This window comes from Salmo salar, chromosome ssa18 (assembly GCF_905237065.1).
Source record: "Salmo salar chromosome ssa18, Ssal_v3.1, whole genome shotgun sequence".
Lineage (NCBI taxonomy): Eukaryota > Metazoa > Chordata > Actinopteri > Salmoniformes > Salmonidae > Salmo > Salmo salar.
The window spans coordinates 4986453-5058541 of record NC_059459.1 but is presented as its reverse complement, the minus strand read 5'-3'; the positions used below and the strand labels follow the sequence as shown (position 1 = coordinate 5058541).

General features: G+C 42.3%; 1 protein-coding gene and 1 long non-coding RNA gene across 2 annotated transcripts; both read right to left on the bottom strand.

The window, feature by feature from the left end:
• Positions 1 to 27875: 27875 nt before the first annotated feature.
• On the bottom strand, positions 27876 to 67787 carry cxcl12a (chemokine (C-X-C motif) ligand 12a (stromal cell-derived factor 1)). Its single transcript, XM_014154372.2, has 4 exons — positions 67613 to 67787; positions 54998 to 55115; positions 47711 to 47794; positions 27876 to 31165 (listed from the first exon to the last, which is right to left on the bottom strand). Exons 1-4 carry the CDS (start codon positions 67677 to 67679, stop codon positions 31138 to 31140), a joined length of 297 nt encoding a protein of 98 aa, XP_014009847.1. The 5' UTR covers positions 67680 to 67787; the 3' UTR covers positions 27876 to 31137.
• On the bottom strand, positions 34030 to 45069 carry LOC106576871 (uncharacterized). The gene is made up of 3 exons (XR_001322024.2): positions 38829 to 45069; positions 38560 to 38691; positions 34030 to 38333 (listed from the first exon to the last, which is right to left on the bottom strand). It is a non-coding gene; the product is annotated as an uncharacterized lncRNA (long non-coding RNA).
• Positions 67788 to 72089: the final 4302 nt, after the last annotated feature.

The following is a 72089-nucleotide window of genomic DNA, read 5'->3' as shown; positions in this document are numbered from 1 at the left end:
CGCACGGGGTTGAGGCCAAGCATTCACAGGCCGGTGTGCGCGGTGCCAGCGCCCCGCATTTGCCAGGGAGAAGCGGGCATCCAGCCAGTAAGGGTGGTGCCAGTACTGTGCATGAGACCGCCAGTGCGCCTTGACGGCCCAGTGTATCCTGTTCCTGCTCCTCGCACTAGCCTTGAGGTGCGTGTTTCCAGTCTGGCACCTCCCAAGCCAGCACCACGCACTAGGCTTCCAGTGCATCAGCCCAGTCCAGTACGTCCTGTTCCCGCTCCTCGCACTAGCCTTGGGGTGCGTGACTCCAGTCTGATACCTCCAGTACCAGTCCCATGCACCAGGCTTCCAGTGCATCAGCCCAGTCCAGCTCGTCCTGTCCCTGCTCCTCGTACTAGCCCTGTGGTACTTTTCCTTAGTCTGGCGTGTCCTAAGCCAGCCCCACGCATCAGGCCTTCCGGCAACAGTGCCTCGTCCAGAACGTCCGGCAACAGTGCCTCGTCCAGAGTGTCCGGCAACAGTGCCTCGTCCAGAGATTCCGGCGACAGTGCCCCGTAGAGAGACGGCCCACAATCCGGAACCAAGAGAGACGGCCCACAGTCCGGAACCGAGTGAGACGGCCCACAGTCCAGAACCGAGTGAGACGGCCCACAGTCCGGAACCGAGTGAGACGGCCCGCAGTCCGGAACCGAGTGAGTCGGCCTGCAGTCCGGAGCTCCCAGAGTCGGCCTGCAGTCCGGAGCTCCCAGAGTCGCCCTACAGTCCAAGATCTACAGTGACGCGCTTCAGGCTGAGGTATTCAGCAGGGGTGGACTGGTTAGGTGGGGGACTAAGGCCAGAGCCTGAGCCACCTCCACAGTAGGAGGTTTGGGAAGGGGGGGTGTAGCACGGGAACCGTCGGAGACGGCAGCCACCCTCCCTTCCCTCCCTTTAGTTTCAGGGGTTTCTTTTTTTTTTTTTGTGAGGTGCATCCGGGGTCTGCACCTTTGGGGGGGGGGGTACTGTCACGTTCTGACCAGTAAAGGGGTTATTTGTTATTGTAGTTTGGTCAGGACGTGGCAGGGGGGTATTTGTTTTATGTGGTTCGGGGTGTGTTAGAGTATGTGTTTATGTAGAGGGGTGTTTGATTAGATTGGTCCGGGGTTTTTGGTCTATGTTCTATGTTAGTGTATTTCTATGTTCAGTCTAGTCTGTCTATTTCTATGTTTAGTTAATTGGGATTGGGCCTTCAATTGGAGGCAGCTGTTTCTCGTTGCCTCTGATTGAATGTCCTATATCTAGGGGTGTATTTGTTTTGGGTTTTGTGGGAGGTTATTTGTGCATTGCTGTGTGTAGCCTGCATTACTGTGCGTTTGTATGTTTTCTTGTTTTGTATTTTCAGTGTTCTTTATTAAAAGTTAAAATGACCACTCAATCCGCTGCGCCTTGGTCCACTTCCTACGACGACCGTTACAATTCCATGTTAGTTTATTTATTCAATTCACCCCCTGTACTTGCGTCCCGATTATTAGTGTACACGTTACAGCCTGATCGTATTATTATTACTGAACAAAAATATAAATGCAACAATTTCAAAGATTTTACTAAGTTAAAATTCATAGAAGGAAATCAGTCCATAGAAATAAATAAATTAGGCTCTAATCTATAGATTTCACATGACTGGGCAGTGGTGGGCCTGGGAGGGCATAGGCCCACCCAATGGAGAGTCAGGCCCACTCACTGGGGAGCCAGGCCCACCCACTGGGGAGCCAGGCCCAGCAAATCAGAATTAGATTTTTCCCACAGACGAATGGGAGCGGGAGAGGGGATACACTTTTCCAGTAAATCATGATTTAGCATGCTGTTACTGTACATGGTGTAATCGGCAGGATCAAAACTTGTGCGGGGAATGGATTTCCCAAAGTTAAAATGACTGTATTTTATGATGTTACAGATGCATGCGATCAAAAGTCACTTATAATAATACCTATGCTGCAGCAACGGTAAATCGTTAACCCCTTCAGAACCCAATATACAGTGCCATCAGAAAGTATTCACGCCCTTTGACTTTTGCCACATTTTGTTGTGTTACAGCCTGAATTTAAAATGGATTAAATTTAGATTTTGTGTCACTTGCCTAATACACAATACCCCATAATGTCAAAGTGGAATTATGTTTTTAGACATTTTTACAAATTACAAAAACATTGAAAGCAGATATGTCTTGAGTCAATAAGTATTCAACCCCATTGTTATGGCATGCCTAAATAAGTTCAGGAGTAAAAATGTGCTTAACAAGTCACATAATAAATTGCATGGACTCACTCTGTGTGCAACAACAGTGTTTAACATGATTTTTGAATGACTACCTCATCTCTGTACCCCATACATAGAATTATCTGTAAGGTCCCTCAGTCGAGCAGTGAATTTCAAACACAGATTCAACCACCAGAAGGAAGCCTTTACAGAATAAAAACATTTCTAAAACATGTATCCTGTTGGCAACAAGGCAGTAAAGTAAAACTGCAGCAAATGTGCCAAAAAATGAACAGTACTATTACGGCCACTGTACGTGTTGTAAATGATATTACTAATACCCTAGATAATAGAAAATACTGTGCCGCCTTGTTCATAGATTTATCTAAAGCTTTTGACACTGTAGACCATGCGATACTTTTGGGTAAGCTGTCGTCAATAGGACTGGGATTGGTTGCCTGTCGTTGGTTTCATGACTATCTAAAGGATAGAAGTCAGGCTGTTAGAGTCGACGGCATCCAGTCGGAGCCATTGGAGTTGGTTAAAGGGGTCCCACAAGGTTCTATACTTGGTCCATTACTGTTCACTTTCTACATAAACAATATTGGTGATGAGATAAGTGTCAAATTCATTTATATGCTGATGACACTGTCATGTACTCTATCGCTTCAACTGCTGACCAAGCATTATCACTATTGGAGACAGATTTTAAGATTTTACAAGGGTCTTTTATACAGCTGAAACTTGTTTTAAATGCAAAGAAAACACATTTTAGGATTTTTAATAGGTTCAAAAAGTTGGTTGAAAATACACTTGCACTTACAAGCTTAGATGGTTCTCGAATTAATCAGGTCTCTGCATATAAATACTTAGGGATATGGTTGGATGATAAACTGTCTTTTAAAATGCATATTGACTTTGTAAACGGCTAAAAATCAAGCTAGGCTTCCTCTATAGAAACAGGACATGTTTGTCCTATACAAAAAGAAGACAAATTGTGCAAGCTACTTTTATGTCTGTTATAGATTATGGAGATATTATTTACATGCATGCTATGGCATCAACACTTAAACCGCTGGATGCTACTTATCATTGCGCACTTAGGTTTATTACGGGTGCTAGCTACAGAACTCACCACTGTATTTTATATCAAAATGTGGGTTAGACTTCGCTGTCCGTGAGACGAGAACAACATGCTCTCGTGTTTGTCTATAAAGCACTTCTGAATAAGATACCTTCTTATTTATCATCACTCATCAATATTAGAATTAAAATTCCTAAAACCAGGTCTCAAGCATGGATTACACTTGAGGCCCATGCGATTTCCACAGAGTTGGGTATGGCTGCCTTTTCCTGTTACGCTCCTTGCCTATGGAATAGCCTGCAGACTAAACTTAAACTTGAGACTCTTGTCCCCCTTGCCCATTTTAAATATTTATTGGAGGATTTTTAATTTTGTATTGCTTGTAACTGTTTCAGGTAATGCAAGTTCTTGTGCTATTAGGGGAATAACCTTTGTGTAAATGTAATCTGTTGCTGTACTTTTTTATGTTATCTCTGATCATTTTGTTTGTCTGGTTTAGTTTTTTAATCATTGTACCTAAACTGTATGTGTAAACATGTATACGCAGGGCCCAGCTGTAAAAGAGACCTTGGTCTCAGTCTGTGTTCCTTGATGAAATAAAGGTATAATAACTTTATGTCCTGAATACAAAGTATTATGGTTGGGGCAAATCCAACACAACACATCACTGAGTACCACTCTTCATATTTTCAAGCATGATGGTTGCTGCATCATGTTATGGGTATGCTTGTCATTGGTAAGGGAGTTTTTTTTGTATAAAAAGAAACAGAATCGAGCTAAGCACATGCATAATCCTAGAAGAAAAACTTGGTTCAGTCTGCTTTCCAACAAACACTGGGAGCCAAATTCATCTTTCAGCAGGACAATAACCTAAAATTCAAGGCCAAATAAACACTGGAGTTGCTTACCAAGATGACATTGAATGTTCCTGAGAGGCCTAGTTACAGTTTTGACTTAAATCAGCTTGAAAATCTATGGCAAGACTAGAAAATGGTTGTCTATCAATGATCAACAACCAACTTGACAGAGCTTGAATAATTTTTTTAAGAATAATGTACAAATATTTTACAATCCAGGTGTGCAAAGCTCTTTCCCAGTTAAAACGGTGAGTTTGGGCCTATTCCGTTTGAGACTCGGGGGACTCGGCGTCGACTTGGACTCAGGGGGGGCTTCATATGGGCCGAGGTCTTCCCGAGTCTGGCTGAACCATATTAATCTGGGTTTCGGCTAATGGTACTCGGGCCAAGTCCACTTCAGCATACCTGGCCAGATTAACTCTTTCGGAAGTAGGGCCATATGAGGTTTTTATTCGGAAGAATAAAAAAAACAAATTACTTTAATAATTTCACGTCAAATTTGCTTGGTCATTTGCAAGCTAAAATTCTGCCTATTAGGTTATTAGATGGAGAATGACCATAGAGAATCTATGCTACACAGCGCATTCGGAAAGTATTCAGACCCCATGATTTGTTCCACATTTTGTTATGCTACTGCCTAATTCAAAAATGTATTAAATAGTTTTTTTTCTCCATCAATCTACACACAATACCCCATAACGACAAAGCAAAAACATTTTTCTAAATATTTTTGCTAATCTATTAAAAACCAAAAACTTAAATATCACATTTACATAAGTATTCAGACCCTTTACTCAGAACTTTGTTCAAGCACCTTCGGCAGCGATTACAGCCTCGAGTCTTCTTGGGTATGACACTACAAGCTTGGCAACCTGTATTTGGGGAGTTTTTCTCATTCTCTCAAGCTCTGTCAGGTTGGATGGGGAGCGTCGCTGCACAGCTATTTTCAGGTCTCTCCAGAGGTGTTCGATCAGGTTCAAGTCCGGGCTCTGGCTGGGCCACTCAAAGACATTCAGAGACTTGTCCCGAAGCCACTCCTGCGTTTTCTTAGCTGTGTGCTTAGGGCCATTGTCCTGTTGGAAGGTGAACCTTCGCCCCAGTCTGAGGTCCTGAGCACTCTGGAGCAGGTTTTCATCAAGGATTTCTCTGTACTTTGCTCTGTTCATCTTTCCCTTGAGCCTGACTAGTCTTCTAGTCCCTGCCGCTAAAGAACATCCCCACATCATGATGCTGCCAACTCCATGCTTCAACGTAGGGATGGTGCCAGGTTTCCTCCAGACGTGACACTTGGCATTCAGTTTAGCCTGAATGCCAAGTTCAATCTTGGTTTCATCAGACCAGAGGATCTTGTTTCTCATAGTCTGAGAGTCCTTTAGGTTCTTTTTGGCAAACTCCAAGCGGGCTGTCATGTACCTTTTACTGAGGAGTGCCTTCAATCTGCCCACTCTACCATAAAGGCATGATTGGTGGAGTGCTGCAGAGATGGTTGTCCTTCTGAAAGGTTCTCCCATCTCCACAGAGTAACTCTGGAGCTCTTTCAGAGTGACCAACGGGTTCTTGGTCACGTCCCTGAACAAGGCCCTTCTCCCCCGATTGCTCAGTTTGGTCGGGTGGCCAGCTCTAGGAAAAGTCTTGGTGGTTCCAAACTTCTTCTATTTAAGAATGATGGAGGCCACTGTGTTCTTGGGGACCTTCAAAGCTGCAGAAATGTATTAGCAGCTTTCCCTAGATAAGTGCCTTGACTCAATCCTGTCCCGGAGCTCTACGGACAGCTCATTTGACCTGGTTAATTGGTTTTTAAGGATGATCAATGGAAACAGGATGCACCAAAGCTCAATTTCGAGTCTCATTGCAAAGGGTCTGAATACTTAAATAAATAAGGTATTTCTGTTCTTTATGTTTTATAAATTTGCAAACATTTCTAAAAACCTGTGTTCTCTTTGTCATGAAGGGGATTTACTTGTAGATTGATGAGGAAAATCTTTTATTTAACACATTTTAGAACAAAATGTGAAAAAAGTCAAGGGGTCTGAATACTTTCCGAATGCACTGTAAATCAATGTGATTTTACTAAAGCTTTGTTTGGGAACCCCACTCACACTAATTCTATTAATTTCAGTCATCCGGCCAACCCTGGCTTAATATAGTGGTATTAGTGATTTTTAGGTGTTTGCTGGTGGCCACGTTAATTATAGGACGACGGGGAATACATGATCCACGACAGACAAACAGCACCACCGCCTGGTATGGCAACTGCTCGGCATTCCGACCGTAAGGCGCTACAGTGGGTAGTGCGTACAGCCCAGTACATCACTGGGGCCAAACTTCCTGTCATCAAGGACCTATATACTAGGCGGTGTCAGAGGAAAGCCCAAAGAATTGTCAAAGACTCCAGTCACCAAAGCCATAGACTGTTCTCTCTGCTACCGCATGGCAAGTGGTACCGGAGTGCCAAGTCTAGGTCCAAAAGGCTCCATAACAGCATCTACCCCCAAGCCATAAGACTGCTGAACAATTAATCAAATGGCCACCCAGACTATTTACATTTGGCGTATGTGACAAATACAATTTAATTGATTTGATCTCACTGTCGTAGTGTCACGTCCTGACCAGTATAAGGGGTTATTGGTTATTGTAGTTTGGTCAGGACGTGGCAGGGGGTATTTGTTTTATGTGGTTCGGGGTTTAATGGGATATGTATTTATGTAAGAGGGGTGTTTGATTTATGTGTTCCGGGGTTTTTGGGTAATGTTCTTGTTTTGTATTTCTATGGTTTTCTATGTTGTGTATTTCTTTGTGTTGGCCTGGTATGGCTCTCAATCAGGAACAGCTGTATATCGTTGTTGCTGATTGAGAGTCATACTTAGGTAGCCCTGTTTCACCTGTCCCTTTGTGGGAAGTTGTTGTTGTACTGCTGTGTGTTAGCCTGCAACACTGTTCGTTCGATCGTTTTCTTGTTTTGTTTGTTACGTGTTCAAATAAAGTTAAGATGAGTACTCAACCCGCTGCACCTTGGTCCACTATGTACGACGACCGTTACACGTAGGCTATAGCCTAATTTTCAATTGTAGGCCTATCTATAAACGCTAATACATGCTGACAAAATACTCCATATGAGTGGCCTAATGTAATTTTCTGGACCTTGTAAACTTTTGAGAATATACCCGTAACTGATCCAAAACTCGTTTTTCAACCACTCCACACATTTCTTGTAAACAAACTATATTCTTGGCAAGTTAGTTAGGACATCTACTTTGTGCATGACACAAGTAATTTTTCCAACAATTGTTTACAGACAGATTATTTCACTTATAATTAATTCACTGTATCACAATTCCAATGGGTCAGAAGTTTACATACACTAAGTTGACTGTGCCATTAAACAGCTTGGAAAATTCCAGAAAATTATGTCTTGGCTTTAGAAGCTTCTGATAGGCTAGTTGACATCATTTGAGTCAATTGGAGGTGTACCTGTGGTTGTATTTCAAGGCCTACCTTCAAACCCAGCATGGCTACCACAGCATTCTGCAGTGATATGTCATCCTATCTGGTTTGGGCTTAGTGGGACTATCATTTGTTTTTCAACAGGACAATGACCCAACACACCTCCAGGCTGTGTATGGGCTATTTTACCAAGAAGGAGAGTAATGGAGTGCTGCATCAGATGACCTGGCCTCCACGATCCCCCGACCAAATTGAGATATTTTGTGATGAGTTGGACCACAGAGTGAAGGTAAAGCAGCCAACAAGTGCTCAGCATATGTGGGAATTCCTTTAAGACTCTTGGAAAAGCATTCCAGGTGAAGCTGGTTGAGAGAATGCCAAGAGTGTGCAAAGCTGTCATCAAGGCAAAGGGTGGCTATTTGAAGAATTTCAAATATAAAATATTTTTTGATTTCTTTAACACTTTTTTGGTTACTACATGATTCCATATGTGTTATTTCATAGTTTTAATGTCTTCACTATTATTCTACAATGTAGAAAATAGTAAAAAATAAAGAAAAACCCTTGAATGAGTAGATGTTCTAAAACTTTTGACCGGTAGTGTAAATACTTTTTTAGTGGAGGTGGGAGAGGTGGGTGGGTAGAATCAAGTGGATTCTGGCCCTAAAATGGCAGCTTTGGCTCAGTTCAGGCTGACAGATCTGGCCCAATTGACTTGGGCCTAGACTGTTAAGTCATTAATTTTGGACTCGGGCCGGATCCAGCTGTCAGATCTGAGGCAGCAGTATTAGATCTGGCACACCGGAATCAGGCTAGATGTGCGCCAGACGTGTGTGCTACCTGGGTAGAGACTAACCCAGAAAGACTCACAGCTGTAAACGGTGCCAAAGGTAATTCTAACATGTATTGACTCAAGGGTGTGAATACTTATGTAAATGAGATATCTGTATTTCCTTTTCAATAAATTTGCAAACATTTCTAAAAACATGTCTTCACTTTGTCATTGTGGGTTATTGTGTGTAGATAGGTGAGAGAAAAAAATCATATTTAATCAATTTTGAATTCAGGTTGTAATGCAACAAAATGTGGAAGAAGTCATGGCGGATAAATACTTTCTGAAGGCACTGTATATGCTTGTTTTACTCCTTTGTTTGTAAACAATGTACTTGTAAACAAACACTGTATTGCTTCAAAACATGGTTAAAACTATCATTTTGATGTCGTGGATGGTCAGTCATTGCATCCATAGCCCTGTCTATGAATTTGGGAGTGGTTAGCAAGTGTGCCTGACTCTAATCGGTAGATAATACCTCATATAATAACAGCAAATCTGACATCTAACAGTCTCCCTGTCTCTGAGTCGGAAGCAGGATACAGTAAATACTGGATCATTATCGCGGGGTCACTCTGGTCTAGTGAGCAGGAATGTAACATTTCCAGCCCCCTCTCTGATATACTGGGATACTTCACTTTGATACTACACTATAATCTGTGTTTACATTGGCTCATAGTCCTATAGTTATAGAGCTGTGAGAAGTGTGGCGAAATGTTTTGAAGCTAATTCTAAGAAATCAAACTATAGATGTGAGACAGCTGCGATAATAGTAGCTGTTTTTCTTTCATGAAACCTGTGAAATACAAATGACACGTAAATGTGATACATCATGAAAATATAGATGTTTTCAACAACACACATCTAGTATATGTATCAAGAAATATATTGATTGGCCCCACTGCTTTTTCTTACAGATGCTGATAGATGTTTTGAATCTGTATCTAGAGTTATTATTGCTTCTATGAAGTATATAATGACAGCCCTGACATCCTATAACTGTGATCTCTGTATGTGTGTGTGCACGCATGCATGTCTGTGTATAGGCAAAACATGCATGTGGTTTGTATAACTGTGGTGAGGGAGTGAGATGGTCTTCTCTCGAAAACCCAAAACTGAAGAGGGAAAATTCAGCTATATATAATCAGTGGATAAATACATTTTACAGTTGAAGTCGGACATTTACATACACTTATGTTGGAGTCATTAAAACTAGTTTTTCAACCACTCCACAAATTTCTTGTTAACAAACTATAATTTTGGCAAGTCAGTTAGGAAATCTACTTTGTGCATGACACAAGTCATTTTCACAACAATTGTTTACAGACAGATTATTTCACTTATAATTCACTGTATCACAATTCCAGTGGGTCAGAAGTTTACATACACTAAGTTGGTTGTGGCTTTAAACAGCTTGGAAAATTCCAGAAAATTATGTCATCGTTTTAGCAGATTCTGATAATTGACATAATTTGAGTCAATTGGAGGTGTACCTCTGGATGTATTTCAAGGCCTACCTTCAAACTCAGTGCCTCTTTGCTTGACATCATGGGAAATCAAAAGAAATCAGAAAAAAAATTGTAGACCTCCACAAGTCTGGTTCATCCTTGGGAGCAATTTCCAAACGCCTGAAGGTACCACATTCATCTGTACAAACAATAGTACGCAAGTATAAACACCATGGGACCACGCAGCCATCATACCGCTCAGGAAGGAGACGTGTTCTGTCTCCTAGAAATGAAGGTACTTTGGTGCGAAAAGTGAAAATCTTTCCCAGAACAACAGCAAAGGACCTTGTGAAGATGCTGGAGGAAACAGGTACAAAAGTATCTATATCCACAGTAAAACGAGTCCTATATCGACATAACCTTAAAGGCCGCTCAGCAAGGAAGAAGCCACAGCTCCAAAACCGCCATAAAAAAGACAGACTACGGTTTGCAACTGCACATGGGGACAAAGATCGTACTTTTTGGAGAAATGTCCTCTGGTCTGATGAAACAAAAATAGAACATTTTGGCCATAATGACCATCGTTATGTTTGGAGGAAAAAGGGGGACGCTTGCAAGCTGAAGAACACCATCCCAACCGTGAAGAACGAGGGTGGCAGCATCATGTTGTGGGGGTGCTTTGCGGCAGGCGGGACGCAAGTATAAAGACCATGGGTCATGTTGGGTCATGTTTCTACTTCTCAAAATAGATGGCATCATGAGGTAGGAAAATTATGTGGATATATTGAAGCAACATCTCAAGACATCAGTCAGGAAGTTAAAGCTTGGTCGCAAATGGGTCTTCCAAATGGACAATGACCTCAAGCATACTTCCAAAGTTGTGGCAAAATGGCTTAAGGACAACAAAGTCAAGATACTGGAGTGGGCATCACAAAGCCCTGACATCAATCCTGTAGAAAATGTGTGTGGGCAGAATTGAAAAAGCGTGTGTGAGCAAGGAGGTCTACAAACCTGACTCAGTTACACCAGCTCTGTCAGGAGGAATGGGCCAAAATTCACCCAACTTATTGTGGGAAGCTTGTGGAAGGCTACCCGAAACATTTCACCCAAATTAAACAATTTAAAGGCAATGTTACCAAATACTAATTGAGTGTATGTAAACCTCTGACCCACTGGGAATGTGATTAAAGAAATAAAAACTGAAATAAATCATTCTCTCTACTATTATTCTGACATTTCACATTCTTAAAATAAAGTGGTGATCCTAACTGACCTAAAACAGGGAATTATTACTCGGATTAAATGTCAGGAATTGTGAAAACTGAGTTTAACTGTATTTGGCTAAGGTGTATTTAAACTTCCGACTTCAACTGTATGTAAATAACGTCTTTCTGTGTTTTTGTTTTTAATACATTTACACAATATTTTTGCTTTGTCATTCTGGGGTATTGTCTGTAGATAGATGAGGAAAAACATGTATTTAATCAATTTTAGAATAAGGCTGCAATGTAACGTGTGGAAAAAGCCAAGGGGAGAACAAAAGTATTGGAACATAATTAATTAAAGTAGTCAAAAGTGAAGTATTTGGTCCCATATTCATCAAGCTTGTAACTCTACAAATTTGTTGGATGCATTTGCTGTTTGTTTTGGTTGTGTTTCTGATTATTTTGTGCCCAATAGAAATTAATGGTAAATAATACATCGTTTTCGTTTTGGAGTTACTGTTATTGTAAATAACAATATAATATGTTTCTAAACACTTCTACATTAATGTGGATGCTAGACTGATTACGGATAATCCTGAATGAATCATGAATAATGATGAGTGATAAAAGATACAGACGCACAAATATCATACACCCCCAAAAATGCTAACCTCCCCTGTTATTGTAATGTTTCTATTTACATTTAAAGTGACTCCAAAATACAATATTTACCATTTATTTAAAATCCAAAGTGCTGGAGTACAGAGCCAAAACAACAAAAAATGTGTCACTATCCCAATAGTTTTGGAGCTCATACTTTTGGAGCCTCAGAAACAAAGTTCATGACGTAATTTGCTAATCTTATAATATTAATCCACACTCTTCTGACCCACTGTAACTCACGCTGTACTGAACTACTGTATGTCTCTCTCCTCTCTCTCTCTCTTTATCTCTCTCACACACACACACACACACACACACACACACACACACTCTCTCAATTCTCAACAGTTTCATTTGAAGAACATACAGTATAGCATCCTTCCTTTCTATAGACTATTGGCATTCTCTCTATTGGATCTGGTCAGGTGTCTGCTAGCTGGTGCTTCTATGTTGCCCTTAATGATAATTGTAGACTAGAGTAGACCCTCTGGGAAAAGGACTCTGTGGGGAGTCTCTCCAATGGGAAACACATGGACATACCGTAATGTCATTCTAATGGGTTACAGTGGCTTACAGTGCGTTATCCTTTGATGTTGGACAGGTCATTAATAGAGTGGTGATGTATAGACCTTTGTGTGTGTGTGTGTGTGTGTGTGTGTGTGTGTGTGTGTGTGTGTGTGTGTGTGTGTGTGTGTGTGTGTGTGTGTGTGTGTGTGTGTGTGTGTGTGTGTGTGTGTGTGTGTGCAGGCATGCCTGTGTGTTCTGGTGAGTATGTATCATACCCCATCTGATCTCTGTGTTCCTAATGTAGCTCCCTAACAAAGAACACAAATGAACGCAAGCTGCCAGTGATCACTTCCCCATTTCCCAGAACAGAAATATAAGTAGCTTTTCATCCCTCCGATCCTTCTTTCCCTCCTGTTACAGTTCATTCACCTGAGATGAGCAATCCCTAACTTCTGTATTTCCTCCGTTGCATCTCTTCCTCTTCTGTTTTATGTTTTTTACAAATCACATCTGTTCATGAATGTGTCTGTTTCTTTTATTTGATTCCAACAAGAAACCCTAAACCCAAAGTTAATATATATAGTATCACTGTTAGTGGGGTTCGAGTGTTATTTAGTAGTCAGCGAATCTTGGTCAAAGTGAAAGCTTTTGAAAGGGAAAAAAGCTGGCAGCCATTGAGCTATCCACACACTCTGTGTTGGAGTAACATTCCTTATGGTCCTAAAAGAACACAATCTCTTTCTGCGCTTCAACTCTCTTCAACCTCATGGTCTCAGTAGCAGTGTGTGGGTAGAAGATACACTTCCTGAGGTGGAAGATCTCCTCTTTAGAATGGTTTCTGAAAGACTAGTTCGTTTGACAGAGTAATGGATAGGATTTATGGGTACAAAATTATGTTGGACCTGTGAACCATCATCAAGTCTTTTCTCATCATGTGAGTGTAGCTCTGCTTTTGTTTGATAGTTGTCACTCGTCTCTTTTTTGAAGGTTCTCTACTTATCAAAGAAGCCTCTGAACATTTGTGGTTTTCACAATGTTTGATGTGAATCAACTGCAGCGGAAAACAAATCTACGGATTGTTGAAATTAATGGAATTATGTGTGTGTGTGTGTGTGTGTGTGTTCTAATAGAACTGTATGTCATATAAATGTTCATAATGTTTCTGTATGGTTCATTCAAGGCTGTCAAATAAGGCAGATCTCTTTCTCTCTATTTGGGTCTGTTTCCGAGCCTCTCTGTTTGTTTATCTGATATCAGACAGTTTACAGAAACATAATTCACATCAGATGCAAATATTTGCACAATTATGTTTTGTCATTGAATATGATCTGAGTTTTTGTATAGTAGACTACATTTTTGAAGTTTAATATGATCTGAATGTTTATAGAGTAGATAAAAATATCTGTGTTATTCACATCTTATCTGGTGGTAGATGCTGATGATAAGAAGTTCTTCTCTTAAATCAACATAATGTAGAGCTACTAGTTAACTCAACGCAAACAGCTTTCTCAACAATTTCTGTAAATAATACCATACTTATCCCCTCTTGAAAAACACAGTGAAGCCTAACATTTTACAGTAAGAAATCTGCAATACTTTACTTTTGGCTTCCCTTTTACTACTACTGTGTAGCTGCATTGGTAAGTGTACTATAACTATTCAACTGTAGGCCAACAAGGTCACTGTAGAAAAAAATGTGTAAACTAGAAAATAACATTCCCTGTAGAAAATGTCTGTGCTTGCTTGTCTTGAAGTATTTACGGTAGTGAAGGAAGTTGTAGTGGGGGGTAAAAACAAGCATTGTAGTTTTAGTTTCGTTTATTAGGTTTCCCATTAGCTTCTGCACATGCAGCGGTCCATATAAAACATACAATACATGACAAAGTAAAGAACAACATAAAATACTACATTAAATAAAAATAAACCATTTACACACTATTCATTTTCTTATATACAGTACAGTTAAATTAGATCTTTAGAAAGAGCAGAGCATTCCACGATGACATGGCTCTATACTTAACTGAGCGACACATTAAATCTATTTTTGGTTTGGGTACTGTGAAGAAACCCATAGAGTCATGTCTGGTGGGGCATGTATGTCTGTTTTGAAGTGTATGCAAATGTTTTATATAAGTTGTTAGGCAATTTTCAACACACAAATGTTCCATAACAAGACTAAAAGAGAAGTAGTCAATTCTCCTCAACCCTCAACCATGAAAGACTATCATGCATGTTGTTGATGTTAGTTCTGTGTGTGCAAATAAGGGCAAGGCATGATGCTTTGTTTTGAGCCAGCTGCAGCTTTGCTAGTTCTTTCTTTGCTTCACTTGACCATATTACCGGACAGTAATTCATTAAGATGGGACAAGATCAGAGCCTGAACAACTAGTACAGTTGATCTTTGTGTCAAAAATAAAAATAAATAACAGACATACAAACTTTGTCAATATAACTTGACCATGATAAATTACCATCTAATTTTACTCCTAGGAATTTAGCTTCTTCAACTTGTTCAGTGGTCACAGCCTTTATGCACAACTCCAGTTGAGGTTTAGGTCTGAGAATGCTTTGAACCAAATATGATGCTTTTGGTTTGAGATGTATTTATGACCAGTTTATTGTTAATGACCTATTCTGACTGACTGTAACTTCTTGCTAAGAGTCTCAGTGAGCTCACTGCTATAGGTGTTAAGTGTGCAATCATCAGTGTACATAGTCACAGTCATAAAAATAAAGAAGAGTAACGGCCCAAGGCAACCACCCTGAGGGATACCGCACTGTACATACACTACATGGCCAAAAGTATGTGGATACCTACTCGTCAAACATCTGATTCCAAAATCATTGGCATTAATATGGAGTTGGTCCCCCTTTTACTGCTATAACAGCCTCCACTCTTCTGGGAAGGCTTTCCACTAGATGTTGGAACATTTCTGCAAGGACTTGCTTCCATTCAGTCACAAGAGCATTAGTGAGGTCGGCACTGATATTGGGTGATTAGGCCTGCCTTGCAGTCGGCGTTCCCAAGGTGTTTGATGGGGTTGAGGTCAGGGATCTGTGCAGGCCAGCCAAATTCTTTCACCCCAATCTCGACAAACCATTTCTGTATAGACCTCGCTATGTGCATTGGGGACATTGTCATGCTGAAGCAGGAAAGGGCCCAAACTGGTGCCACAAAGTTGGAAGCACAGAATCGTCTAGAATGTCAATGTATGCTGTAGCGTTAAGATTCACCTTCACTGGAACTAAAGGGGCCATAGTACTAACCATGAATAACAGCCCCAGACCATTATTCATCCTCCACCAAACTTTACAATTGGCACTAAGCACTGGGGTATGTAGAGTTCTCCTGGCATCACTCCAGAGAATGTGTTTACACTTTTTCAGAGTCCAATGGCAGCGAGCTTTACACCACTCCAGCCGACACTTGCATTGCGCATGGTGATCTTAGGCTTGTGTGCGGCTGCTCGGCCATGAAAACCCATTTCATGAAGCTCCCGACTAACAGTTATTGTGCTGACGTTGCTTCCAGAGGCAGTTTGGAACTCGGTAGTGAGTGTTGCAACCGAGGACAGATGATTTTTACATGCTACGCATTTCAGCCCTCGGCAGTCACATTCTGTGAGCTTGTCCGACCTACCACTTCGCGACTGAGCGAGTTTCAGACTGATCCATTGAAGAATTACATCACAACACAATATTTTGTATCAAGTCTGCCAGGTGTCCTTCACGAGTTTGCCCAAATGTGCCGAATTGGTCAGTTGATACATTTTCATGCAATAACTATAGAGAACATACAAAATGCAGTGTAATAAAAAATGTAAGTTTACACACTCCCAGGAATGTCATACATGATGCATCATTAGCTTCTCTAAAGAAAAGACACTAACCTTCACACATCTAGATGGCCGGGCGGGGTGGGTGTGGAGCCAGAGACAGCAGCGGGGTCAAACTGTAGAACCCAGTTTTTACGTTTGAATATAAAAATGTATTTTATCAAGCAAATCTACGCTACATTTTATCTCTGGGACCCTCAGGATGACAAATCAGAGCAGGATTACTGAATCTAAGTACATTATTTACCTTCAGAGTTGAATGTATCAAACCAGATTAACAATAATTTAAGCTTTCTGCCCATTTAAGACATATCTATGTCTCGGAATGTTGGCTGTTGTTTACAATGTCATTCTAGGCACATTATCGCATATTGAGCAACAACTGTCCCAATTTAGGGACACCGATCCTGTAGAGGTTAAAAACCTCTTAAGGATCGGCCCCTATTTTTCCAATTTTGGCCTAAAATCACATACCCAAATCTAACTACCTGTAGCTCAGGCCCTGAAGCAAGGATATGCATTTTCTTGGTACCATTTGAAAGAAAACACCTTGAAGTTTGTGGAAATGTGAAAGGAAAGTGGGAGAATATAACACATTAGATCTGGCAAAAGATAATACAAAGGAAAAAAATACTGTTTTTTGTATTTTCTTGTACCATCATCTTTGAAATGCAAGAGAAAGGCCACAGTGTATTATTCCAGCACAGGTGCAATTTAGATATTGGCCACTAGATGGCAGCAGTGTATGTGCAAAGTTTTAGTCTGATCCAATGAAGCATTGCATTTCTGTTCAAAATATTGTTTATTAATAACTTTTCATGTTCAAAACTGTGCACTGTCCTCAAACAATAGCATGGTATTCTTTCACTGTAATAGCTACTGTAATTTGGAAGGTGCAGTTAGATTAACAAGAATTTAAGCTTTCTGCCAATATCAGATATGTCTTTGTCCTGGTTAATGTTCTTATTACTTACAACCTCATGCCGATCGCATTAGCCTACATTAGCTCAACCATCCCACAGGGGACCCACCAATCCTTTATTTTAAGTGATTACCAAAACAGACTTACATGTTTGGCTGTGAACATCAAAGTGATATATGATTGTTATCAAGACAAGAGGAGATTATTTCCAACAAACGGCAAGTTCCTCTTAAAGCTGGTTACAGATTTTAATGTAAGACTAGGAAAGGCCTTGCAGCTGAAACATCCATAAAAAGTCTGTAGCCCCAGAAGAAAAGCTCTATAGTGCTGAGTTATTTCAGCACAACTATTTTCCGCTGTATCACTCACTTACTTCCTTAAACAAGGGCAATAATTAAGTCATAATTGTCAAAGTAGTCTCTAATACCATCACTGCTGTTAAAGCAACACTGAATACCTCTCCTGTCTGACTATTATCCATGGAAGTTAGGCATCGCATGACTAATAATTGCACAGTGTATTAAAATAACACAGAGCAGAAGCAATTAAAAGTTATCAGTAACCACACACACACACACCTCTGGGCTGATCCCGAGTGAATGGAAACAGGGAGGATGTATTGACGCCGACACCAACACTCCTAAATACTCCCTTTCCCTGGACTGCCATAGGGAAATTATGGCAAAAAGCCAGATGTGCTGGTCCATCTTTAGTCCATGTGGGCCTGTCTAAATTGGGTGTTTTGCACAAAATTGATAGAGAATGTTTTTTTCTGTGTCGGAGCCTAGATTAAAAACAATTTCGATTTCTGATTTCTGGTCCCAGTCTGTCCCGATTTCTGGCCCCAGTCTGTTCTTGTCCCTTTCTATCACACACTGACTCTCTACTGGTTGAATCAAGTCAATTGGGGAAAGGGAAAGGGGGATACCTAGTCAGTTGTACAAGTGAATGCCTTCAATTGAAATGTGTTTTCTGCAGAGAGGTGCGGTTCTACATAGTAGAACTGCAACATAGTAGAACTGCAACCCCTCTAAAAACTTTCTTCTATCACCATGAGTGCTCTAAGGTATTTCAATGTATTATGACTTACAGTAGAGACAGTGAGAGGCGATGGTGGAAACACTATATTCTCACCACTACACTGCATCTTTCCTATCTAAAGAGTAAATCTCCTTCAGGGGTGAAATGTGTTGCTATAAATAATCATTTTCTGCTATATATTTCTCTAATGTGTTACTATATTTCTCTCAGAAAATTATGTGTCCACTTTATCTGTAGTGCTGGGAGTAGTTGCGGACCGTGTGAATGCTTATCAGATGGAGGGGATGGGTTCAGTGTGGGGGTTTTAAGTGGCTTCTGTGGCTTCTGTGGATAGGTGTCTTTTATACAGGTAACAAACTGAGATTAGGAGCACTCCCTTTAAGAGTGTGCTCCTAATCTCAGCTCGTTACCTGTATAAAAGACACCTGGGAGCCAGAAATCTTTGTGAATGAGAGGGGGTCAAATACTTATTTCCCTCATTAAAATGCAAATCAATTTATAACATTTTTGACATGCGTTTTTCTGGATTTTTTTGTTGTTATTCTGTCTCTCACTGTTCAAATAAACCTACCATTAAATTATAGACTGATCAGTTCTTTGTCAGTGGGCAAACATACAAAATCAGCAGGGGATCAAATACTTTTTTCCCTCAATGTACTATGGGGACATACAATAATGCCCCAAGCCGGCTCAGAGGGTACCAAACTATGAGGCCCACGGCAGCCCAAGCCCACACAGGTTTCACCGGCTCCAAAAAGGGGTTACAGAAGCCACCTTTTCCCGAGAAGCCTGAACTGTCAGAGCCCAATATAGGGAACCAGAACCTGCTGCAATTTGGATATGTGTATTGACCCACTGCAGCCCAAGTCCATAGACCCCACGGTTCCAAGAACAATACTTTTTGTGTGAGCCTGACATGTCAGAACTCATACAAGGAACCGCAAGTTCAATACAACAGAACACCTGTCGTAACTTGGTAAAGCGCACACTCGCACTGCATAGCATCGCGCAGCCCAAGACTCAAACTCACAGTGAACTGTGGTAACAATGATAAATGCGCACTCTGTGCAGTGCCGCCCATCAAGGCAGCCCAAGGCTCAAACCCACAGCGAAACTGTGGTAACCCGGACAGAACGCTGCCTAACATCGCCCATAGACCCTACTGGCTCCAAAAAAGGCTCACACAGAGACCCAATGAGTCTGCAATGCCAGAATTCACCAGAACAGCAAGTCCAAAACAACAGGGCACAGGGAAACTGTGGTAAACTGGATAAATGTGAAATATGCGTGCTTCCGGACACCAAGGCAGCCCAATGCTCAATCCCACAGGGGAACTGTGGTAACCTGGGATAAATGCACTGGTACATCCAAGCGATAAAACCTCACAAAGGCCTGTGGGAAATCCCAACTCGCTGCAGCACAGATATCAAAGAATGCACACCGCTAGACAACCCTTCTCCTTTGCTGTCATACTCCAGGGAGATAGCCTCCACAATCCAACGAGAAAGACGCTGCTTAAAAAAGTGCCCTACCCCGAGCTGGATTAGCGAAACAGACAAAAATATGGTCACAAACACAGATATGCTGGGTCCTATCCATATACATGTGTAAAGAGCGCAGCGGATACAGGCCATGCAACCTCCATTGTTCACTGGAAGCATACAGAGGAGGAGAGAAATGGAACAGCTCGAAAGCCAGGGACCTGTAAGACATTGGCATAACCTAGGGAGCAGAAGTATGAATTAGGACATAACATCACTTTGGAGTCGCCAGGCGCAAACTCCACACAGGAAGGATGTACTGATAGCGCGTGGAGATCCCCAACACGCTTGGCCGACGCCAAGGCCATGAGCAGTCTTGTAGGAAAGGACCTTCAGGTCCAAAGATTCCAAGCATCCAGGACCAAAACCAGGTCCCAGGTCAGTGCCATAGGCTTAGACACTGGTCTGAGCCAGCACACTCCTTTCAGGAATCGCACCACCAGAGGATAAGACTCCGGGGTAGAGCCATCAATCCCTACATGACACGCCGGGATGGCTGCCATATAAATCTTTGATATGGAGAAAGAAAGGCCCTGCTCAAAACGCTCTTGCAAGAACATCAAAATGTCCACCAAAGAGCTCCCAAACGCACCCCACTTATATGTATGCAACCCTCTCGTATAGACTGTGTAGTCGTAATCACGTTCAAGGGTTTAGTTTGTTAGGATACCCATTGGCTACTGCACATGACAAAGTAAACAACAGTAATAGACGAGAACAACATAAGATAACACATTAAATTCAAAATTAAAATTAAATAAGAGTTATATATAGGAAGGACACCAAGAAACCAAAAAAATACTATTTACACACTATTCATAAATACATATTAATATTCTTACATAGAGTACAGTTCCATTTTATCTTTAGAAAGAGAGACGCTGTGAAGCTAAACTTACTTTTTGTTTGAGTAACCTCTGGTGGCAGAGCATTCCACGATGACATGGCTCTAAACATAACTGACAACGCATTAAATCTGTTTTTGGTTTGGGTACTATGAAGACGAAGCACGTGTGTGTTTTCCGTAATGCTATAATGTCCATTCACCAGAGGTTACTCTAGCTGAATGGACACTATAGCATTACAGCTTCCATTCAGAAAAACAAGATTGGACAGAGAGAGACAGAGAGAGACAGAAAGAGAGACAGAAAGAGAGAGAGAGCTGTCCTGGAGGGTAGCCAGAGGAGATGGAAAGTGGGAAGAAGGGAAGGACAGAAGCAGAGCAGCTGTAAGTTGGGCCACATTTTTCTTTTATTGCACAACAATTCACTGTTGTTTCATCTAACGTGTTAAGAAACATTCTCATTGCAAAGAAAACAATCTTACACACAACTGAAAATGTTATGGAAGGACATTATGTACAATCGTATCTTAGAGAGTTATGCCAGCAAAATTTGCACTTTAAACGCTCACAAACTCACCAGCAAATAACTGACGAGCAGAAAGAGAGGAAAATATTAGAACGACAAAGGAGAAACTTAAATACTGAACACACATCTGTGTCTCATCTCTCTACACACCAGAGAATTGTCAGTGTAATATTTACACTCCCAACAACAGATGCTCCCTGGTAAACCTGGTATTACTGCTGCTGGTGACTCGGACTCAGACAGACACCTTCCCAACTGGAACCAAAGTGATACCTCACACTGAGATGAACAACTGAACTTGTCTAAGGGGGACATTGCTCTCTTAAAAATTGAGCGGTTATTATTAGCAAAGGATCGAATTCATTCAAACCCAGATTGTAGAAACCGTAACGACCCGGTTTAATATTGAACATTTAAAAACAGTCAAAGCAACCTGCTTCTCACCTGTTCAAGTTATAATGAACATTAGTCGATTTGGAAATACTGTGAAGGTTAAATCATACTGCAAGGATAATGGAGATTAGTCTGTATGGGGTGGCTTTAGGACATTTAGGAATCAACTGTTCTCCACTATCTGGAGCTCTGGCCTCTCTGGCTCAGAAACATCTCGCAGCAGACATCTCACCTCCACAAAACAAGATGTGGGTTACAAGGGTGGTAGTAACAGTTCATTGTGAAGACACCTGCTGGACTGTAGCAGGACAACAGCTACACTCTGTTAAGGATATTATACGTTCTGCCTCACACATATCACCATGAGATTTAGATCCTGCATACTGTTTTACGCTGTAAAAAAATAAAAAAAAATAAAGTCCAATCTATTTCTTATACTTCTGCCTCGCACAGTGTGTAGGATTAAAAAAACGCCCCTCATGTCCAGGAAGCTACACACATAGGAACAGTATGAGAATAGCTTACATACAGCACCTCTATTGATGCACATCTTTCACCAACTGGGGAAATCAAATTTTATATTACCTCAGAAATATGTCCTGCTGGACTGAGGAATAGCGTGTAGGATGACTCTCACTACACACCATTATCTAACAAATTATGTGAGGTAATTATACAAACAGTGCTCTATGAAACATCAGTTCACCCCATCCTGGTTGTTGCAATACGTATGGGGTGTCAGTGTTTCACACAAACCCCTCTCTGTGTCTGTGTGCTGCCTTGGAGCTGAATATACTTATCGCAGTGGTTCCCAAACAAAAATGTCCCTATTCATTTATTTAGTGCTAATCAAATTTTATTTGTCATATAAGCCGAATACAACAGGTGTAGACCTTACCGTTAAATGCTTACTTACAAGCCCTTAACCAACAACGCAGTTAAAAAAATTATTTACAAAATAAACGGAAGTAAAAAAATAAAATAAAAGTAACACAATAAAATAATAATAACGAGGCTATATACAGGGGTATAGGTTAGTAAAGGTATTTTTTTTATGTAGGTAGGGGTAAAGTGACTATGCATAGATAATAAACAGCAAGTAGCAGCAGTGTAAATAGTCCGGGTGGCCATTTGATAAATTTTTCAGCAGTCCTATAATAAGGGCACAAGGCGAGACCCAGATGCAGATACAGGAGGCAGATGGTTAAAGTCCAAAATGTTTATTAGCAATCCAAAAGGGGTAGGCAAGAGAATAGTCGAGGACAGGCTAGAAATCTAACCAGTCAGAGATCCAGAGGTGCAAAATGGCAGGCAGGCTCGAGGTCAGGGCAGGCAGAATAGACAGGCAGGCGGGAATGGAGTCCAGAAAAACACGCAAAGGTCAAAACCGAGAGGACTAGTAAAAGAGAATAGAAAAGCAGGAGCATGGGGAAAACACGCTGGTTGACTTGAACATATAAGACGAACTGGCACAGAGAGACGGGAAACACAGGGATAAATACACTGGGGAAAATAAGTGACACCTGGAGGGGGTGGAGACAATCACAAGGACAGGTGAAACAGATCAGGGCGTGACACCTGTGGCTTGGGGGAGAAGCTGTTAAGGAGACTTGGGTGACTGGAGTCATTGACCATTTTTTGGGCCTTCCTCTGACACCGCCTAGTATGTACAGTTGAAGTCGGAAGTTTACATACACCTTAGCCAAATACATTTAAACTCAGTTTTTCACAATTCCTGACATTTAATCCGAGTAAAAAGTCCCTGTCTTAGGTCAGTTAGGATCTCCACTTTATTTTAAGAATGTGAAATGTCAGAATAATAGTAGAAAGAATGATTTATTTCAGCTTTTATTTCTTTCAAAACATTCCCAGTGGGTCAGTCGTTTACATACACTCAATGAGTATTTGGTAGCATTGCATTTAAATAGTTTAACTTGGGTCAAACATTTCGGGTAGCCTTCCACAAGCTTCCCACAATAAGTTTAAGAATGTTAGCCCATTGCTTCTGACAGAGCTGGTGTAACTGAGTCAGGTTTGTAGGCCTCCTTGCTCCCACACACTTTTTCAGTTCTGCCCACAAATTTTCTATAGGATTGAGGTCAGGGCTTTGTGATGGCCACTCCAATACCTTGACTTTGTTGTCCTTAAGCCATTTTGCCACAACTTTGGAAGTATGCTTGGGGTCATTGTCCATTTGGAAGACCCATTTCCTGACTGATGTCTTGAGATGTTGCTTCAGTATATCCACGTAATTTTCCTTTCTCATGATGCGATCTATTTTGTGAAGTGCACCAGTCCCTCCTGCAGCAAATCACCCCCACAACATGATGCTGCCGCCCTCGTGCTTCACGGTTGGGATGGTGTTCTTCGGCTTGCAGGCCTCCCCCTTTTCCCTCCAAACATTACGATGGTCATTCTGGCCAAACAGTTCACTTTTGTTTCATCAGACCACAGGACATTTCTCCAAAAATTATGCTCTTTGTCCCCATGTGCAGTTGCAAACCATAGTCTGGCTTTTTTATAGTGGTTTTGGAGCAGTGGCATCTTCCTTGCTGTGTGGCCTTTCAGGTTATGTCAATATAGGACTCGTTTTACTGTGGATATAGATACTTTTGTACCTGTTTCCTTCAGCATCTTCACAAGGTCCTTTGTGTTGTTCTGGGATTGATTTGCACTTTTCGCACCAAAGTACGTTCATCTCTAGGAGACTGAACGTGTCTCCTTCCTGAGCGGAATGATGGCTGTGTGGTCCCATGGTGTTTATACTTGCGTACTATTGTCTGTACACATGAACGTGGTACCTTCAGGCGTTTAGAAATTGCTCCCAAGGATGAACCAGACTTGTCGAGGTCTACAATTTTATTTTCTGAGGTCTTGGCTGATTTCTTTTGATTTTCCCATGATGTCTAAGCAAAGAGGCACTGAGTTTGAAGGTAGGCCTTGAAATGCATCCACAGGTACATCTCCAATTGACTCACTGATGTCAATTAGCCTATCAGAAGCTGCTAAAGCCATGACATCATTTTCTGAAATTTTCCAAACTGTTTAAAGGCACAGCCAGCTTAGTGTATGTAAACTTCTGATCCAGTGGAATTGTGATACAGTGAATTATAAGTGAAATAATCTGTCTGTAAACAATTTTTGGAAAAATGACTTGTGTCATGCACAAAGTAGATATCCTAACCGACTTGCCAAAACTATAGTTTGTTAACAAGAAATTTGTGGAGTGGTTGAAAAACTAGTTTTAATGACTCCAACCTAAGTGCATGTAAACTTCCGACTTCAACTGTGGGTCATGAATGGCAGGAAGCTTGGCCCCAGTGGTATCCTGGTCCGTACGCACTACCCTCTGTAGCACCTTACAGGCTGACTACACCGCTCACGTTGCGTGCGTTCCAAAATACATTTTGAAATCTGTATTATTCAATTATTGCACCCACACTGCTTGTGTGCGCCAACGAGCGTCTGCATTGCCAAGGGCTAAAATGGAAGTCAGTTCTATTTCTGACGCCCTGCCTCTCCCATCTCCTCATTGGTTTATAAAAGCAGGCACCCACGTGCCATCGCCTCATTGGTTATACCCACGTGGGTGACTGAAAGACGAAATAGGTCAGTGGCGGTAATGCACCTAATTTATGAAAGTTGCCAATCGCAATATAAAGTCAAGAGAAGAAAAAGCCTGGAAGGAGGAGAGATGACTGGTGATGATTAGGTTGACCGTTTTATGTGTGGATTAATTGGTGGAGTAGAGGACCTTGTGCATTTCAGGTAAAATAACAACTCAAAGTTTATACCCCAGGACAAATTAGCTAGCAACAACAAGCTAGCTAAATAGGACAAATTAGCTAGCAAGTGCAAGCTAGCTAGCTAAATTGCCATAAATGTTTAGTGCTTTTTGACCTGTCCCCAAATTAATATAATTGGTTCAGAGTTTGTTTTGATATTTTAACCTGCGTGTCGTGATCGCGCTTGGTGTGGGGGGACAAAATACATTTATGCATGATGGCGTGCGATGGTGCGCGCTGTTACGGACTGATGCAGAGCAGTTGCCATACCAGACGGTGATGCAATCGGTCAGGATGCTCTTGATAGTGCAGCTGTTGAACTTTTTGAGGATCTGGGGACCCATGTCAAATTTTTTCAGTATCCTGAGGGGGAAAAGGTGTTGTTGTACCCTCTTTATGACTGTCTTGGTGTGTTTCGACCATGACAGTTTGTTGGTGGTGTGGACACCAAGGAACATGACACACTCTACCCGCTCCACAACAGCCCCGTCGATGTGAAAGGGGGCGTGTTCGGCTCTCTTTTTCCTGTAGTCCACGATCAGCTCCTTTGTCTTGCTCACCATGAGGGAGAGGTTGTTGTCCTGGAACCACACGGCCAGGTTTCTGACCTCCTCTCTATAGGCTGTCTCATTGTTGTCGGTGATCAGGCCTACCACTGTTGTGTCGTAATCAATGTTGAATTCAGGCTGTAACACAACAAAATGTGGAATAAGTCAAGGGGTATGAATACTTTCTGAAGTCACTGTAAGACCGTCTGGTTTGACTGAGTAATGATTAAAAACACACCATTATTTAATGTTACTTCACCAGTTAACACTTCCAGCACTAAGCAGTGAGTTCTATTTTATTGTCTTTGGCCTCTGTGTTGAGTCATGACAAATAATTGGTCATGACAGCTTTATGAAATAGAACTGACCCCTTTGCTTCTCAAACATCACACACTTGTACCAAGAAAAAAACGTACAAAATAATGTATCTTTTGTCTCTCTGTTTCATAAATTTCCTTCAATTCGCATGAGGCTGAATGTATCTCTCCAGAGAAAGCATCCGAGCGAACAAAACAGCGCCTCTCAGTCTCGGTATGAGTAGCCCATCTATATGATGATGTCTGCTCAAAAAGAGTATGACATTTTTGCTTCCCATAGCATCAACTGCAAGGGAAGCCAGCTCGCATTTGGCCTCCCTTGATAAAAAAAATTATTTGAATCAGCTGAACTGAGTGAGCTCAGCAGTGAATGGTCCTGGCACACCCATAAAAAAGTGTCAAGGGAAGCCAGTTTGGATTTGGCTTCACACCAATCACATCAGAAGCCAAACATCATTGAAAGAAAAAACTTCAATTGTTGCATATTTCATAAACTTCCCATGGATGGTGATAGAGATTTGGACTTGTGGTTTTACTTAATTCTCCATACTGGCCAATGATTATAATGGCGATTCTGTTCCACCCATAAATTCATACATTGTGCCCCTGCCCTGAGAGGATGGAAGTTCAACATGTAGCTAGATGTAGTAGGTTAGTGCATGCAGGAGTACCTGCCTCTGTGTCATCAAAGGTTGTGAAATGCCTGTGTGTTTTACCTGCGAATGGACCTACAAAGCTGGTTTGTTGAAGATCAAAACGGAGTGAATAGAACAGCTTCTGATAGGGCCTAATCTTCTGATAGGTCTGCAATTACTTGTTCCGTCAAGAATCTCTCTCATCAAAGTGACTATAGTTCTGCATCAGTTCCCCCACACAGCAAAGTTCAAAGGTCAAACCTGTTTACTGTAATGTGTTCCTATAATGACCAGTGATTCAGTTAATGGCTAAATAACTACGACCATTCTCTCCTTTAATCTCTACTGTGTGTGTGCGTGTGTGTGTGTGTGCGTGTGTGTGTGTGTGTGTGTGTGTGTGTGTGTGTGACATCAAACACAGACTGACCCAAAGGCTGTATGTATATTGTTAAAGTATGGGAGCTACAGTATGGGAGAACAATTAACCACACACACACACACACACACACACACACACACACACACACACACACACACACACACGCACACGCACACACACACTGGAAACCAACTATGTCATTTGAATGACTAATTCTAATTGTATGGGGACTGGTTTTCTATTGACCTTGTGTGAGACCACAAGTTCTTCTTTTCATAGTTCTGAGTGGTTCATCTGAGCCATTCTGTGTTCTAATTCATAAGTACCATGGTTTGTTACTGCAGGGGTCTGTATGTACAGACATTAATAGACTGTCTGTTAGCAGCTCTGAGACAGACCCTCTCTGTTTCCCCTTTGTAATGCCTGATTGAGGCATGAGAAAAGAGAGGCCTGCTTGGCGCAGTGTGTATGTGTGTGTTCACTTGTGTGTGTGTGCGTGCACATGTGCATGTGTGTGTGTTAATTGTCCCATATTAAAACAGTAGATTTGGCAGGGGTTAGGGCCCATGCACACACTACGCTAGTTTCCTGTCACGGGGTTTGTGCGGTCTGATCTGCAATAGCTATAGCTGTATATTAACCATGACATAAAGGCAACTTTACCTGAGTGAATATTTTTATTTATTTAACCAGGCAAGTCAGTTAAGAACTCTTATTTACAATGACGGCCTACCGGGAAACAGTGGGTTAACTGCCTTGTTGTGTTGATGTGTTGATGTAGTGATGTAGTGTTGCCAATAGTTTATGTTATTACTTTTTAGAGTATTGAAAAAAGTATGCAAACATAAAAATGAATACTTTTTATTTAAAGATTACATTTTACTCAACAATATAGTTTAACATTGAAATGACGTTACATCAGAGGAAATGGCTCATGTGAAAAGATCTGGAGACATTATACATTCTAGCTCCTTCATATGAACTTGTGTTTAACGTATAAAACTACAAAAATATAATATTTCTTATAATATTTGTTTAACTCAAAATGAAAATGTGATGTATCTCATGCTTAAGATTGTTATATGAAAAATGTAAAGTAAAAGTAAAGTATTATACCACTAAAGACAATAGAAAAACAACAGTTGACTAACTGTAGTAGACCAACAGTGTGGATCATATTCTTGTTCTCATTATAACATTCTAAACTTACGTATTGTTAATGAATGAATATGTTGGATGTAAAGTGCATCGGTATCCAAAATAACATACAGTATATGACATTAATAGGTAGTCAAGCCAATCTATCTACTATTACCATTTCTACTATTACTATTACTATACTGCTACTAACACTAGCACACTAAAACTGCTGATAGATTTGCTTTTCATAGTGTCTGGTTTGCTAAATATGAAACTTTATAATTTCCATAATGTTTCATGACACATTGACGTGGTAGTCTGTCTGACAACAAATTTAATTTGGTTAACCCACTGCATGTGTTGTCTGGGATTTTACTTCATACGGGACGGGACTAGTCAATGTCAGAATTAAAGGGAAACCTGAACTACGAAGTTGGCAAGCCGTGGGTTGTTAGTTATCTGACTGAACTTTCCCTTTATGGTAGTCTGGATTAACTGTTCCTTTAATAAAATCTGGACGTACTACCTTTAATGTTTCCATAAACATGACGCGGCTACAGACCACTACTTTTTCATTGGTCGCTCAATAAGCAGAGTTCTGACTCTAAATGTTCTAGAATACTCAGAAAGACCGAAATACAACAACATACCATTCAACATTCTCCATCAATGACCGTGTTCCCCTAACAGCTAACAGCTATCACACACACACACGCACACATCCACAAACACAGTTCTTAAAATACCTAATAGACTGGAAGGGTTGTACAGGGTCTCACTACCAGTCACAGTTCTACAGAGATAAACCAACTGTTGGCACCAAACTGGCAGCCACAGTTCCATGACAACAACATTGTAATTAGCATTTTAACTTGAGAGTCATTATCTTGGAACTTTCGTGCCAACGTGGCGCCGACTGAAATTCTAAATCTACAACTAACTTTTCCAAGCTGTGTATATCTATGTCTTTGCTAATTACCAAAGCTGCTCAGAGAATAACATCACAGACTATGTTTCACATTAATATAAAATGTATATAAAATACTTCAACATCCAGCATGGCTGGATACAAAACATAAAAAAATTGGTTGAGTCGGTACTAGACAGGGATGTCCATTCACTCCTGTGTGTTCTTAAGCAGACATACTGTAGTGTGTTCTAGTGGCGCGTGAACACCCCCATGCCTCTTGGATCTTTTTTTGCATTGCTGAACCTTGTACAATCTCCAGCACAAGCTGATTGAGTTGGATTGTGAATTGTGAATTCTGTCATGAATCCTCCCTCATTATCTCTTCCTTTCCTTCCTCTCCCTATCTCAGCCCCATCAATACCTACCTAAAGCACAGTTCTAATTCCTAAATGACAGAGAAGCCAGGGGCCAAAACAACTCTAAAATCTTTACCAATCAAATAGGATAGTAAAAAAACGGTATATACATCACAGATAAAAACATACATGCACAGATATAATTTCACTTGGCACTAATAGGGGTGGATTCTATGAGGGGTGCAGGTGGTTATGGTAACATAGGTAACAGAGGTGGTGGTTTTGGCAAGCCATGGGTTGGATGGTTCCGTGATGGACAGGATAAGTGCTGTTCAGCGTGCGTGCCAGGTGAGTAGATGTTACATGCTATACGCCTCACATTACATACAGCCGCTAGTGAAAGTCTACACACCCCTTCACAATTTGCCTTAAAATTACATCTAAAAAGGGATTACATTAGATTTGTTTCCTACTGATCTACACAACCTACTCCACATTTGATATAACATTTTTCAAATGACTGAAAAACACAAAATGAGGATGTATTGATTGCGTGTTTTCCCACCCCAAAGTAAATACTTGGTGGAAGCGCCTTTGGAAGCGATTACAGATGTGAATATTTTGAATGAGATTCTACCAACCTTTCACAACTCTTAGCGCAACATATATCCATTGTTTTTGTCAAAATTGCTCAAGCTCAGTGCATTTGGATGGGAATCATTGATGGACAGCAATATTCAAACCTTGTCTCAGAATCTTAAAGCACATTTAAGTCAGGACAGAGAATGGACCATTCAGGAACATTAAACACCTCTTAGAAACATTCAACACCTCTTAGAAAGCCATTATAGTGTGTGTTTGGCATTAAAAATGGTGCAATTGTCCCACAGAAAAATAAAACTATCCAAGGATTGGGTTTTCAGAAGACCGATTCGGGTTTTCCTCTAACATTTTACCTGGGCTTTGCTCCTTTCATATTTATTTTGATCCTGACAAACTCCCCAGTCCTTGCCGATGACAAGCATACCCATAACATGATGCTGCCACCACAATACAAAAAAACAAAGGGATCAACAACAGTGCATTCCCTTCACATTACTGGCCTGTATGACAAAGTAAAAAGAAGGAATCAAAGTCAAAACAAATATGAAAGGAGCAAACCCCAGGTAAAAAGTTAAAGGAAAACCCACCTCAGTATTTTTCAGAAAGACAATTACACAATATTTTATGTTAAAGACACCAGAATTGCTTTCCAATAGGTGTTGAGTGTTCCTGAGTGGTCTAGACCTGACTTACGTTTTCTTGAAAATCAGAGACAATGTTTGAATATTTCTGTCCATAAATGATTCGCAACCAAATGTATTGACTTAGAGCTATTTTGACAAAAACAATGGACATACAGTATGTTGTCCTATGAGTTGTGCAAAGTTGGTAGAATATTATTCAAAATTATTCACAGCTGTAATAGCTGACAAAGGCGCTTCCACCAAATATTATCTCTGGGGTGTGAAGATATCTTCGCTTTTTTCTTAATAACTTTCTTTCATTTTGAAAATGTAGGTTGTGTAGATCTGTAGGAAAATGTTTTATATGATCCCATTTTAGATAAAAATTTAAGGTAGTAAAATGTGAAGACTGTGCAAGAGGAGTGTAGATCTTCACTTGGCACTGTTTCTGTTGGGCGGTCTTCCTGCAGGCTCTCTAGTTGGTCTGCTTGGCTTTCTTCATCCTGAAACAGAGAAACACCCAGTATGAATATACGACAGTTAACATAGACATATGGATTCATCCTTCTGTGTTCAGGTCAACCACTTGACTGTTCCGCCAGCAAAAACACTTTGATTAAACACCATATTTAGATTAATGACTATTTGTTTTAGTCTGAGTCTCTGCTGCCCAGTGTTAGAGAAACTGGAATGTACTACCTCGCTCTGCCAAACCTCCCCTGTGATAACTACTGCTACTGGGGTCCACAGCGAAACACTCCTCCTGTGTGTCTGTGTGTGTGTCCTGTATTAATACTCTCTGTATTTTCCAGACAGTTGTAGCTGTTAGTAACACATGGGTCAATTAGACTAATGGTGCAAAACACATTCAACACAATGATTTTCCATCTTAAGTCTCTCTATCAGGACCAGTGGCGCGTATTCAGGGACTTCAAGAAAGCCAGGTGTCCCCAAAAAATGTACCAAGAAAAAAAATACAATTATTTATCTTTTGCCTTTCTGTGTTTCATAATTTTCCTTCAACTCGCAAGAGGCTGAATGTATCTCACTGGAGAAAGCATCCGAGCGAGCAAAACAGCGCCCCTCTCTCTGTATGTGAAGCCCATCTATTTCATGCTGTCCTGTCAAAAAAGAGTATGATAATTTTAGCATCCGTAGCATTTAATGCAGGGGAAGCTAGTGAGTATTTGGCCTACCTTGATACAAAAAATAAATAAATAGCCAAACAGCGTTGAGCGAAACTGAGTGAGCGAAAGTGTGAATGGTCCTGGCGCACCCAAAAAAAGTGTGAAGGGAAGCCAGTTTGGATTTGGCTTCACACAATTACATCACATCAAAAGCCAAACGTCATTGACAGAAAAAACAAATTGTTTTATCTCGTTATGTTGTTGTCCAAAGGGGGCTAGCTAGCTAGCTAAAAATGTCCCTTTCATAAATTAGCCATGGATGGAGATAGGGATTTGGACTTGTGGTTTTACTTAATTCTCCATACTGACCAATGATTATAATGGTGATTCTGATCCAACCATGAATTCATACATTGTGCTCCTTGCCTGAGAGGATGGAAGTTCAATATGTAGCTAGATGTACTAGGCTAGTGTTAACCAGCTGGCTCATCGTTGCCCATGAAAGGAAGTTAGGCCTAGGACAACAAAAACTAAAAGTGTGTACGGTATGGCAGAGTCATAGATAGTTTTGGCAACATGAAAGAAAGGCGGATGGTATTGGCGTTTCTCTACAAGTAGGGTGAGTGAACATGTTTTTCTTCTTGAACGCGTGTGCGCACACAGAAATCACTACCATAGACTACTACTTAATATTTAGCTTACTTTGATTGGACTAAATTATTTTTGGTATATTTTAGTTGTCACTGTATTAGACTAAGCAAAGATAATATGATGATGTTGAAATGTTAAAGTTGAAATTGGTGAGTCAACTCCTGTTACTTGCGGTAACTGTTGTAAATCAATAGTTGTTTAGTAGTCCGAAAATGTCGGAAACATTAACTTACTTGACCATGCTGTAGGTCATGTAACATGTTACATGCAATGTGCTTTCTAGATCTTCAACGGACAGATGTTGCTCTTTGGTTTTGTGAGGAAACATAGGTGTGGTTGAATTGTATCTTGTTATTGGCTATCATGGTGGCAAGGCATATGAACAGGTTATAGAGCCATAAAACACAATTATCACCACATAGGATGTAGTATGGCAATTTTTTCCTGGTTTGGCTTTCTAGTGATTTTTATCAACGCACCATTACTGCTCAGAACCCAGTTAAATATCTCTCTCTGTAGCCAGTTAACTCTATAGAATGACTAGATACTCTGGACATATATGTTGCTTTGACTGGCGTACACACTACAAGTAGCTCTTCACACTAAGCCAAGAGCACACCCATGCACCAGAAGCATGGGAGAAAATAGTCTATCTAACCTCTGTCATTTCTTTTTTCAATACCCACACAACAGAGAAACACCTGCAGATTTCATTCAATTTTTTGTGATCCAATTCTTCTTGAACGAAGGCATTCTCAAGGAGTTGAGCAGTCCAGCTCTCCAACACGCCCACAACGGTGTGTAAGAGCTGTACACTGTCTGTCTCTCTGTTGGTATAGTACAGTTGTCTGCATGCTGATATGTGTCTGGCAGCTACAGTGCCTTCAGAAAGTATTCATACCCCTTGACTTATTTCACATTTTGTTGTGTTACAGCCTGAATTCAAAATGTATTAAATCTTTTTTTTCTCACCCATCTACACACAATACCCCATAATGACAATATGAAAAGCATGTTTTTAGAAATGTTTGCAAATGTATTGAAAATGAACTACAGAAATATCTCATTTACATAGGTATTCACACCGCTGACTAAATACTTTATAGAAGCAACTTTGGCAGCGATACCAGCTTTGAGTCTTTCTGGGTAAGTCTCTAAGAGCTTTCCACACCTGGATTGTGCCACACTTGCCCATTATTATTTTAAAAATTCATCAAGCTCTGTTAAATTGGTTGTTGAGCATTGCTAGACAACTATTTGCAGGTATTGCCATAGATTTTCAAGTAGATTTAAGTAAAAAATGTAACTCGGCCACTCAGGAACATTCACTGTCTTCTTGGTAAGCAACTCCAGTGTACATTTGGCCTTGTGTTTTAGGTTATTGTCCTGCTGAAAGGTGAATTCATCTCCCAGTGTCTGGTGGAAAGCAGACTGATTTTCCTATAGGATTTTGCCTGTGCTTAGCTCCAATCTGTTTATTTTTTATCCTGAAAAACTCCCTATCCCTTACCGATTACAAGCATACACATAACATGATGCAGCCACCACTATGCTTGACAATATGGAGAGTGGTACTCAGTAATGTGGTGTATTGGATTTGCCCCAAACCTAACACTTTATATTCAGGAAAAAAAGTTATTGCTTTGCCACATTTTTTGCAATATTATTTTATTGCCTTATTGCAAACAGGATGCATGTTTTGGGATAGTTTTATGTACAGGCTTCCTTTTTTCACTCTGTTAATTATGATACTATTGTGAAGTAAGAAAAAAATGTATGATGTATGTATGAAATGTATGCATTCACTACTGTAAGTCGCTCTGGATAAGTGTCTGCTAAATGACTAAAATGTAAATGTAAATAGTAAGAGGAGAAGGATCCGAAATGACTATAGCTTGGTAATCACACTCCGTGATAAGTGGCAGAAATCTATTGTCTAGGAAAAAGTAGTCTATACGTGAGAAGGTCTTATGAACTGGTGAGAAAAAAGAATACTCCCTAGCCGTGGGATTGCAGAAACCCCACGCATCAGATATGCCATATGTCTTAAGAAATAGCTGCATTGTGGATACTGTCTTTGATGAAGATGATACCTTAGAAGAGCTACGATCCATACTGGGCGACAGTACACAATTCATATCACCACCAAGTATTCGGCGGTGTGTGTCCATATTTGTGAAGTATTCGGTGGTGTGTGTCCAATACATTTGTGAAGAATGAAATGTTATCCCAATTTGGTGCATAAATGTTAGCCAAGATACCAGGTGTATTATACAGTATTCCTACTAGAATAATGACACGGCCTGCTGAGTCGGACTCTACACTTGACATTAGGAACGGTATTTTTTTACTAATTAAAATGTTTTTTTTACTAATTAAAATGGCTGCTCCGCTAGTTTTAGAATGAAAATTGGAATGATATGATTGACCGATCCACCCTCCTTTTAAACGGCAGTGGTCGAAAGTGCGGAGATGTGTCTCCTGAAGAAAAGCGATATCTACTTTAAGGTGATTTAAATGAGAAAGAAACCTTTTACATTTCACTGGGTGATTTAAAGATGTAACATTCCAGCTAGCAAAAGTGACCGAGCAACCAGCTGTCCCTGTCATGATATTAGGCCTAGCCATGTAAAGTCAGGTGGGAAAAGGATAGATGCCAGATTACAATAACAACTGATCCCTAATTTTTTTTTTTTTAAATAGCAAATACATATATATATTTTAAGAAGAATAAATAAACATAAACAAACAATACTCTGATGTCTGGTATGAAAAAGAAAACCTCATCCCGGTCACCTAATAGAAGAAGAAACCGCTACTCTCCCACAAAGATATCCACACCTAATGTGATTGTGGTGGGGAACACTAAACCTATCGGGTAGAGAGCCCTACTGAAATAGTGAAGGATTTAAAACAAGTTGCGCAAAATAAATAAATAAATAAGAAATACTTATTTACAACCCAAAACTAGGCTGTTTTAAAAGAAAGAATAAAACATTTTTATAAATCACATCTTACAGCAATACCACTATGTTAGCAGCAACGTCTTTAAATAAATGACGTGACCTAATAATAGAACTGTGCTTTATCTACCCTGGATACGAGTACCGTCGAGAAAAATAGAAATGAGCAGCTTCATTGTAATAAAATGAAACATTAAAACAAACGGAAAATTGGCTCACCAGAAGTAAGGCACTAACGTTACCTAATAATAACAATATCAACTGACACCACTGGCAACACTATACAGTATCTACAAAAGAGAGACTGAGTCTGCAGATGTAAACACATTTGTCCATTACCCTATTTGCCAAATAGGTGAACATTCAGCCATTTGCTTCATCTGACCTTGGCCTTTATGATGGCCATAGCCTTCGATGTCATTGTACAGAGCCGGGTAGGATAAGCCACACCATACCGAACTTCGGTCCGTCCACTGAGCACACTCTTGACATCATTGGAAGCAGCACGGTCACAAGCAAAGCTGGGGGCATAGTCTAGGAAGATAGAGATAGGTGCTCAGTTGCATCGAAGTGGGACAAATTCTCTGACACGCTGAAGAACATCATAAAATGCTGATAGTAGTGTAGTTTAGCCACAATGAAGCAAGGTTTTCCACCAGGCTCACTTGCTTGAGAGCCCCGATGTGAGCTGTCTACAAGGACGTCTTTATTCAATTTGAGGGCTTCCTTCAATAACTTTGAAACCAATGAAGTAGAACTTGAGCCTGGGTCCTCAGCTACCCCCATGATCCTGATATTGGATCTTTGCATATAACCTTATAAATGTATGCATTGTTAATTAAGGCTAGCCACATCAGTTTCAAGCTTCTTAACCATGGTTTGTAGTGTAGTTGTGTCGTCTGAGCATGGGGACAAGTCTTTTCCATGTCGGAGACAGTTTTTTTTAACTGTATCCAGTTCAGTACGAACCATTGCTGTATGCTTTACGAGTTCATTCTTGACTGCTTGTAACTCCGACTTAATAAAATTAAAGTCCACATTGAGCGCCTCCTTGAGTTCCGACTTGAGTATAGATGAAATGTCCGCTCTGAGGGCAGCAAGAATCTCGGCCTTCAAATCCTTGGTGTTAATTTTTTTCGCAGAGCCGAGGAGCCGCTGCTCCCACTTGTTGAAGAACTCGAGCTCCTCGTCTTGGGACTAGTGTTTTCTCTTTTGTCAGTGACTCAGTTGAACTTAAACTATTGCAGGTTATGTGCCATTTACACATTAAAACTAAAATAAAAGTTGAACAAAGTAATGCACGTCATTCAAAGGCTGTGTTTCCTAGTTCTTTAGCGGGTCAAAGCACAAAGAAACTATTAAATAAATGCATTTGACCTACTCCATGGGTTGCTCACTAGCGCCCCCCAAAACATACTTTTGACTTTACAATCTGTTTTTACCATGTATGAATATGTTATTGAATGTGTTTCTATGGGCTAATGGCAGTAAGGACAAATTCAATGTTTTATCAAATAATTCCCCTACACAGGAAGAGAAAATACAATACTATTACGAGAGGCTGAAAGCTTGAAGCGGATTGGGTTACATTTACTCAGCTCTCCTCCAATCCAATTCTAGGGCAGAGGAACACAGGAAACAGGAAATAGCAGGGTTGCTTAGGTCACAAGGCTAGCTGAATAAGAGGGTAATGTCTGGAAAGTACCTGGAAAAAACTATGAAATATGATGGCAACAACCAGGCATGAACACCAATTATCCAATAATATATTGTTTGTAGCTGCTAAGTACTGATATAAAGAGTGATGAATTATCCTGGTTGTTATTTAGGAACAACTATTCCTTACTGAAGAACTATCAATAATAGAGGGTATACTTATTAAGAATGTACTTGGAACTTTCACTTATGCTTTATGTGGACCATCCTAAAAATGTCCCTTTTAGGTCTTTGCTTGTAGCTAGCTGCCTTTTGTCTTGTTTCCGATTACCTTCCTATCATTATAGTTATTTCAGCACTGTACTTAAATACATATTATGTACCTTACCTGTTACTTCATGCGTAGTTTCACCATATTTTTTCAGTGTACCTATGGGGCCTAGACACTGTATTCTAAAGCAACGCTCTGTTCCCCTGTAAATTACTATTATATTCATTACTACTTTAATCAGTTTGTGTGCCTTACTGTTTCTTCCTGGATAGTTTCACCATAGTATCAGTGTACCTACGGGGCCTTGACACTGTATTCTAAAGCAATGCTCTGTTCCCGTTACCGTGTAAATTACTATGACCATTGTTTCAGTGTAGCTTACTGTTCACCATAGTTTCAGTGTAGCTATGTCGTCTTGACACTGTATTCTAAAGCAATGCTCTGTTTCCCTGTTGTTGTGTAAATTACTATTACTTTCACCTTAGTTTCTGTTTTCTTCAGATTTTCACAGATAGATTAACACTACAATAATAAATAATGAAGATACTATTTTCATAAACGGAACTACATTAATAGGACAGAATACAGTTGTTTATTATTTAAATGACTAGCAAATAGTTTCTACATAGCACAAGAAACATCAATAATCTACCCTGATAGTATAGAGTGCACGTATTTATTTTGCTTCTTGTAGCATACATCAGTCCTCATAGCAAGAAAATAGCTTTATCATAGAACTGAATGTGGCAATTTTCTGAATGAAACCAACAACTTTTTTGTTGGCAGTCTATGGCACACCAAGACTGCCAGACTGTGGTTGGCGTTTCGGGCAGCGTCCAGTTGGCCCTTGTAGTTCTTGTTGATGTGAGGCCTCAGCATGTTTCTCTACTGTGTGGTGGAAGGAGGCAGAGAAACTTGGTTTTCTAGACAGGTTGAATTTACCACTCTGTGTCCTATGCTGGGCCATAGACTTCACCAAGGCTTCTACGAAGTACAACGAGTACTGCAACAAACAGAGACAACATACTTTACACATGAACTTATACACACACACTCTCACATAAGGAACAAAGGCAGCAGTGATTTACTGTAATCAAATCAAGTTGATCAAATCAAATTTTATTGGTCACATACACATATTTAGTAGATGATATTGCGGGTGTAACGAAATGCTTGTAATCTGCATAATCAAAAATAATACTAGAAAGAAAGTAAACAGAGTTCCTTACGCAGTTTGTTGCTGGTGAGGAAGTAAGTGGAGGGTTTGAGGTTGGCTGTCATGGCTTTAGCCAGCTCCTCATGGACACTCTTAGGGTTAGGGACACCCCACTGGCTGAGTTCGGCTCTGGCTTGAACACAAACTGGAGATGGACACCAGGGGCAGAGAGAGTCACAGTCACTTAAAAGCTCTCAATGATAAATATGAGATCAGCACGAGTGATGAGGTGGTATATGTCTATAGGTGTAAGGCTAGTTTAGTGTAGAGATTGTACTATACCTTCACATAGGACCTGAGGTGGGTTCCAGTCCCTACTCGTGAGCTACAATATGAACCATCACTCTGGAAAAAGAGGAACAGCCAGTATAGTCTTAGCTTATAACCTCGTTAAAATGTCAAGAATGTGTACAGTATTATATAGAGCCATTATTGCATGGAACTCTTCCATCTCATATTGCTGAAGTGAACAGCAAACCTGGTTTATAAAAAAAACAGATAAAGGAACACCTCACAGCACAGTGCCTCTCCCCTATTTGATCTAGTTATTGTGTGTATGTATTGATATGTAGGCTACGTGTGCTGTTTTTACATTTATGTACTGTAGTTCAGTCCTTGAGCTGTTTTTGTCTGTTAATGTTCTGTAGAGTAGATGATGCTTTCACAACAGCTAATGGGGATCCTAATAAAATACCAAAACATTTTGTTGCTGTGTTATTATAATATCTTGTCGATTTGAAAAATATGATTTGTCATTCGTTGGCTAGCATGATCACTAATTCAGGATTTTAAAACTGTGCATTCCTACATCATTGACACATTCCTGAATATACAATTAGTTGTTCATTGCGTAAAAATGACAAGATCACCTGGTAGCTAGCTTGGCTAGAGACCTGACTCTGCGTTATGTCCTAATAACTGAATTTAACCTTCATATGAAAGTATGTTGATGAACATTTTAACGTAATTTGTTGAATAAATAAACATAATACTCACATTTCACGATGTTAATGTTTATTCTTCTCAAAACATTTCTTCTTCTTCTATGGTATATTGGCGATCGCACAATTTAATGTGCAACCCACCAGCTACTGTGCGGGATGGAAACAGGATTCCCAAAAATGGAACAAACTAGCAAAAAACTACCAAACTACCAAAATAAATAAATAAACTAAACTGTCCGTCTGCACACACTTGAAACATTGCCAAATCCTTTTCAATTCTTACACTGCAATGGTTTGGGGGATGAAAGCTCTTACAGAGTATCTTACAAAACGAAGATTCACATATGTAGATATTTAATTTGTACCAAAAAACAACAGGACAGACAGACTTTCTTCTTTTTCTCCATTCGGCCTGCGGGTCAGATGCCGGGCACCAACCACACCAGGAATTCTCTTCAGGTATTCAACCTGAACATCCGTCGTCACCCATGACTTGACTCCTTTGACAGGTGCTCTACTCCGAAGTTTAAAACACAAAACTTTTGTTGTCCGGATGTTTTATATATATATATATATATATTTTTTTTTAACTTTTTACCCCTTTATCTCCCCAATTTCGTGATATCCAATTGCTAGTGACAGTCTTGTCCCATCGCTGAAACTCCCGTAAGTACTCGGGAGAGGCGAAGGTCGAGAGCCATGCGTCCTCCGAAACATAGCCCTGGCAAGCCACACTGCTTCTTGACACACTGCTCGCTTAACCCGGAAGCCAGTCGCACCAATGTGTCGAAGGAAACATCATACAACTGGCAACTGAAGTCAGCGTGCATGCGTCTGGCCCGCCACAGAAGTCGCTAAAGCGGTGGGACAAGGACAACCCAGACGGCCGGCAAACCATCCCCTAAACAGGACGACGCTGGGCCAATTGTGCGCCGTCTCATGGCTCTCCCGGTCGTCTCCCGACACAGAACCCGGGTCTGTAGTGACGCCTATAGCACTGCGATGCAGTGCCTTAGACTGCTGCGCCACTCGGGAGGCCCTGTCCAGATTCTTTCAAGGCTCACTGCAATCTTCCTCTGTTCTTCAGAAATACAATTAATCAAAATAAAACAATTCCTGGTCACTCTGACAAATTCCACTTTCCCCAGTGCATACTTCACCATTTTCGACACCTCAAACGGGTCTCCCACATATGCATCCTTCCTCAACAAATGCATCCCAACAAGAAGCGATTCCTTATCATTCATACACGTATCCTCCACTCCAATTTTAGAGTCCATTCAGAACATTCGTCTTCACCAACTTTGCTCAACGCGCTGCTAGATTCGAACTCAGCATCCACTTCCACCATCTTTCCCTCCTTCTACAGCTCGATGTAAACCTCAAAACATTTCTCCCATGAACTGGCAAGTTTGACGTCGCCAAAACACCTTCTCATGATGTCATCACACTGCGTTACCTGACTTAAGCTGTGTTCAAGACAACTGGGAACTCGGAAATCTCCGACCTCCGACTTGCTTTATGCTGCTTTCATAACCATGTGGGAATATGTGGTATTTACCACATACGACTGGGAAAAATCCACTGAAATGCCCCTCCAACTGGTAATTACTTGTGGGAAACTCCCTGAGCTCCGATTTCTCCCGCATGCTGACCTCTGATGTCACCTACTAAGGAAATTACCTCGATAACAGCATTTTCAGCAGTTAAATGCAACAACAAAACATTGTTTATAAATAATTGTCAATTACTATGTTTTTTTAACACTATAATTCATTTACAAACATGATAGCTGTACTTTTAGTTTATGGTTGATGCAGTTTGTTGGCAGTTTGTTGGCCATTAGCCAATCAAAGCATGTGAATGGTTCCCTCGTATTTACGACTTCGCAGCTGGTAATTTCCACCTTCCCACCTAGGTTCTGTACACAGCTTTCAAGACAACTGGGAAATCTGAAGAAAAAAAACTAGCTCCGACTGGGAAATAACGTTTTAAAAGGTCATCCAACTCAGAATTCCAAGTCAGAAACTCTGGAATCATGGTGCTTTCAAGACAACTGGGAACTCTGAAAAAAACTATCAGTGGTCTTCAGGTCAAAAAGTCGGAGCTCTAAGAGTTGATGAGCCTTCAAAAATATTTTTTTTACAGTTGAAGCTAGTTTTTCAGAGACGTTCACATGCTTGTTGGGACTAGGAAACTCTAAAATTACGATTTACTAATTTGTTGAACGCATAGACATTAAAACCAATGATAGTGCATCATCCACGTATTTCTATGGAAAACTTTCTATGCAAGAAGCCAGTATTTGAATTTGTAACGCACCATATTGCTGAAGGGGCTGAATGGCACCAAAAAATCGCTAAGGATCACGGTGAAAGTGGCCATAACTAGCAAAGGATCATTGTCGATGTAGTTGTTTTCATGGGGGGCCTGGCTGGTTGAACACGGCACTTGATTAACTACAACCAAGTCGCACATTTCAGAGTTTCTTAGTTCCGGCTAGCACGTGAATGCAGCAAAAACACTGAACAAGGGGGTCGGAGATTTCCAAGTTCCAAGTTGTCTTGAACGTGGCATCATCCTAGAGCCAGTCAGATGTGCAGCCAGACTTATTAGCCATTCCTTTTGCCCAATCTCTTTCAACCATACAGTTGTTCAATTCCTCATCAATCTATGGAGCCTTAACAGTTCGAACAGTTAGTTTATTAACAGGTGCATGTTTGTCAATAATTGGAAGAAGCAATTTCATAAGTTCATCAAGTGCAGCGTCTGGATGCTCCTCATTAATCACATCAAACCAACAAATATTTTTAACATCATGTGTTGTTGCCTACCCTTACCACCTGGGGTGGCCCGTCAGGAAGTCCAGTATCCAGTTGTAGCGTGAGATGCTTAGTCCCAGGGTCCTTAGCTTAGTGATGAGCTTTGAGGGCACTATGATGTTGAATGCTGAGCTGTAGTCAATGAACAGCATTCTCACGTAGGTGTTCCTTTTGTCCAGGTGGGAAAGGGCAGTGTGGAGTGCAATGGAGATTGCGTCATGGTGGAAAGGTACTCACTGTACTCCAAGCACAACATGGCCAAGCACAACCTATCGTTGCATTTGCCTACAACACAAAGGTGGTAGGCCTGATCACCGACAACGATGAGACAGCCTATAGGGAGGAGGTCAGAAACCTGGCCGTGTGGTAACATGAAAACAATCCCTCCCCCAACGTGATCAAGATAGGGCCTCCTGAGTGGCGCAGCGGTCTAAGGCACTGCATTGCACTGCTTGATGCGTCACTACAGCCCTGGGTTAGATCCCAGGCTGTGTTACAGCCGGACCGTGACGGTGAAACTCATGAGGCAGCGTACAATTGGCCCAGTGTTGTTCGGTTTAGGGGAGGGTTTGGCTGGCCGGGATTTTCTTATCCCATCATGCTCTAGCGACTCCTTATGGTGGGCTGGGTGACTGCAAGCTGACTCGGTCGCAAGTTGTACAGTGTTTTCTCCGACACATTGGTGTGGCTGGATTCCGGGTTAAGTGAGCAGTGTGTCAAGAAGCAGTGCGGCTTGGCAGGGTTGTGTTTCGGAGGACACATAACTCTCGACCATCGCCTCTCCCAAGTCCGTACGGGAGTTGCAGCGATGGGACAGGAATGTAACTACCAATTGTATGTCATGACATTGGGAAAGAAAAAGGGGTAAAAGTACCCCAATTTTTTTAAATGAAAAATAAATGTGATCAAGACAAAGGAGCTGATCGTAGACTACAGGAAAAGGAGGGTCAAGCATGCCCCCATTCATATCGACGGGGCTGTTGTAGAGCAGGTCGAGCACTTCAAGTTCCTTGGTGTCCACATCACCATCAAACTATTGTCATGACTTTCCCTCCTGGGTGAGGATCAAAGAGAGCCCCCTCTATCTCCCACCAGAGGAAGGGGGGGAAGTGGGCCGGTCTTATGACTTTAACGACCGGTTGTAAACTCTCTCTCTGTACCTGCAGTATTGCACAAAGGATATCTGCACAAAGGATAAACTTCAAACATCAAAGGATTGGACATTGGAACATTAGTTTTCAAATCCAAACATCTGGAATGGTTGGTGGGTGTCCAAACAATAAATCCTGTCAAAAGTGTATTGTTTTGTGATATCATTAAGGATGGTATAACTAAATAACTGTAACTCTACAAATGTATACATCCCAGTTATCAGATTTACATCTAAATGTTGTAAACCTTATATGATTAAATATGAAACTATTTGTGAAAAGATTAAATGTGATTTGTGGCAACATTGTGGCAACATGATGGAACCACCCTCCAAGGCGAGTGCTTAAAAGGACTTGCTGAAGAATTAACATACAGGTCAGAAAGCATGGAGCGGTGGCTACATGTTGAAATGGTTTAAAACTACAAGACCAGTATACGTGCAGCGTGAGCTGAAAACGTTGAAATGGTTGCAATTTAAATATAGACCAGCGTGACCGACAGCGTGAGCTGAACGCTACGAAATGTTTAGAAACTCTCCACGCGAGTGAAGAAGATAAAGACTACATCGGAACATTCAGTCTGCAGCTGTTTAAGAACTGTTAGTCTAGTAAACTCTACCCAAAGACCACCGTGTGTGTATATCTGAAGGATCCAGTCTAATGAACACTCAGAGACAAAGAAAGCCTACTACAACTACAAAAGATATTGTTACCTCTGGTGGACAAACCAGAGACTTCTGTCGAACGACTCCCCATAGACAGACCGGGCGATTTCAACAGAGAGCGACGACAAAAACATACAAGCATAAATATATACATTGCAATTATTTTCGAATGAGCAGTCATTCATGTGAAATGTATTCACATTCCCATGAGCATATATTTCCAACTTTATGTACGATGGGTCCCCTCTCTGTCTCTCCCACTCTTTCTTTCCCCACCCCTTTCACTGTGTAACATGCCGTCATATCGAGTTAGTCCACTAGGGACTTTTCATTGCATTATGTTAGAAATCAATTCAACCTATACTGTTTATGTATGTCTGTGTGATTATTTAGTTAGTAAATAAATAATTAAGCCAATTTGTGTATCGCTAAATCATTATTTAGACTAGGGTTCCTGCAGATATCCAAGAATTATGCGATGTTAGAATGAGACTGAAATAATAATTAATGGATGACTGGAATGATAATGATATATTCTGATATATTCTTGAGTTAATTCGGAAAATAGTAACTCATAAAACAAACTTTTTGGTGCCCCAAGTTACTAATGAGTTCATTGTTACATGATTAATTTAATCACGTATTAATTCAACATAGTTAATTGATTTGATAAAATAGCCGTCATCACATTAATGGTAGTCATGCCACGACACTATCATGGTCCATACACACCAAGACAGTCGTGAAGAGGGCACGACAATGCCTATTCCCCCTCAGGAGACTGAAAATTATTTGGCATGGGTCCTCAGATCCTCAAAACGTTCTACACCTGCACCATCGAGAGCATCCTGACCGGTTGCATCACTGCCTGGTTTGGCAACTGCTCGGCAGCAGAGCACAAGGCGCGTACGGCCCAGTACAGGCCAACCTTCCTGCCATTCAGGACCTCTATACCAGGAGGTGTCAAAAGAAGGCCCTAAAAATGGTCAGACTCCAGCCAACCTAGTTATAGACTGTTCTCTCTGTTACCGCATGGCAAGCAGTACCGGAGCGCCAAGTCTAGCTCCAAAAGGTTCCTTAACAGCTTCTACCACCAAGCCATAAGACTGCTGAACAGTTAAACAAATGGTTACCCAGACTATTTACGTTGACCTAGACTTTTTTTTTACGCTGCTGCTACTCACTGTTTATTATCTATGCATAGTAACTTTTCCCCTACCTACAGTGCAAAGTATTCAGACCCCTTGACTTTTTCTACATTTTGTTACATTACAGCCTGATTCTCAAATAGATGTATTTATTTATTCCCCCCTCATCAATCTACACACAATACCCCATAATGAGAAAGTGAAAACAGGTTTTTAAAAATGTTGGAACATTTATAAAAAAAACAAAAACAGAAATACCTTATTTACAAAGTATTCAGACCCTTTGTTATGAGACTCGGAATTGAGCTCAGGTGCATCCTGTTTCCATTGATCATCCTTGAGATGTTTCTACAACTTGAGTCCACCTGTGGTAAACTCAATTGATTGGGCATGATTTGGAAAGGCACACACCTGTCTATTTAAAGGCCCCACAGTTTACAGTGCATGTCAGAGCAAAAACCAAGCCACGAGGTCGAAGGAATTGTCAATAGAGCGTCGAGATAAGATTGTGTCGAGGCACAGATCTCGGGAAGGGTACCAAAAAATGTCTGCAGCCTTGAAGGTCCCCAAAAACACAGTGGCCTCCATCATTCCTAAATGTAAGAAGTTTGGAACCACCAAGACTCTTCCTAGAGCTGGCATGACTGAGCAATCTGGGGAGAAGGTCCTTGGTCAGGGAGTTGACCAAGAACCCGATGGTCACTCTGACAGCGCTCCAGAGTTCCTCTGTGGAGATGGGAGAACCTTCCAGGAGGAAACCATCTCTGCAGCACTCTACCAATCAGGCTTTTACGGTAGAGTGGCCAGACGGAAGCCACTCCTCAGTAAAAGGAACATGACAGCCCGCTTGGAGTTTGCCAAAAGGCACCTCAAGGAGTCAGACCATGCGAAACAAGATTCTCTGGTCTGATGAAACCAATATTGAACTTTTTGGCCTGAATGGCAAGCGTCACATCTGAAGGAAACCTGGCACCATCCCTACGGTAAAGCATGGCAGCATCATGCTGTGGGGATGTTTTTCAGCGGCAGGGACTGGGAGACTAGTCAGGATCGAGGGAAAGATGAACGGAACAAGAACAGAGAGATCCTTGATGAAAACCTGCTCCAGATTTCTCAGGACCTCAGACTGGAGTGATGGTTCACCTTCCAACAGGACAACGACCCTCAGCACACAGCCAAGACAACACAGGAGTGGCTTCGGGACACGTCTCTGAATGTCCTTGAGTGGCCCAGCCAGAGCCTGGACTTGAACCCGGATCGATCATCTCTGGAGAGACCTGAAAATACCTGTGCAGTGACTCTCCCCATCCAAACTGACAGAGCTTGAGAGACTCTGCAGAGAAGAACGGGAAAAACTGCCCAAAATCATGTGTGCCAAGGTTGTAGCGTCATACCCAAGAAGACTTGAGGCTATAATTGCAGCCAAAGGTGCTTCAACAAAGTACTGAGTAAAGGGTCTGAATACTTATGTAAATAAGTTATTTACAGGTTTTTTATATACATTTTATAACATTTCTAAAAATCTGTTTTGCTTTGTCATTATGGGCTATTGTGTGAAGACTCATGAGGGGGGAAAAAAGATTTAATCAATTTTAGAATAAGGCTCTAACGTAACAAAATGTGGAAAAAGACAAGGGGCCTGAATACTTTCCGAATGCACCGTACATGTACATATTACCTTGACTAACCTGTACCCCCACACATTGACTCGGTACCGGTACCCCCTGGATATAGCCTCGTTATTGTTATTTGTTGTGTAACTTTTAATTTTTTTGCTTTAGTTTATTTAGTTAATATTTTCTTATCTCTTATTTTTCTTAACTGCATTGTTGGTTAACAACTTGTAAGTTAGCATTTCACGGTAAGGTCTACACCTGTTGTATTCGCCGCATGTGACAAATACAAATGGATTCATCACTCTTTATATAAATATTTAGCAGCTACAAACTAACTATTAATGAGTAATTACCGTGTTCTTACCTGGTTGTTTCCGACTTACTTCGCTGTTGTTTCCTGGTACTTTCCGGACGTTAAACTCTTATTTCAGCACTGTAAACTAAAGTGCTACCCATAAATGTTATGTTGCATCTGTGTTCAGGCATTCCTGAATATGCCCAGTCCATCTAAAAATTTATAACTTTTTTTGTAGAGCAATCCACGCTTAGAGCCCAATCCTCATTTCTGCACACATAACCTTGACTTTCCCCTAAATCATGTAGCCTATGAATGTCACTGGCAGACGTGCATGAAAATGTATTACACATGCAGATCAAGTTCAGATTCGTCCCTGAGAGTGTACTACTTTACTACTGTACTGTATGTCCTGATGAAGTGGAGAATAGAGAAAATGTAATTTTCTGAGGAGAATGATACCATGTTTCTGTGTAGACATGAATGTGTTTTAGGTTGTAAATTCTCTTAAAGGGTCCCTTACTTGTTGAGGGCATTCTTCAGGTACTGCTGCAGCCACTTGGTCTCGGGGTTGATACACACCTCCTTGTGGTTCTTCAGCTTGGCACTGCAAAGAGAGAAAAGAGAGGTATAAGATTATTTGAGAAAGAAGAAATAATTAGATTGATAGCTTCTGGTGCCCTGTTCCATTCCAGCACAGACTGCCTAATTTTCATTTATGTGCAGTAATATGGAAAGCTATGTACAGTATATGCACTGTTGAGGAGAGCTTGCAAGTAAGCATTTCACTGTATCGTTTACACCCTGTGCACATGATCAATTAACTTTGATTTGATATCTAACATCTATAGGTGCTTATCTCTTAAACCAACCCTTGCGAAACTGAGCCCCATTCAGAGTTGGAGTTCTCCTCTAGTAACAACACAGGAGAAACTCTCTGGACAATATCTCACCCAGGCAGCTCACTAAGGCTGCTCTGGGGGGATGTCACTCTAAAATGTGCCAATATTCTCTAACTCTATTTACAGTCGCAGCCTTAGTCAAGTTGTCACGACTCCTGCCGAGGGTGACTCCTCTCCCTGTTCGGGTGGCACTCGGCGGTCGTCGTCACCGGCCTACTAGCTGCCACCGATCCCTTTTTCCCTTTACTGTTGGTATTGTCTTGATTGTTTGCACCTGTGTATGATTAGTGTTTAGTTTAGTATTTAAGCCCATTTCCCCACCTGTTCTGTGTGCGGGCTTATTTTCTGTTGTCGACTGTTGTTTATGCAGTGGTACGTGTTATTGGATCATTGTGTTTGTTGGATCACACCCAGTTGTGTTTTCGTGGGTGTACTTTTCTTTTACGGTGCAATTCATTAAAAGCCCGTTAGCAACTACTCCTGTTTCCTGCGCCTGACTCCACACCCACTACTGCAAGCTTGACAGAAGCCCGCACCCGGCAAGTATGGAGTCAGCAGGAGCAGCCACCACCCCTCTCCCGTCTATGGAGGAACGGGTCCTCCACCACACCACGTGCTCCATCGAATCGGGTCGGCGATGGACCAAATGATGGAGAGGATGGATGGATGGGAGAGGAGTGGTCTCCTCTCTTCGCCTCCGACTCACCAGATTAGTCAACCTACTCCGCTCCCTCCTACGTCAGGTTCTGGAGCATTGCGTGTTGCGCTCCCGTGGGAGTATGTCGGAGGAGCAGCGGGGTGCCAGGGGTTTCTGCTGCAGATTGACTTATACCTGGCTACCGTGAGACCGACTCCCTCGGGAGAGGAGAGTGTCAGCCTCCTCGTCTCCTGCCTAACGGGGCGAGCATTGGAATGGGCCAACGCGGTCTGGAACATCCCCAACTCAGCAAGGGAGAATTACCCTGAGTTCACCCGCCGTTTCCAGGCCGTATTCGATCACCCTCCAGAAGGCCGGGCGGCGGGTGAGCGACTGTTCCATCTCAGGCAGGAGACGAGGAACGCGCAAGACTTCGCTCTGGAGTTCCGGACCTAGGCTGCAGGGGCCGGGTGGAACGACAGGGCCCTAATGGATCATTTCCGGTGCAGTCTCCGGGAGGACGTCCGCAAGGAGCTAGCGTGTCGGGACAAAACACTCTCCTTGGATGAACTGATTGATATGTCAATCCGACTGGACAATCTGCTGGCTGCCCGCGGGCGTTCAGAGGGGGTCCTGTCAGTTCCACCTCCTAGCCCTCCTGCGCCCATTCCCATGGAGCTGGGAGTGGCTGCATCAAAGGGAACCGGAGGAGGGCGCTCCTCCTGCACCAATTGTGGTCGCCGAGGACACACGGTCGACCGGTGCTGGGGGGGTCCCTCTGGGAGTCGAGAAGGCAGGCAGAACACTCCTCGTTCACCCCAGGTGAGTCAGCACCAAACTCACCCAGAACCCTCTGTTGGTCATATGTTTGTTTTAATTTCTTTTCTTGTTTTTTCCCTTGTTCCCAGCATAGGGCGCTAGTCGATTCAGGCGCAGCGGGGAACTTTATGGATCGCGGACTCACCCTTAAGCTGGGAGTTCCGTTAGTACCGTTAGATTCCCCCTTTCCCGTGCACTCCCTAGATAGCCGGCCATTAGGGTCAGGGCTGGTCAGGGAGACTACGGTGCCGCTGGACATGGTAACGCAGGGGAATCATAAGGAGCGAATTAGTTTTTTCCTTATCGATTCGCCTGCGTTTCCAGTGGTGCTGGGAGTGCCTTGGCTGGCCAGTCACAATCCCAAGATTTTGTGAAAACAGGGGGTTCTCCAGGGGTGGTCAGAGGAGTGTTCGGGTAGGTGTCTGGGAGTTTCCATCGGTGCCACGTCGGTGGAGAGTCCAGACCAAGTTTCCACTGTGCGCATTCCCCCTGAGTATGCCGATTTGGCTCTCGCCTTCTGTAAGAAGAAGGCGACTGAATTACCATCCCATCGACAGGGGGATTGTGTGATAAACCTCCTGGCAAACGCTGCGCTTCCCAACAGTCACGTGTACCCCTTGTCTCAGGAGGAGACGTTGGCTATGGAGACATATGTCACGGAATCTCTGAGACAGGGGTTCATTCGGCCCTCCATCTCACCCGTCTCCTCGAGTTTCTTTTTCGTGAAGAAAAAGGGGGGTTTAGTTACCCACTACCTCTCATCGCTACGGCGGTGGAATCATTTCACGGAGCGCGTTTTTTCACGAAACTGGATCTCAGGAGCGCGTATAATCTGGTGCGTATTCGGGAGGGAGATGAGTGGAAAACCGCATTTAGTACCACATCGGGCCACTATGAGTACCTCGTCATGCCGTATGGGTTAAAGAATGCTCCAGCCGTCTTTCAATCCTTTGTAGACGAGATTCTCAGGGACCTGCATGGGCAGGGCGTGATAGTGTATATCGATGACATCCTGATTTACTCCACCACCCGCGCCGAGCATGTGTCCCTGGTGCGCAGGGTGCTTGGGAGGTTGCTGGAGCATGACCTATATGTCAAGGCTGAGAAGTGTGAGTTCTCCAAACGAGCCGTCTCCTTCCTGGGTTATCGCATTTCCACCTCGGAGGTGGTGATAGAGTGTGACCGCATTAAGGCCGTGCGTAATTGGCCGACTCCAGCCACGGTGAAGGAAGTGCAGCGGTTTTTGGGTTTTGCCAATTACTACCGGAGGTTTTTCCGGGTTTTGGCCAGGTAGCGGATCCCATTACCTCACTGCTGAAGGGGGGACCGGTGCGTTTGCGTTGGTCGACAGAGGCGGACAGGGCTTTCACCCAGTTGAAGGCACTGTTCACTGATGCACCTGTGTTGGCGCACCCGGACCCTTCTTTACCATTCATAGTGGAGGTGGACGCGTCCGAGGCTGGGGTGGGTGCCGTGCTATCTCAGCGCTCGGGTACGCCCCCAAAACTCCGCCCCTGTGCCTTCTAGGAAGCTCAGTCCGGCGGAGCGTAACTATGATGTGGGGGACCGGGAGCTGTTGGCTGTGGTCAGGGCTTTGACCGTGTGGAGACACTGGCTTGAGGGGGCTAGACACCCTTTTCTCATCTGGACTGACCACCGGAACCTGGAGTATATCCGGGCAGCTAGGAGACTGAACCCGCGTCAGGCACGGTGGGCCATGTTCTTCACCCGGTTCCAGTTCACTATTTCATATCGACCAGGTTCCATGAACATGAAGGCCGACGCACTGTCCCGTCTTTATGATACTGAGGATCAGTGATAGGCCTTAAGGGGAAGTACTGGTGGCCCACCTTGGCTAAGGACGTGAGGTTTTATGTCTCTTCCTGTTCGGTGTGCGCCCAGAGTAAGGCTCCTAGGCACCTCCCTAGAGGGAAGTTACAACCCCTCCCCGTTACACAGAGGCCGTGGTCCCACCTGTCGGTGGACTTTCTCACCGATCTTCCCCCGTCTCAGGGGAATACCACGGTCCTGGTAGTTGTGGATCGGTTTTCTAAGTCCTGCCGTCTCCTCTCATTGCCCGGTCTCCCTACGGCCCTACAGACTACGGAAGCTCTATTCACCCATGTTTTCCGGCACTACGGGGTGCAGGAGGACATCGTTTCTGATCGGGGTCCCCAGTTCACGTCCCGTGTATGGAGGGCATTTATGGAGCGCCTGGGGGTCTCGGTCAGCTTGACCTCCGGTTATCACCCAGAGAGCAATGGGCAGGTGGAGAGAGTTAACCAGGAGGTGGGTAGGTTTTTGCGGTCGTACTGCCAGGACCGGCCAGGGGAGTGGTCCAGGTACATACCTTGGGCCGAACTGGCCCAAAACTCACTCCGCCACTCCTCCACTAACATTTCACCATTTCAGTGTGTGTTGGGCTACCAGCCGGTCCTGGCACCATGGCATCAGAGCCAGACCGAGGCTCCTGCGGTGGAGGATTGGGTGCAGCGCTCCAAGGAGACCTGGAGGGCTGTCCAGGAGGCCCTTAAAGAAGCAGGGGGACGACAGAAGAGGAGCGCTGACCGCCACCACAGTGAGGCCCCCGTATTCCAACCAGGGGACAGGGTCTGGCTCTTGACCCGAAACCTGCCCCTTCGCCTGCCCTGCCGGAAGCTGGGTCCGCAGCGTGTAGGGACCTTCAAAGTCCTGAGGAGGATAAACGAGGTGTGTTACCGATTACAACTTCCTTCGTATTATCGTATTAACCCCTCGTTTCATGTGTCTCTCCTCAGGCCGGTGGTAGCTGGTCCCTTACAAGACGGTGAGGTGCCAGAGGTCCCTCCGCCCCCTCTGGACATCGAGGGGCCCCCGGCGTATACAGTACGTGCCATTCTGGACTCTAGACGCCGGGTGAGGGGCCTGCAGTACCTCGTGGACTGGGAGGGGTACGGTCCGGAGGAGAGGTGCTGGGTGCCGGTGGGGGACATACTGGACCCAACACTATTGAGGGATTTCCATCGTCTCCACCCGGATCGCCCTGCGCCTCGCCCTCCGGGTCGTCCCCGAGGCCAGTGTCGGCGCGCTGCGGGAGCCGCGCGTCGGGGGGGGTACTGTCACGACTCCTGCCGAGGGTGACTCCTCTCCCTGTTCGGGTGGCGCTCGGCGGTCGTTGTCACCGGCCTACTAGCTGCCACCGATCCCTTTTTCCCTTTTCTGTTGGTTTTGTCTTGATTGTTTGCACCTGTGTATGATTAGTGTTTAGTTTAGTATTTAAGCCCGTTTCCCCACCTGTTCTGTGTGCGGGCTTATTTTCTGTTGTCGACTGTTGTTTATGCAGTGGTACGTGTTATCGGATCCTTGTGTTTGTTGGATCACACCCAGTTGTGTTTTCGTGGGTGTACTTTTCTTTTACGGTGCAATTCATTAAAAGCCCGTTAGCAACTATTCCTGTTTCCTGCGCCTGACTCCACACCCACTACTGCAAGCTTGACACAAGTGTTACATAACTTTCCTGAACTCTACATTCTCTCTGTATATTTACAGGCTAAAGCTGTGCTGCTTTTGCTGTTATATGTGCCACTAACTGCTATCCTCACCCACTATAATCATACTGTTATCACCTTGAGATCTGCCCCAGGCTAGTAGATGTAATGACCACCATCTTGTCCGGTTGACAACTGTGCATTTGGCTGCTTGGATTAAGAGATCTAGTCACTTCTGTCTGTCACTCATAAAGCTATCAACTTGTTCATTCCTCATCCCCAGCCCAGTTTCCATTTTTCCAGTAAAGCTGACTAAGAACACATTCTCATTTACGGTAATGGCCCAGGGAATAGTTACATGGAAGAGGAGGGGGGATGAATGAGGCAATTGGAAGCTGGGATTGGGAATTTAGCCAGGACACCAGGGTTAACATTCCTACTCTTACAATAAGTACCATTGGATATTTTAGTGACCACAGAGAGTCAGGACACCAGCTTAACATCTCATCCAAAAGATGAGACCCTACAAAGGGCAATGTCCCCAATCACAGCCCTGGGATATGTTTTTACACCAGAGGTAAGAATGCCTCCTACTGGCCCTCCAACATCACTATCAGCAACATCTGGTCTCACATCCAGGGACCAACCAGGACCGACACTGCTTATCTTCAGTGGCAAGCCAGCAGTTAGTTGCAGGGTCGTATGTTGCTGGCATGTTAAATAGTCCCCTTGCAGGTGATATGTTTCAGATGTAGCCAAATTATCTGCAAATACACACATTAGAGAAGTGGAGATTTAAAAGTGTCACAGATTGGAATGCCTGGAAAGGTTTAAGCATTTAGCTGTGTTGGTTTTAATGATAGACAGTTGAAGATTGGTGAGGAGAGGGATCCATGATCCATACCATTTTGCCTTTTGATGGAATAACCCTAACCATGTAGCTATTGGCTTAGTCCAGAATAACCCTAACCTATTTGCAGACGGGTCATGGGTTAGATCACATGTCTCTATGTGGGGGGTCAGTACTTGAAGTAAGTAATACACATGTTATAAACATAACATATTTAGCCTGTTAGTATACAGTCTATGTTAGCGCTTTGTACCAATAACCACATCACAGCTGTGCTAAAATCACAATGAAGCACACCAAGCTCTCATCTATTATTACTTAACATACACACACCACCTCTCTCCACACACACACGCACGGACACACACACACACCGATCTCATAATGTTGAGCAGTATCAGACCCTATCAGTTAGGAGTAAGAGGAAAGACAGGCCAATTATTTAGAGCTGCTATTAATGTTTCCCTGTTGAAAACAAAACTGCATCCAATTCCCAACCCCCTCACACACACTATTTTTCACGATACGCTTCCTATGGATGTGTCTAATTATGTGTGCATGGCTTACAGAATGGACAATGAGAAGGGCATCAGAAGTGTGTTTGTGAGTTTGTGTGTGTGTGTGTGTGTGTGTGTGTGTGTGTGTGTGTGTGTGTGTGTGTGTGTGTGTGTGTGTGTGTGCTTCAGGGGCGCCGTTCACTGGCCGTCAGCTCCATGGGATTGATGGTGTGAAATGTCCAAAAAAGAAGGAGAGACATGTCACCACTTTCAAAGGTCCTGGGAGTGTGTGTGCATGAGCTTGCCCGTAACCTGTGTGTGTGTGTGTGTGTGTGTGTGTGTGTATTTGTGTGTGAGAGAGAAGAGAGGGAGAGCGAGAGAGAGCGTGTGAGAGAGTGTGTGTGTGTGAGAGAGAGAGAGAGAAGAGCGAGAAAGAGAGAGAGAGCGAGAGTGTGTGTATGTCTGTGTGTGTGTGTGCATGCGTGCGTGCGTGTGCGCCTTAGGAGCTCCTTTCACTGGCTGTCAGCTCCATGAGATTGATGGTGTGAAAAGTCCGACCAGAAGGAGAGACCTGTCACCCCTTTCAGTGCATGATCTTGCCTATAACCTGTGCATGTTTGTATTGGCGAGGTACTCACATCACTTGGAAGGGGCAGTTGGGTGTGTGTAGGAACTTCAGTTCTCGGATGTTGCGCTGGGGGACGGTGTTAACTGTAGAACGACACCAGCACCTCTCCATCATACTGATGGGCTTAGCTGAAGAGGGGGTAGAACAGAGAACATGAATATAATATACAGTATCATTAAGAGATAAGTGGAGAACATGAAAACACCACCTCATTTTGTCAGAAACCAGGAGAGAACACAAGGCCAAGTGAAAAATACTGTCAGAGAGGAGCAAGGCCCCCACTGTCAAGTAGAACAGGAACAACAATGATATTATCCTACACTGTAAGACTTTTCAGTAATTTCAACAGTAAAACACTGTAGAATGCACTGTAAAATATCTTAAATGTGTTTTACAGAATTTATGCTATATATTGCACTGCATTTTACAGCATTATACAATAAAACTAAAAGCAAAGTATTATTTCTTTATAGTAAATTGAATACAGTACCCTACAGTATTTTTGGAGCTCCAAAAACCTTTTAACCACTACTGGTGACACGGTATTGTTGTTTCTGGCTCATTAACATATTTTGAGATGTGCCTTGTAAGAGGCTCAATTTGTTGCAACCGTGAGTGAGAGTGCTGTACCAATTTAACTGATAAGTGGTAGTAGTGTCCCCACAATTAAATGTTTACAGGGGACAGATTGGAGTGGCAGCAAGTCTCAAACCTTTAATGGTTGAGTATTTGCCATGTCCTTGGTCTGTTTTGTCTTGTGCTCACTGCAAGTTTGGAAGCCTTTAAACTCAGCTACTGCTCTGGTTAATCGTTGGGCATCATTTGAGTTCAATATCATTACATTATGTAACGGGCGTCGTAAGGAGCGGACCAAAATGCAGCGGGTAAAGTGCTCATCTTCTTATTTATTAAAGGAAAAAACACTTAAACAAAACAAACGACGAAAACAGTCCAATAAGGTGCACAGACGATACTGGAAACAACCACCCACAAACACAAGTGAAAACAAACACAACTAAATATGGCCTCCAATTAGAGACAACAACAACCAGCTGCCTCTAATTGGAGGTCATTGACAAAACTAACATAGAAATAGAAAAGCTAGATAAACACATAGAAATAGATAACTTAGAACATAAACCAAAAACCCCGAAACACACAAAACAAACACCCCCTGCCACGCCATGACCAAACTACAATAACAAATAATCCCTTTTACTGGTCAGGACGTGACACATTATAATTGTTTTACATTGTCAATTTGACTTTGATTTTACCAATCTAACTGCATAATAACAATGGTAAGCATTTATTAGAATAGTAAATCTCTATGATAAACTAGGTAAATCAAGATGTAGCCTAGGCCTATTCACAATACAGGTAATACTATAATCAATAGGAGTGTGTGCATGCATTGAGTTATTGAGCTTATTTTGGCTGATTTCATAGGGCTACAGATGACAAACAATGTGTTTCCTTTCCATTTGGGACTTATTTTATTATAATGATCAACAACATTTGCATAGAAGTAGAATATTTTATAAAAGTGTTTGCTGTCTCTTTAACCAGTAATGATGTCATTCAAGAGGGGTTCGCTGAAGCAATAGATCATCTTTGGGATAGATGTGAGAGCAAGACCGATTAAGTCTTGGTGGCAATCAGTTTGAAATCAGCATATTTTGCGTATTATCACAAACAAAGTACTAGGGTAGTGAATTGATGTTGGCTTCAGCTGTAAGGTAATACAAGAATGTTAGCAAACCAAGCTGGAAGCTACCGGTATCTTCTTGCAATGTAGTGTTCTAGCCTGTATGGATTTTTTTTTGCAAACTGTAATTAACAGTTTAAACATTTCTACATGCTGTGTCACATTCAATTGTGTTAACTTCTGTACAGGTGGGGTGCTAACATGATGCAGCACAGAAACCCAGTGCAGGCTAAGTGGAGCATGCACGGTGCGCTCGCGCTATAAGAGGGACATAGGCTGCGCTGATAAACTTGATCCGTGAGACACATTTGGCATAGAAAGTAACAAAGATTTGTTACTTTCTACCGTTTTACATGTTATTTTTTTTACCCAATTTCATGGTATCCAATTGGTAGTTACAGTCTTGTCTCATCGCTGCAACTCCGGGAGAGGCGAAGGTTGTTGTTTCTCCGAAACGCAACCAGGTCGAGCCAAACTGCTTCTTGACACAAGGCCCGCTTAACCCGGAAGCCAGCTGCACCAATGTGTAGGAGGAAACACCGTACACTTGGTGACCGTGTCAGTGTGCATTGTGCCCAGCCTGCCACAGGAGTTGCTAGTGCGCGTTGGGACAAGGACATCCCTCTCCGCCAAACACTCCCTTTTCCCAGACGATGCTGGGACAATTGTGCACTGCCCCATGGGTCTACCCGTCGTGGCCGGCTGCGATAGAGCCTGGACTCAAACCAGGATCTCTAGTGGAACAGCTAGCACTGCGACAAAGTGCCTTAGACCACTGCGCCCCTCGGGATGCCTGTTTTACATGTTCTAGTATCGAAAAACTACAGAAGTTTCGGTATACCCTGCAACACTATTTGTTAAAGGAACGTTCTGGACATTTTTTACCTCAAAATCGTTGTCCAGATCACGTTACGAACATGTAGGTCTGTGAAAACAGCTTAAAAATGAGTTCTGAAGAACAAAAGCTAGGTATAGATATTTTCCAGATTTTACCCTCAGTGACTACAACGAGCTTTAGGAAGGAGTGAGGTTGATTTTCTGGTCTCCGCTTGCCCCATCCCTGAACACTGGGAATAGAAATTGTGGCCGTTTCATAGTTAAACTGCCATGAAACTGTAGTTCTGTGTGAGTCAGTAAGCTTCTATCATTACTACTGTCAGAGCACCTATATTGTGTAGAATGGCAGCAGCAAACGATGACCCCCCCTATGATTATAACTTTAATCAAGTGTTGTTGAATGATAATATCCAACCGTATATGAACCAGAATACACTGAGGAGTAAATAAGATGACGACGAGAGGAATATCTGGGGAATCAAGCAGCTGCGGCTGCTGCCGAAGATGTAGCTGCTGATGAAGCTGGGCAGTCTCGCACGAACACTGACTGGTGGTGCCTATGTGGAAACTGCCCAGTAATGGCTAGAGACAGAGAGTGTTTGTTGTAACAACTTGGACCGGTCATAGTTTTGTTGTCCACAATTGCCACCTCCAGCCAAGGTGACAACTTTCTGTGATCGATTAAGAAATAAGAAAGGAAGAAAAGAAACAGGAGAATGTAAGCTACAGACCATTTGGAAAGTATTCAGACCCCTTGACTTTTTCCACATTTTGTTAAGTTACAGCCTTATTAAAAAAATTATAAAAACATTTATAAAATCCTCATCAATCTACACACAACACCCCAAAATGACAAAGCAAAAACAGGTTTTTAGAAATGTTTGCACATTTATTAAACATAAAAAACAGATACCTTATTTACACAAGTATACAGACCCTTTGCTATGAGACTCGAAATTGAGCTCAGGTGCATCCTGTTTCCATTGATTATCCTTGATGTTTCCACAACTTGATTGGAGTCCACCTGTGGTGAATTCAATAGATTAGAATTGATTTGTAAAGTCACACACCTGTCTATATAAGGTCCCACAGTTGGCAGTGCATGTCAGAGCAAAATCCAAGGCATGAGGTCAAAGGAATTGTCCGTAGAGCTCAGAGACACAGATCTGGGGAAGGGTACAAAAACATTTCTGCAGCATTGATGGTCCCCAAGAACACAACGGCCTCCATTATTCTTAAATGGGAGAAGTTTGGAACTATCAAGGCTCTTCCTAGAGCTGGCAGCCCGGCCAAACTGAGCAATCGGGGGAGTAGGGCCTTGGTCAGGGAGGTGACCAAGAACCCAATGGTCACTCTGACAGTGCTCCAGAGTTCCTCTGTGGAGATGGGAGAACCTTCCAGAAGGACAACCATCTTTGCAGCACTCTACCAACCAGATGGATGCCACTCATCAGCAAAAGACAGCCCGCTTGGAGCTTGCCAAAAGGCACCTAAAGGTCTCTCAGACCATCCAAAACAAGACTCTCTGATCTGATGAAACCAAGATTGAACTCTTTGGCCTGAATACCAAGATTCACGTCTGGAGGAAACTTGGCACCATCTCTACGGTGAAGCATGGTGGTGCAGCATCATGCTGTGGGGATGTTTTTCAGCGGCAGGGACTGGGAGACTAGTCAGGATTGAGGGAAAGATGAATGGAGCAAAGTACAGAGAGATCCTTGATGAAAACCTGCTCCAGAGCGCTCAGGACTTCAGACTGGGGTGAAGGTTCACCTACCAACAGGACAATGACCCTAAGCACACAGCCAAGACAACGCAGGAGTGGCTTCGGGGACAAGTCTCTGAATGTCCTTGAGTGGCCCAGCTAGAAACTGGACTTGAACCCGATCAAATATCTCTGGAGAGATCTGAAAATAGCTGTGCAGCGACGCTTCCCATCCAACCTGACAGAGCTTGAGAGGATCTGCAGAGAAGAATGGGAGACACTAGCCAAATACAGATGTGCCAAGCTTGTAGCGTCATACCCAAGAAGACTCGAGGCTGTAATCGCTGCCAAAGGTGCTTCAAAAAAGTACTAAGTAAAGGGTCTGAATACTTATGTAATTTCGTTTTTTGTACGTTTTTTTGGGGGGGCGGGCAAACATTTCTACAAACCTGTTTTTGTTTTGTCATTATGGGCTATTGTGTGTAGATTGATGTGGGGGTGGAAAAACAATTTAATCCATTTTAGAATAAGGCTGTAAGAATAAGGCTGTAATGTAACAAAATGTGGAAAAGTCAAGGGACCTGAATACTTTCTGAATGCACTGTATATATATATTGTCAGTGCCAGGACCAAATGTACTGTGTGCAGGGATACTGGAGTAGTTGAGGTAGTTATGTACAGCCTCAATTAGTTGGGGCGTTAACTCTACAAGGTGTCGAAAGTGTTGAACAGGGATGCTGGCCCATGTTGACTCCAATGCTTCCCACAGTTGTGTCAAGTTGGCTGGATGTCCTTCGGGTGGTGGACCATTCTTGATACACACAGGAAACTGTTGAGCGTGAAAAACCCAGCAGCGTTGCAGTTCTTGGCACACTCAAACTGGTACGCCGGGCACCTACTACTATACCCCGTTCAAAGGCACTTAAATATTTTGTCTTGCCCATTTACACTCTGAATGACACACATACACAATCCATGTCTCAATTGTCTCAAGGCTTAAACATCCTTCTTTAACCTCTATCTACACTGATTGAAGTGGATTTATCAGGTGACATCAATAAGGGATCATAGCTTTCACCTGGATTCAGTTGGTCAGTCTCTGTCAAGGAAAGAGAAGTGTTCCTAATGTTTAGTACATTCAGTGTATATATATTCTGGACTCTGACATTACTTGTTCTAAAATTTCAATATTTTTTCATTATTTTCTTTTTCTTTTTTGGATTTGTGTGTATTGTTAGGTATTACTGCACTGTTGAACTGAGGAATTTGCTGATTTTTACCATCTCCACTGCGGCCCTGTAGGCTGTCTCGCCATTGTTGGTAATCAGGCCTACCACTGTTGTGTCGTCTGCAAGCTTGAATGAGTTGGAGACGTGCATGGCCATGCAGTCATGGGTGAACAGGGTGTACAAGAGGGGCCTGAGCACGTGTTGAGGATCAACATAGAGAAGGTGTTGTTGCATACCTTCACCACCTGGGGTCGGCCCGTCAGGAAGTTCAGGACCCAGTTGCACAGGGCGGGCTCAGACCCAGGGCCCCGAGCTTAGTGATGAGCTTGAAAGGCACTATGGAGAAGGTTAAGCTGTAGTCAATGAACAGCATTCTTACATCGGTATTCCTCTTGTCCAGATGGTATAGGACAGTGTGCAGTGCGATGGCGATTGAGTCATCCATGGATCTGTTGAGGCGGTATGCAGATTGTAGTGGGTCTAGGGTATTGTGTAAGGTGGAGGTGATATGAGCCTTACCTAGCCTCTCAAAGCACTTCATGATGACAGACATTTAGTTCAATTACCTTCGCTTTCTTGGGTACAGGAGCAATGGTGGACATCTTGAAGCAAGTTGGGACAACTGACTGGGATAGGGACAGATAGAATATGTCCGTAAACACTCCAGCCAGCTGGTCTGCACATGATCTGAGGACGCAGCCAGGGATGTCATCTGGGCCGGCAGCCTTGCGAGGGTTAACACGCTTAAATATCTTACTCAGGTTGGCCACGGAGAACGAAAGCTCACAGGCCTTGTGAGCGGCAGTGGACTGCTTCGGAGGTACTGTGTTTTCCTCAAAATGGTTGAAGGTGTTTAGCTTGTCTGGGAGCAAGGCATCAGTGTCCGCGACGTTTAGAATCTGTTATTGTCTGGAATCCCTGCCACATATTACTCATGTCTGAGCTTTTGAATTGTTACTCCACTGTCTCTCTACTGACGTTTTGCCTGTTCGATTGCCTTACGGAGGGCATAGCTGGACTGTTTGTACTCGTCCATGTTCCCAGTCAACTTGCTGTAGTTCGCTCATTCCTTTTTGTGAGAATGTTGCCATCTATCCATTGTTTTCTGTTAGGATAAGTTATAATAATCACAGTGTGAACAACATCCTCTATGCACTTTCTAAATGAACTCAGTCACCGAGGCAGTGTATACGTACATTTTATTCTCAGAGGCAACCAGGAACCTGTCATAGATTTCGATTGGTCAGACCAACGTTGAATAGTCCTTACCTCGGGTACTTCCTGGTCAGGTTTTTTTCCTATACGAAGGGAGGAGCAGAACGGAGGCGTGATCTGATTTGCTGAATGGGTAACGGGGGAGGGCCTTGTAGCCATCCCGAAAGGGGGAGTAGCAATGGTCAAGAATTGTTGATGAGGGCCTCCCGAGTGGCGCAGCGTTCTAAGGCACTGCATCGCAATGCATGAGGCATCACTACAGACCTGGTTCATTTCTGGCCTGTGTCGCAGCCGGCCACAACCGGGAGACCCATGAAGAGGCGCACAACTGTCCCAGTGTCATCCAGGTTAGGGGAGGGTTTGGCCGGCCGAGATGTCCTTGTCCCATTGCGCTCTAGCGATTCCTGTGTCGGGCTGGGCGCATGCACGCTGACACGGTCAGCAGTTGTACGGTGTTTACTCCAACACATTGGTGCGGCTGGCTTCCGGGTTAAGCGAGCAGGGAGTCAAGAAACAGTGCGGCTTGGCAGGGTCGTGTTTCAGAGGATGCGTGGCACTTGACATTCGCCTCTCTTGAGTCTGTATGGGAGTTGCAGCGATGGAGCAAGACTGTAACTACCAATTGGGGGAAAAAAGTGTAAAAAGTATGGGAGGCGATGTGTTGATAAAACTTTGGTAGCGATTTCCTTTATTGAAGTTCCCAGCTACAATAAATGCGGTCTCCGGATATGCGGTTTCCAGGTTGCACAAAGTCCAGTGTAGTTCCTTGAGAGACGTCGCGGTGTCAGCATGAAACATACACCTCCACATTCATTTTTCCAGGAGAGTTCTTTCTTTCTGTCCGCGGGATAGATGGAGAACCCCTCTGGCCGAATGGGCGGGGAGAGTATATCCGGAGAGCCATGAGTCCATAAAACAGAGTATGTTACAATCCCTGATGTCTCTCTGGAAGGAGATCCTTGCCCTGAACTTGCCTACTTTTTTATCCTGGGACTAAACATTAACGAGTAATATACTCGGAAGCGGTGGATGGTATGCACGCCTCCTGTGTCTGACGAAGAGCCCACTCCTTGTTCCTTTTTTCTTGCGAAGGAGACTTGGAGTAGCCCCCGGAATGAATGGAATTGCCTCGGGGAGTTCAAACAAAGGATACAATTTAGGGAAATCTAATTTCTGGTCGAAATGCTTGTGACTGATTGATTGACTGATCTAATATCCCAAAGTTATTTTCGTCTGTAGGTAATAATGTAATAAATGTCCTGAGCAAATAATGTAAGAAATAACAAAACATTATAATAATATTCGCTAGGGATATTAAATCCAACGTGGATCCAGGCACAACTGTCTTCACCAGCGTAACGAATGAGACACCAAAATATTCCGGACATTCCTCGAGAACACCTTTTTTCCAGCACTTGGGCTGTAATGCATCGCATGCGCTATCACAACAGCTGTTCAACACTTGACTGACATTCTGCCTTCCTGGATCAGATAATGATGTGTGAAAATATCACGGCGTAACTAATCACCTGGACACCAAATGCGCATCCAACAAGTATTATGCTAATTATTGAAGAACCACGTTAAGAGCAGTATTTATTTAGGTTTTAAGCATCAAGGTAAAGTGACTGTTTTGGTTTTAACCTCTCTAGGGTATGTGGGACGAAATCGTCCCACCTACTCAACAGCCAGTGGAATCCCGTGGCGCGTTATTCAAATACCTTAGAAATGCTATTACTTCAATTTCTCAAACATATGACTATTTTACACCATTTTAAAGACAAGACTCTCGTTAATCTAACCACACTGTCCGATTTCAAAAAGGCTTTACAACGAAAGCAAAACATTAGATTATGTCAGCAGAGTACCCAGCCAGAAATAATCAGACACCCATTTTTCAAGCTAGAATATAATGTCACATAAACCCAAACCACAGCTAAATGCAGCACTAACCTTTGATGATCTTCATCAGATAACACTTCTAGGACATTATGGTATACAATACATGCATGTTTTGTTCAATCAAGTTCATATTTATATCAAAAACCAGCTTTTTACATTAGCATGTGACGTTCAGAACTAGCATACCCACCGCAAACTTCCGGTGAATTTACTAAATTACTCACGATAAACGTTCACAAAAAACATAACAATTATTTTAAGAATTATAGATACAGAACTCCTTTATGCAATCGCTATGTCCGATTTTAAAATAGCTTTTCGGCAAAAGCACATTTTGCAATATTCTGAGTAGATAGCCCAGCCATCACGGGCTAGCTAATTTGACACCCACCAAGTTTGGCCCTCACCAAACTCCGATTTACTATTAGAAAAATTTGATTACCTTTGCTGTTCTTCGTCAGAATGCACTCCCAGGACTTCTACTTCAATAACAAATGGTTTGGTTCAAAATAATCCATAGTTATGTTCAAATATCCTCTGTTTTGTTCGTGCGTTCAAGACACTATCCGAAGGGTGACGAAGGGTGACGCGCCCGACGCGTTTCGTGACAAAAAAATTCTAAATATTCCATTACCGTACTTCGAAGCATGTCAACCGCTGTTTAAAATCCATTTTTATGCGATTTTTCTCGTAAAAAAGCGATAATATTCCGACCGGGAAACCCTGTTTATGTTCAAAGATGAAAAAATAAAAACATGGTGTCGCCTCGTGCACGCGCTTCAGTCTCATTGTTCTCTGATCGACCATTATCCAAATGCGCTGCTGTTTTTCAGCCAGGGCCTGCAAAGACATCATTCAGCATTTTGCCGCCTTCTGAGAGCCTATGGGAGCCGTAGGAAGTGTCACGTTACAGCAGAGATCCTCAGTTTTCAATAAAGAGAGTGTAGAAGCCCAAGAAATGGTCAGAGAGGGCGCTTCCTGTAAGGAATCTTCTCAGGTTTTTGCCTGCCATATGAGTTCTGTTATACTCACAGACACCATTCAAACAGTTTTAGAAACTTTAGGGTGTTTTCTATCCAAAGCCAATAATTATATGCATATTCTAGTTTCTGGGCAGTAGTAATAACCAGATTAAATCGCGTACGTTTTTTATCCGGCCGTGCAAATACTGCCCCCTATCCCCATTAAGCATTCCATTTTGAAATTGCATTTATTAGGGTTGTTTCCCCCCATTGGCAGATTATTAGTGGTCCAGTGTAGGAAATCCTCACTGGAAACCTAGTTTATAAAAAGACCCACATGCACGCACTGCTGGAGTTGTCGTGCCCTGGTGGTGTTGCTTTACACACAACGAGTAGACTATAAATGCTTTATAAATGCGTGGGCTACTTGTTATTGCTGCTCATGGGGAATATGACACAAAAATAAATTCAAAAGGGCCATTCATTTGAGCAGTTTATTTGAAAATAAAAATGATTTTCATATGCTATTTGAAAGTGAATGTGGAACTAGCCAATGAATCATCCAAATAAAGCATATTAAACCTGGAGCACTCTTTCAATGATTCAAACTAGATGTAATAAATAACATAAAATAGTTGACATTCTATTATTAATTGCACCATGTGATCAGGAAAAGATTATTGTGCTAGGGCCACTACAAATCAAATACATTCTAGGGTGTCTAATCAAAAATACATATTTTGACCAATTGGTAAATCATGTTAATTGTGTAGATAAAAGTTATTTGAGTTTTTGCAATTGCATTTATTATTGGCGCATGGCGCGAGTGTCTGTGTGCGCCATCACGCGCATGTTCATTTTGTCCACCCACACCAGACACGTTGAAATATCAAAACGAACTCTGAACCAACTATAATAATTTGGGGACAGATCTAAAAGCATTAAACATGTATGGCAATTTAGCTAGCTAGCTTGCTGTTTCTAGCTAATTTCTCCTCTGATATAAACATTGGGTTGTTATTAAACCTGAAATGCACAAGGTCCTCTACTCCGACAATTAATCCACAGATAAATGGGTAAACCGAGTTTGTTTCTAGTAATCTCTCCTCCTTCAGGCTTCTTCTTCTCCTTTGGACTTTATATGGCGGTTGGCAACCAACTTTAAAAGGTGCATTACCACAAACGACTGGAGTGTGGACCTCAGTTCATCTTTCAATTACCTAAGTGGGTATATGCTCCTAAAAACCAATGAGGAGATGGGAGAGGCAGGACTTGAGGCACATCGAGCATCACAAATAGTTATATTTAAGCGCATGGCCACGCTGACGTGCGGGAGCAGTGTGGGTGCAATGACCGAATAACATGTATGTACATTTATTTTGCAACGCTCGCTCTGGTCAGCATGTAATTTGTGGTAACAACAAGATGCAACAAGACAAATGTATTCAATCATTTGAAGAAGATTAACCATCCCCTACATTAAGAAGATTGCATGGTAAAAAAAAATTGTCAGACAGCATCAATGTCCCTCTGCCACAACCAACCACCTACCTTAAACAGGCATTGATTGCCGATGCGTTTTCAAGTGTAAGGTACGGAAAAACATCCCACAGAAATCACAGAGGTTAATACATATCACATAGCCAAAGACATGGTCCTTAGCTGGACAGGAGATACAAGATTCCATCTCGCACATATTTCTCCCAAGTAGCTATCCCAACACTATACAACAAAATTAAGGGTGAAGTTGAAACATGTCCCGTTAAATAACTGGACCATATTCCAATGTTTTGGACACAGGCTGCACCTTGTAATTGGTAGGCTACGTGTTACGTGTTTTTAAGGCACTTTGACTTGAAATTTCAACTATAATAATGATTGAAATGACATAATTACACAATCATAAGCTTCCTATCACAATGTTAGAAATGATTTGTTTCATTTGGTTGTGTATTCAGTTAGCACAGTATGTATTCATTCATATGATCTAATTTTAGAAGTGATGTTCTCTACCCTGACACTTGTCTGAAGGAATACAACATTTTCACCCAAGTTTTTGAAAATTCCAATTCATAATCGCAATTGCAATATCTGGCATATTGCAGGTTTTTGCCTGCAATATGAGTTTTGTTATACTTACAGACCCCATTCAAACTGTTTTAGAAAATTCAGAGTGTTTTCTATCCGAATGTGTTAATAATATGCATATCCTAGCTTCTGAGTTGGTGTAGGAGGCAGTTAAAATGGGCACATATTTTTTTCAAAATGTCTCAATACTGCCCCCGAGCCCCAACAGGTTAAATTGGTCATTTTTTTCTAGAATCCGCAGGTCATAAAACAATATAGAGGCAAGATAGATATCGATTTTGAGACATGACATGTAGTATTTTCATATTTTACTATATGCATTTGATATTAATGCGTAATTCCTGTTCTTTTTTGAAGATCTCCCACAAAAACAAGCATATCTCTGTAAAATGTCAACGGAGAATTGAGCGTACAGCAAGCTTTTTATTTATACATTTAGTTCAGCTCATGTCATGCTAATTTAGATTTTTGCGACAAGTGAAACCAACTTTGAAGACAACCACCACAACATGTAAAAAGTGGCTGCAATAAAGTTGCACGGTTGTATTAGCTTACGAAATCCGACTTTTGGGATATACTGTTAATGAAATGTTAGAGAAAGACCCCACTGAACTATTCAGAACATGAATAATCATATTTGTATAGGTAACATGTATTTTATAACATAAGGAAGTTACATTTCATCACCAAAGCGCGTTTGTGGACACACCATAATATGCATTATCGAATTCGATGTAGCTCAAGCATGATGTAAACAAGGCAGACCGAATGAACAACGTATTATTATTATTATTATTATTATGAGTGACCAATTTAGCAGAAATCAGCAGCTGCACGTCTCACTAAAACAGCCGCAGAACATGCAGCGCCTCGGACACACACAGAACCGCCCCGCGGGGGTATAGAAAACCTCCACACAATGCTTTATTTGAATAACGAATAACAGCTATAATAGCTAAACTCAGCCAAAGTAGCCTACCTTGTGCGAAAGGAATGTATGTCGCCACAGCAAGCACAGACATAACCGCCAAGAGTTTCAAATCCATGATGAACGATAACGATACCGGTAATCCGTTCAGTGTAGAGTCCAGAGCACACTGTGACAGTGGGCGAGTGTGTTGGATTGTTGAAGTTATGTATGGTGCAATGGGGAGAACGGGAAAGTGGGAGTGTCTGACGATGAACAAATTAAGTGGGAGTGTATGTGGATTTGATATATGACCCCCTGAAAACCGAGTTTCTTCTAGATCTCTGGACCTAAATCAAAGTGGTACAGAAATCTGTGCAAACTTCCCCTGCTTTAACCTCAGGCTGTTGGCATAATGGCAAATTCTGTATCTTTGACATTGGGAACTGGAATTGATAGTGTTCAGTGGGATAGTGCATTTGTTACGCCTAGTGTGATACAGAAAATATAAAAAGTTACTCATAAATTAGCTATGCATTCTGCTCTGACTTTTATATGGTCGCTGCGTTCAGAGCAATGGCAGGATTCATTTGTACACATTTATATTTGGTCACGGTGTGTTAACTTCTCCCAGAAGCCTGCATCACCCCAATGTAACTAACAGACAAAACATGGAGACGGAAAACACACCAAGCCCCAGACTTATATTACAACACATGTGTCAGTGAATAGACAGAGAAGATATAGTAACCACAGAAAGAACATATGGTCATGTTAGAGAGGAAATATCTGGTCTATTCTCAGTCTAAGTGAATCCCTAAACAATTGTCTTTACCTCGGCCTGGAACTACTTTCAGTTAGGGTTGAGGTGAGAATGTGTGTGTGTTTCTAGTCTTGTGTTTGGAGGTGTTTTATTAGTGAGTTTAACAGGATGCAGATGTGAAGTCCACTTACAGACATTTGGCTTTAGCCCACCAGAGCAAATGTGTGTGTGTGTGTGTGTGTGTGCGTGTGTGCGTGTGTGTGTGTGTGTGTGTGTGTGTGTGTGTGTGTGTGTGTGTGCGTGCGTGCGTGCGTGCGTGTGTGTGTGTGTGTTTACGTGCACTCACATGTGTTTGTGTGTTTGAGTTCCCTTAACCCCAGAACACTCAGTGGTACCATGGAGACAACAGTATGTGTGTGTGATCTGTGTGAGAGACTGTGAGTGTGGAGGTTCAGACAGGAAACACCATGTATTAGTTTAACCATTTATTAGAAAAATATTACAATACGTTAGTCTTGGCATTAGGCTCTGCTCCTTCGTGCATCATAACGACAGGCAGTGAGCAAGGTACGCTGTACAAATCCCCCTGACCAAAACAAAAGCAGAGCTCTAGCAGGTGAGGTGGGTGGTGGGAAAGCAGAAAACAGACATGCATGATGAGTAGCACATGTTACAGCAATATCATGTCACCAGGAACACCATCGCATAGCTTGCGCACGGTAGCCATTGGAGAATGTGTGTGCAGAACCTGATTGACTAAATAGACTGCCATAGTGATGAATGATGATGGTGATGAAGAGGGATGATGAGTGGTAGAGTGATTAATCTGATTGGTCCAATATCAGCTGATGCCAATACTCAGGTTTCCTGTCTGAATCGGCACTTGATTTTTTTTGGGCTGTGAAATTGAACCAGGGAGGCCATGGAGTGCTGTGTACACTGAGATCTGAATACAAAGAGAGGAATATCACGCATTTTCACGTTGACTTATCTCACACAGATGGACACTGAGCGAGAGAGAGAATGGGAGAGAGCGAGGGAGAGAGTATGTCTATTTAATGTGGGTTATCTGTGAGTTTTGAGTGGAGAAGGAAAGGAAAGAACTGAGCAAGAGGGACTGTGATATGTGTGAAAGCCATTAGGTGCAGTGTGTGTGTGAGGTGTAAAGTGTGATGTCTTTGTGGTTTGATCACTTTTTAGTTTTTATGTCTGACCACTGATGAAACAGTCATTGGAGGAGCAATTGATGGCTTCTAACTAGACCTGAACACTTCTGTGATGTCAAATAGGGGCTTGCCATTATCTGTCCTGAGTCCATGGGCTGTTGTTGTGTCTCTTTGGAGTGACTGTGTTTGTCATATGATGACTAGTGTCTGTTAGTGACCTAACATCTCTCTCTGAATACATTAACATGTATTGTCATTCTAAACAAATACATACATTTACGCACACACATTTACGCACACACAGACACACACTAAGCTAAGCTAAGCTAACACATGCCACTCAAACCAATGCGGCTGGTTCTGAACTCTAAAACCTTGACATGTTCATTAAATTATGAGGAGGAAATATGAAAACATTTCCCAATGGCACATCTAAATCTTTCAACATCTTCCAAGCAATTAGAATTTAGTGTAATCCTAAAGGTGAATGGACTTCTGTTTAAATATATTTGGTATAGGTTACGTTATCAACTTTGGCACTGTCTCCTAACTCAATTGTTACAGAGCATTCTTTCTGTGCTGTAACTAGAGGTATAACACTTCCCAAAACAAAACATTCAGTAGGGTGTCTAATACAAAATGCATATTTTGACCAGTGGGCGTTGATACTCCTCTACGAAAACCAATGGTCCAAACCTCATGTCTCTGTCATAATCCGTTCCAAAGTTATTGGAGTGTAAAAACACTTGTAGGATGGCCAAAATTAGGGTGACAAAAAAATTGTCAAAAATCTGGAAAATAGCATTACGTCAGCTAGGCTGGATTCTGTGCGAGAATAAAAGGCTAACTGACGTGCTCACCGTTGAACTCATCTTTCACCATGTCTGGTGGAATTACCAAGTTTTACCCAAGTGTTTGAAAATCACAATTCCTAATCGCAATTGCAATATCTGGACAAACATTCGCAATAAGATATTTTGTCCAAATATCTGGAGGACGTGACACAATATAGAGGTAAGATAGATATCGATTTTGAGATGTAGTATTTTAGTATACGCTATTCATATTCATGCAAAAGTCCTGTCCTTTTTAGAAGACTTTTCACAAATACAAGTGTATCTATGTGAAATGTCAACGGAGCACTGTGCATACCGCAAGATTTTTATTTTCAAAGTCTTTTTATTTTTGGTTTTTGCGACCCGCGGAAACAACTTTGCAGAAGGCCGCTAGAACATTCAAAATCCTCAAAAGTTGTGCGAGAAAGCGGCACCGCTCTGTCAACTAAGCTCTGTAATTATTATTGGATGTATTAGATTCCGAAATACCACATTTTGGGATATAATGTTAATGATATGTTACAGTAGATAAAGACCCGACTGACCAATTCAGAACGTGAAGAATCATATTTGTCTTGGTAAAATGTATTTTATAGCATAAGGAAGTGAAATGTCATCACCAAACCTAATGCCAGGAAATCACACTGGCATTGTCTAATGTGACACAAGTGTCACACACACACCCTAATGTGAGACTAGTGCCCTAAGGTTCTGTGGGAATGTTGATAGAGGTTTACAAATTATGCATTCACACCGGTTGGCACAAGATGTGTACATCAGTCAGTGCCGTGTCTCTGATAGTTTGCCAGGTTCACCAGAAGCTTTCATAAAACAAGCTTTTCGGAACAGAAGAAGAGAGAGATGAACAGATGATGGGAGAAGAGGAAAAGGAGAGAGTGATGAAAGCTGGAACAAGAGCTCATCATTAAACTTGTAAACTCATGGACAGGATATATTTGTACGTATTTGTGTTACTAGCGAGGACAGATGTTTCAATGATGTGTGTGTGTGGTGTGTGAGCGTGTGTTTGTGTGGGTATGCGTGTGTGTATCTGCACGTGTTTGCCACACTGTGCTTAACTCTGAGCAGATGAGTAATGCTACAGGTCTGTGTTTTATCTGCACCACGTGTCACTGTCTAGAGATCAGGGTGTGTGTTTGATGGTGTGTCAGTGTGTCTTGCGGTCGGTATGTGTGTTCTGTGGTATTTCTCACTCCAGGGGTCCAACTCTTTCTCTTAGTGTGAGTCGTTATTTACGGTGCTTTCAAATTACATGACAGACGCATCTCCTTTGAGTGTGTGTGTGTGTGTGTGTGTGTGTGTGTGTGTGTGTGTGTGTGTGTGTGTGTGTGTGTGTGTGTGTGTGTGTGTGTGTGTGTGTGTGTGTGTGTGTGGATTGTTTAACTATACTTGTGGGGACCAGAACAAAAATTTGACCAACTGGGGACATTTTGTTAGTTCCCATGTAACAGTTTTGCGTCCGTCCCTCTCCTCGCCCCTACCTGGGCTCGAACCAGGGACCCTCTGCAGACATTGACAACAGTCACCCTCGAAGCACCGTTACCCATCGCTCCACAAAAGCCACAGCTCTTGCAGAGCAAGGGGAACAACTACTTCAAGGTCTCAGAGCGAGTGACGTCACCGATTTAAACGCTATTAGCGCTCACCCCGCTAACTAGCAAGCCATTTCACACCGGTTACACCCACAAGGTCAAATGCTATTTCTAGGGGGTTTAGGGTTAAGATTAGAATTAGGGTTAGAATTAGGTTTGTGTGTGTGTGTG

Excerpts from the sequence above, each read along its gene's own strand:
- cxcl12a (XM_014154372.2), bottom strand. The coding sequence starts at position 67,679 with ATGGATTTGAAACTCTTGGCGGTTATGTCTGTGCTTGCTGTGGCGACA. Across the intron at positions 47,795-54,997 it reads AACTGCCCCTTCCAAGTGAT|TGCCAAGCTGAAGAACCACA; the intron begins GTGAGTACCTCG and ends CTCTCTTTGCAG. Across the intron at positions 31,166-47,710 it reads CTGAAGAATGCCCTCAACAA|GATGAAGAAAGCCAAGCAGA; the intron begins GTAAGGGACCCT and ends TCTCTGTTTCAG.